This window comes from Coenobita brevimanus, chromosome 110 (genome assembly GCF_032717465.1).
Source record: "Coenobita brevimanus isolate Jiangsu-jjx chromosome 110, ASM3271746v2, whole genome shotgun sequence".
Classification (NCBI taxonomy): domain Eukaryota; kingdom Metazoa; phylum Arthropoda; class Malacostraca; order Decapoda; family Coenobitidae; genus Coenobita; species Coenobita brevimanus.
In genome coordinates, this window is record NC_137063.1 from 13,009,275 (window position 1) to 13,081,363 (window position 72,089).

Genomic DNA, 72,089 nt, shown 5'->3' on the forward strand with positions numbered 1-72,089 from the left:
AAATTATAGTGTGCTTTAATGTAGTGTATAGTAGTGTACAGCAATGATAGTGTGAAATAGTATATATAAGGTGTAGTGCTGTAGAGTGGTATATGTTCTGCTGTGCAGTAGTGTACACCGTCAGGGCAAGATCCTCTAGGAGAATAGCCTAATAGGTCAAGCCCCTAGAACAAAATCCCCTTTCTAATATAGTTTCAAGATAGGTTTGGTTAGATTAATTTAAAATCAAGATTAGGTTATGTTTGGTTAGGTTAATTTTTGTTAGGTTTGTTTATTTGTGGATTGGATTATTGTAAGCTTAGCTTAGTTTAATTTGGGCTCATTTAAGGTTAGGTTAGTTTAAAAATTAGGTTAGGTTAGTTTAAGTGTTGGTTAGATTAGATTTATTTTTGTTAGGTAAGGTTTGTTTATTTTTGGATTGAGTAATGGTAAGGTTAGCTTTGTTAATCTTAGGTTAGGCTAATTTAAGGTTAGGTGAGTGTTTGGTGAGATTAGGTTAGTTTAAGAATTAGGTTAAGCTTTGGTTACTTTTAGCTTAGACTTGATTATTTTAAATGGTATTACTTTAAAAGTAACCAATGTTACCGATTTTCAATATATTACGTCCCTGAACTATTCTAACCAAGACTTACCTTTTAAGCCTAGTTTGAGTTGGGGGAGCGAATTTTGTAAGGGTAGTCATGTAGTGACAGGTTAGGCAAACGCCTATGGTCCGTCTATTTTATGAAGAGCGTTTGGGCGTTGTCCCTCTTGGGAGTTTCCTAGGCCGCCTCTCTGTGAAACCTGTACACCTCCCTGTCTCATGTCAGCTATTTACTACTTCTAAATGAAGTTTATTTACAATATATATATCTATATATATATATATATATATCTATATATATATATATATTATATATATATATATATATATATATATATATATATATATATATTTAATTCTTTAATAAGGCTATATATTGTCATAAATGCCTCTTTTTTTTCTTTTAATAACAATTACTTTTTATAAATACCACAACACTTGGCAACGTTGCTTTCCAACGTTGCCACGCTTGTAAGTGTATAGTGACCGTGTTAATCCAGGTCATTTCCACTCTGGCCGCCACCTGAGATGGATGCTCTTACTCCTGCTACTCGCTCTCGTGTGCTCCACAGTAGAGAAAAAGAACTTATTTACAACGTAAATAAGTATTTTTTAGAAGAGAAGGCAAACAGAGGACCTATAATTGTTCCCTCAAAAGCTGTTATAAACCACAAATAAACACACTTTAAGGAGAAAATAAGTCATAATAAAAATAATGTTAGAGAGACAGACAGACTGACAGACAGACAGAAACAGAGAGTAGGGAGAAAGGGAATGAATAAGAGCGCAACAGGACAGACAGTCAGTCTGGAGGCTTTTCCTCAAGTTCTAAAAATTCATAAAAGTGTATAGATCTTTTATAGAAATCTATAAAAAATGCAATTTCTATATGCAGAGAGAGAGAGAGAGAGAGTGGTGTGCTGGGAGGGAGAGTTGTCATTAGCGCCTTTATTCTAATCCGATTAAGTTGCCCAGTACAAAGTATGGCACCGCTGTGGGATGGGGAATCCCCAAGAGGGACAACGCCCAAACGCGCTTCATAAATAGACGGACCATAGTAGCGGATGAATGTTGTGCCATATTGGCTGGTGCAGGCGTGTGCACTCGGTCTGTGTCAGCTGGACTCGAGTGTACTCGGCTGGTACTTTCGTATGTATGGGAGTTTTAAAAGCAGCCAATCAGGCGTTCCCGAGCAACAGGGACTTTTGAAACCAGCCAGTCACAACAGTCGTAAGTAAAACCAGCCAATCACCTTAAAGTATTTGTGGGTGACGGTGGGACGCCCAACTTCCCAAGATTTGAAAGTCATAGTCATGGCCTCCGGTGGCGAAGAATGTGTTGTTGATTTCCAAGATTGTATCGGTTGTAGCAAGGATAACTGGCAGATTGTCAAGGACTACCACAGTAATAACGAAGCATTTATTGAACTACTGAGAAAACACGGGGTATTGCCAAGTGAAGTACAGTGTAAAGAGTGTAATTTGCCCTGCAAAGATCGGGATGGTAGACATCAGTGGTACTGCGGCCAGGTGGAGGAAGAGTCGGAAGAGTAAGGGGAAGATCCAGTACAAATTCACCATTTCCGATTATAAAGGAACAATTCTATACCCTTAAAGGTAGGTCAGGTCAGGTTAGGTTAGGCTGTGTTGGGTTAGGCTAGGTTGGATTAGATTAGGTTAGGTTTGGGCATATGGAGAGAATGGATAATGAGCGACTGGTGAAAAAGATATCTAGATCTGATGTGAGAGGTGTAAGGCTGAGAGTAAGACCACGAATAGGATGGATGGACAGTGTGAAGAGAGCGCTGGATGCGAAAGGGATGTCTGTTGAGCAAGGAAGAGTGGCTGTGCGTGACAGAAATAAATGGAGAGAAATTGTGAATGAATAACTGATGACGCAGCCCTGAGGGGATATTCTCCTGCATTTGGTCGGATCAGCTAGTCAGGTCAGGTGCGGGTAAGGGGATGGGTCTGTTATGATGTGGCAGGGGTAAACCAGTTCTGCTGTCGGGCCCTGCTGCGGATGTCACTGATTGCATTGCGCAGTTGACCCTTGTGCGGTGTGGTGCAGTGAGGATCTGTCCGTTCTCCCCTTCGGGGCTAAGATGCGAATGAATGTGTTTGAATGGATGAGTAAATGGGGAGTGTGTCGTCCTGTCTCAGCTACCTCCCTTTCCTTGGGGGAAGCAGCCTAGGTATATAGATAGATAGATAGAGGTTAGGTTTGGTTAGGTTAGGTTTGGTTAGGTTAGATTAGGTTTGGTTGGGTTAGGTTAGGTTAGGTTGGGTTAGGTTAGTATAATGCAAAATAGTGTGTTTTTTATTAATCTTGATCTTGATTTGGGCGGATAAACCCACTTTTGGAATTCTTACTCAAACTTTCAAAGGGGGGATTTTACCCCAAACATGAAGGTCAGAATTAATTAAAACACACTATTTTGCATTGGAACACAAATTTTCATTTAAAAAACCGTTGGTTACTTCTAAAAATTTACCTTTTAAATTTAGGTTATTTAAGTTAGGATAGTTTATTACTGGAATAGGGTAGGTTAAAATTAGCTTAATTCATTAGGTTAGGCCAATTTAAGTTTAGGGTTATGTTGAGTTAGCATATAGTTGGGTGAAGGGGGCATGGGGAATTTTGACATTTCAAGGGGGCATTAAAAAAAAAAAAAAAAAAAAAAGGTAATAAAAGCCTGTTATGTTGGTTAGATTTTATGGTTTTTGGCTTTTGATTTGTGCCTTCTAAGAGTAAGGACAAAATTTGGATCTTCACATACTTGTTATGCCCACAATAGTACAAAATCTTAATATAAACAGAAAATACCAAAAACTGTCCTAAAACCACAAGATTCCATGCCATAAAAATTTAAGATTAACTCGAGTATATATTTATTCAAAACTTCCAAGGAGGGATGGAATCCCCTCTTAGAAGTTAGAAAGGAATTATTCAGTATTTTCTGGCAAAAGCGAGGAATGACTGAGAATAGTATGTGAATCTCTGACCAAGGTTAAGGTTAGATGAATTTAGCTTGTTAGGTCAGGTAAAGATTATTATTATTCTTTTCTGGCTTAGGTTAACTTAGGTTAGATAAATTTAGCTTGTTAGGTCAGGTAAAGATTATTTTATTATTATTATTATTTTTTTTTACTGGCTTAGGTTAGCTTGTTCAATGTGGCTCTTACGTTTATTCAGCAAAGTTCTGTTAGGTTAGGTTATTTTGGTAGGTATGGTTAGATTGTTAGGTAAGTTGTTTGGTTAAGGTTTGGTTAGGTTAGACTGGTTGGCTTAGCTTAGACTGTTCAGTTACCTTAGGTCAGGTTACTTTAGGTTAAGTCAGGATAGGTTACTGTTGAGCAAAAAAAAAAAAAAAAAAAAAAAAAATTGCTGGAGCTTTTATCCCAGGGTGCTTTGTTCGACTTAAAATGTCAGGTACAGTACTGTACAGTGTACAGGAATGTCAGTTTAGTTTTGCACAACACACATTAATATCGTAATAGTGTTGTACAGCTGAAGTATTAAATATAAGAGCAATTCAGTCTACAGTATACTGAAGGTAATGTACTCGTATATTATTGTATAATAGTACAGTACTGCATGTTGTTATGCTGGTAATAATGTGAGTAATGCTTTCTGTTCACTGCACTTCCCAAACTGACAAACACTTCATATAATTCATTCATGCCTGTCCTCTGTTTTGTCTTTGAGTTCTTGTCAGCTGAGAGTCATCGTCACCAAACACGATGATTGGCTGAAGTGTTTAGGCAGAGAAGCATCCTGCATTGTGAGTGGCCAAAGCGACCATCAGCTGAGCGGGGAAAAATTCCCCCAAACACAGCAAGTTTTTCCCCGCCCTTAGCCTTACGGTCACCGTACGATGGTGGGAGAAATGTTAGTACATAGCAAAACACCAACCATCGTATGGGGACAGTATCGGCGGCGCACTTATGGGGACACTTTAGTGCATCGGCCCCCAGGATGGTAGTACTACCGACGTAACCCCATGAAACAAAGAATTGTCAGGCGTCGTCAGGTCTGTGAGACTCAACGATACTGTTCTAGGGTAAGGATTTCTATATACATTTATTCTTGTGTGTATCTGACAAGTTAGCAGCATACTGCATGCAAATTCCTTAATGTTGGGTAGATGTCGTGGCTATTTACCACTCATTTGGTGTAACACTGCCTCAAGGTGACTAGCCTACTCTGAATGACGGGGTCAAATTGAAATGATAACAGCGGATGACGACATGAAACCCCCAGGAGGTGACAACAGAGGATTAGATGCAAAGTACGGGGTGTCCATACCATATGGGCACAAGCCCCGGATAGCTGTGCGCCCCTACTCCCTGGAACTGACCCGACCCATACACTTCAGTCCACGCGCACTACCTTCTTGCTGCCTGCATCAGGATCGGGGTGGAGCTGAACCTTATGCTCCTAACAGCCCCACAGAGTTGGCCTCAAGCCGCTCCAATTTAGAGACGGCCTCCAGCCGCTTCACAGCAGAGACGGCCTCCAGCCGCTCCACATCAGAGACGGCCTCCAGCCGCTCCACATCAGAGACGGCCTCCAGCCGCTCCACATCAGAGACAGCCTCAAGCCACTCCTCAAACGAGACGGCCTCAAGCTGCTCCTCGTGTAACTCTCGATTCTTGTAGTAGGAATTAAAGATGAATACAGGGAGTTTATCTTGGTTTATTATCTTCAGAGAAAATCTAAGTTGAGCAGGGTATGTCTTACAGAGACTTAATATACTAAGTAAGTCTAGTTGGACCCCTCTTCTTGTTCACTCTCTCCACTACCTGTCGGTTCTAATGCTAGCCTCCTTCTCAGCTCTGCTTCCTAAATTCTGGTGTAGCAGGGGTCGTGTCACGTGTGTTACCCTGTGGTTGGAAAGTTCTAGAAACCTGTGTGTGAGTATGTGTGTATGTGTGTGTATGGTCAATAGGCTTTGTTCGTATGCTATCTCGCTGACACACTACCTATATCATCCCCTGACTTGCTACTTCCTGTGTATTGTCAACATTTCCTCAGTTAACTTGCAAGATCATTTCCCTTTCCCAGGCTTGCCTGGAGCTCTGTCTATCTATCTATTTATCTATCTATCTATTATGATTTGTAATTATAATATGGAGTCCTAACATTGCTCAGCCACGCCGCTGAAGGTCCTCTGACAGCAATCATCATTGACATATGCTAATCTATTAGTACATAATATTGATTATAATAATGTATACATATAATATTTATAGTAAATTGCAATGATCTAGTAATATTACATTTTAAACAAGTTGTATACATATTTGAATAAATGCACTAAAGGTAAACTATTTAACTGTAATACAGTATGTACATGGGTTATTGTAGTGAAATGTATACATGCAAGAAAAAAAAATAGTTTAAAATTAAGATTATGGAAAGAGTTATTAATATTTCATTTAAAGATAATGCTACTGGTATGCCATACTTTTATATCATGGGTCATTCTTTGTATTTTTTTTTCATATATATAATTAATACTATATTCAAAATATGTACACTTCATTCAGGGGGGTTAACTTGGATGTTAACTCTACCCCCACTAAATACTGACTCCAAATTTGCAATTCTTGCATGCATTCTGTGCATTGCGAACAGCAGTACTGCAAATACAATGCAGAAGATTATAAAGACAGTAGGTGCTGGGCTATACACATAATATGGGTTGAACATACTGAAACTCAAATCTTTCCAAGGCTTCATTGTTTCATTGATCAGTTGCATAGTTTCAAACTTAGGTGAAGTCAATACTTGCGCTCATGTTTAAGTCCATATCAGGCAGTGGGTGGAAATGTTTGTGTGTATGATTGAGGATGGCGTAGTGATTGATGGTGGATAAAGTGGACATGGATGGTGTAAATACCACACAGTAGTCTGATGCTATGTATAATCCTGAGGCTGAAGTATGAGATGGTGGTATATCTGGACAGACTATGTAAACTGATGTGTTATGAGTGAAATAAAAAAACTGTGAGTGTCCGATGCGTTGATGGTGTACAAGCTTATCTGGAGCAAAAGTGAAGTTGCAATGATTATGAATATTGTTATTTCTGATGACAGCCATTTCACAAGGGACTGTATTAGTAGGCTGAAACGTGAAAATGTACGCAGGACAAAGATGAACAGCATGTAAGGATGTGCGGCACTTTCGTTCATTCGTTGATTCACTTGTGAAAGTGACAGTGTTCCGTCTCTTGGAGACCATGATGAGTTCGGTGTCTGTTTGATGTTGATGATGACCAAAGTGTTGTTATTTTTAGAGGGGAAGGGGTGTATTTGGTATACTGTGAACAGGTCTTCAGTTATGAATGGTACATGAACTACTACTGATGTTGGTGTTAGTGTTGCTTCTAAATATGGATAATATTGCATGAATTCCCTACTTCGGAACAAAGGCTTCAATTTATGTTTATGTATGCCTTGACTAATTATCTGACGTAGCTCATGAACTGGGAGTAAGTCAATTGTGATCTTGCCATCACCAGCATTCGAAATTCCTTGCATAAGTGCCCTGTAACTAACTCGTGTTATCTAATTGTAGTAGAACTGTGTCAATATGTTCTGTGATGATCGAGAAGTGTTGGAAAAGTGCTATGTTACCTTCCATTTCATTTATTTTATCTACACTTTCGTGAGCTATGTTTTCTGCCTTTTTCAGATTTTTCACAATTGTCTTCATTGCTGAGTTATGTCCTGTGATGAATTATCTTGGTATGTTAGTACCTGAGCTATTTTATTAAATTTGTTGTTTATTTCTTTAAGGTCATCCTCTGTAGCCAATCCAAAGATGTTCCCAAGAACTGCGCCAACCAGGTCGAACAAACCGCGCTTTTGGCGAGTACGTGTGTTGTTGTTCCTGTCGCTCAATACCTCCGTTCCATAAGATGGGAGATCTTGGATCATGATGAGCATAGTTGACTTTGCCTGTTCTATTTTCCATTTCCCTAACTTCACTATTTCATTCACTTCCTTTGTGTTATGTGCTTGTGAAACATATCTTCCTGTCATGAAGTCCAGGGTTCGCATGGGTTTCGCGAGATTTTCTAGATAAGATGGTAATTCATACAAGTAATCCAGACTTATTTCAGTACTCATGATGTCTTTTACGATTGAAGTCGTGGCCGTTGGAGCTGAGGCATCCTTGTCGTACTATGTGTTGGGGGTCTAAGTGCGCATATCCTCTTGCTATGTAGAGGAGAATCTATAGCATAACTCCATCGCTACCTACCGAAAAAAAATCTATTAATTTCCTAATATGGTCATGCTGTGGTCGATGGTAGTGCTGATGTGCGTTACGGTTGATTGTTATTTCATTTATAGGAGTTTAAATCGACATTTAATTCTCGTAAATGATGTACTGTAGATTTTATTGGAACAGTTGCACCTATGTTTGATTGGCATATGACCTTAATTTCTTTTCGTAATCATTGTTGTTTTCTTGCTTGGTTTCTTGAGGTACGTTCGCCAGTTCGGTTGTATCCGATGCTGAATAATTATTCAATAATTCCCTTGAAACTCGTTTTAAATGGTCAATATGAACTTGTTTCTCTTCGCCAGTTGACAGTGACTTAATTAAAACTTCTTGCTTTTATGTTAATTATTCTGTATGGGCCCTCAGATTTTGGGGATAATTTATTGTCTCGTATGAATGATACCATAAACAATGTCTCCTAAGCTGATAGGTGAATCTCTTGCCTTCTTGTTAAATGCCTCCGTCATTTCTTCCTTGGACATCGTTAATTGTTTTTTTGACTCTTTTGTGTATGTCCTGGAATTCACGTAAACGGAGTTTAGAGTAATCATCGTAATTGTATATGGGCAGACTGTCACCTTCTAGGAGCTCATATGGTAGTTTTTTATCTGTGCCATATATAATGAAATGTGGTGTGTCACCTATGGATTTATTTATAGATCCATTAATAGAGGCCTCTACTCTGGGAGTCCAATCATCCCAGCTTGCATAATTTTCACTGAGAATGTGTCGTAGCACATCTAATACTTTTTTGTCTTTCTACTAACCCATTAGATGCTGGGTGATAGGCTAAAACGTTAACCTTTTTGATGTTGTATTGTTTACATATTTCTTGTAAGATCTCAGAATTAAATTCACCTCCATTATCACTTATTAGTACCTTTGGGGTAGTAAAGCGACATATCACATTATCTGTTATTGCCTTTGCTACTGTCTCTGCTGTCTTATCTTTAATTGGAGCTAAAATGACATAACGGGAAAAATGATCCGTTGCTACGAATAGGTATAGGTTATTATTGTATGATAATGGCATCTTGAGTAAATCAACAGCGACAACGTCCCATGGTTGATGTGGTAGAGGGTAATTACCCATCGGTGCAGGTGTGATTGGGTATCCTTTGTGTTTTGCACATGATTCGCATCTGTCTATATGATTGTTTATATCTTTTTGTAATGAAGGCCAGTAATATAACAGCTGGGCCTGTTTGAATGTCATCCTTTCCAGGTTATCCTGTATGTGGGCTATCGTGTATCGTTCGTAATACTTGGGGTATCATGTCATTAAATACTACCAACTGGTTAGTATTTCTTTGGCGTTTTGGTTGTTTAGGGTTAATCTTGTATAATGTATTATTGACCATTGTGAATTGTTCGAGTGGTACATGCAGTTTGGGTAATTGTATGTCATCTCCACTTTCTGACTTGTATATAACTTTAGACCATATTGGGTCAAGTCTTTGTGCTTTTGCGATATCATCGTGGTTTGGGATATTTCATTTGAGATCTAATGCCGCGACCTGAATGGTGTTCGGGTTCCTATATAATGGTCAGTTACTATGTTCATTTTACCTTGTATATAATGAATTTGTACATTGTAGTTTTCAGCTTTACATTTCCATCTTGCTCTTCTCCCAGAAAGGAGTTTTTCTTTAAACATACCCATTAGTGGTTTATGGTCGGTGAATAAGTGGATTTCGTAACCATATACCAAATCTCGAAACTTTTGTAATGCAAAAACCACTGCAAGTGCCTCTAAGTCTGTAGTGCAATAATTTTTCTCTGCACCTTTTGTTTGTCTGCTGGCAAATGCAATTGGTTGATTCTTTCCTCTTTTATCTTCCTGCATCAGTACAGCCCCTAATCCTTTAACTGATGCGTCTGTACAAATAAGAAATGATTTTGTGTAATCCGGATATGCCAAACAAGGTGCATTTGTTAGTTTAATTTGTAGATTGCTAAATGCCCTTTTTTGTTCTTCCCATTGAAATATAGCATCTTTTTTGAGTAGTTGGAATAGAGGAAAAGCTATATGAGAGAATTGTGGTACGAATGACCTATAGTACCCAGCTAGACCTAAAAATTGTCTAACTTCGTCAGTCATAGTGGGTTCAGGAAAATCTCTCACTGCCTGTATTTTGTCATCAGTGGTTTGAATACCATAAGAACTTAATTTGTGGCCTAAGAAATTTATTTCCTTAAAGCAAAATTTGCATTTAGAAAGCTTAATTTTTAAACCAGCATCACTAAGCTTTTGTAAGAGTAAGTCTAATTTCTCGAGATGATCCGTAATATTTTTCGTTGCGATTATAATATCGTCAAGATAAACAAATATCCTTGTCCTAAAATTCCGGACAATACGTAATTCATAAGACGCTGGAATGTGCCTGGGGCTGTCCTCAGTCCCATCGGCATCTCGTATATTGGTACTGGCCTCTGTCTGTGGAAAAGGCAGTGTATTTACGTGACTCCTGTGCAACCGGTATTTGATAATAGCCATTTAGGAGGCCGATTGTAGTGAATATATTATTCTCCGGTCCAATATTCTGTAGAACGTCGCTTAGCAATGGCATGGGAAATCGGTCTGGGATTGTGTGATTGTTTAGTTTACGGTAATCTACTACCGCATGCATTTCTCCATTTCGTTTGGGTACAAAGAATAATGGAGCATTCCACGGGGAGACTGAAGGTTCAATAATTCCAAGTTTTAACATTTCATCGACATACTGATTTGCAAGTGTACGTTGGGAGTGTGGGATGCGGTAGGCTGGTACAAAAATTGGTGGTGTTTCTGGGTGCACATTAATCTTGTGATTAATCAGGTTAGTACACCCTAATTGTTCCCCGGGTAATGCTACGGTGTCCCTGTGTGTTTCCAGCAGGGTTAACAAATCATTTTCTTCATCAAATTCACCTGAGTGAATTAAATTCTCTTTTATGCTTTCTCTATCCGTAGATTTTATCTCACTTGTCACTCCAGCTATAACTATTTCCTTCACAGGGGCGGGACATTTTTCAATATTAACTATGCAAGTCCCCTTTTTCAACTGAACTTCCCCATTCATGTGATTAATTATGAATATCTGAGTTTGCCCTTCGTCGTTCATCTGACATAATGCGTTTTCTACTGACAATCCCTTTACATAATTCTTCTAAGACAAGAACAGTACTATTCCGTAATTTGCTCTTTATGGTAACTTTCATATAGGAATTAGGTGGTATAACTAAATCATTGGTGAGATGGGCTGGAAAAACTGATAAATCAGTACTGTTATCTGGGTCACTAATTCTGGAGGCTGGGGCTGGTGGTGGGAGTGGATCTATACACTCATCTGTTTGTGTATGTTTGTTTAAGCTTTTAATATTACCAATTCTTTTTGGTTCTCTTTTACTAATCGGTGATTGCTCTGATGGTATTTCCTCTATGAATTCATTGTCAAAGTCTATTCCATTCATTTGTGGGTGTATAGTTATGTTCTCTGCTCTCATGGATCTTAAGCCCAGTAACATATGAGCTTTAATTGCTAAGTTTTCAACGATATAGAAAAATGCAGAGATTGGTCTTGTAGTCTCTGTGAAACTGATATCTAACCTTATCATACCTTTTACTGTAATTTTTTTCCCATCTACCGTATATAAATCTAAACCAGCTTCTTCCAGAAAAGTTACTTTCTTCTTATTTTTAAGAATTCTATTTATTTCTTCTTGTGTTATTAAGTTCACTGGAGAGCCTGTGTCTAAAGATAAGGAAACGTTTTGATACTCACATACAGCTGGTATCAAGATACACTCATTTCCCAACATGCCTCCTATGTGAATTTTAGACTTGCTTTTCTTTACGTTTGTTCGTTTTTTGTCATGACTTGGTCTTCCCCCGATTTGAACACAGACACAATTTTTTCTACTGTTTTGCAGTTACTGGTCCAGTGCCCTTGGCATCTATGATGCCTACAGTAAGGACCAAATCCTTGTGTCTTTTGTCTATCCTCTTTTGCTTTGATAAAGCATTCATACCTTGTGTGTCCTGGTTTTGCACAATAATGACATAGAATGGACCTATCTCTTGACTGTGACCTACGAGGTGACTTCCCATGTTTAGTGTTGTTTGTGGCACGAGAACTGCTCGGGCTGTAGCCTGGTGTTTGTGATCGAACTCTCGTCACGTTTAGTTGTTTGCTCTGCCTGCTTTTGGGTCGCTATCGATTTTGTTCTCTGTTTGGAGTCGGTGTAGATGTTTTCACAGCTGATACTGTCTCAGGTACTCTCATTCTACTAGAATGTGCGGGTGTGTCGACCGTACCTGCTTTATTGCACTGCATCTCTACCTAGTTCATTAAGTCTAGTAAGCACATGCCTGGGGTGTACGCGATCGTCTTGGCGATCTTAAGGGTCCTATCAGGTAATTTACACAAGGCAGCTACATAACCATTGATGTCCACGAGGAGGTCTGGGGACATCTTTCCATCATCTGTTATCCAATTTGAGTTTTCCAAAGTAACTAATGTTCTTTTGATTGTGGAGACATCAGTAGCTATTTCACTGAGCACATGGTTTGTAGTGTGCTCCCTTACAAGATCTACAATCTTATGTAATCCTGGAATTATACCTGGCAAGAAGTTCATACCTCCAGAAAATTTCTTCAAAAATTCAGTTTTAATTTCATCATATGTCCTAGCCTTGAGGAGGTTGTCTGATCTCAACAAATTGCTTGCTGGACATCTTTCCTGGCTTATGCAAGGTGAAAAAATGGCAATTTTCTCTTGTTCATCGAGTATGTGGCGCTTGATGAACATTTGTTCGCACTGACTGACCAAAGAAATGACGTCAATACGATCTTTTTCTGTGCCAGAGAATTTTGGGGCAGTTTTATCTTCATGGTAAACATAAACATGAGATGGGGATGTTTGATCCGCGGTATTTGTTCCATTATTCATTTTCACTGTTTGCTTTGTTAATTTAACTTGGACTTGTTTATTGTTGTGTGAGGGAATGGTGCAATAGGTTTGGCCGGAACGGTGAACCCTGTTAAGTGTATTGGCATACGTGTGCAAGTCAACGACAAAGTCCTCACTTGCTACATCAGAGGGGGTTTGCCACTCATCATCTGGAACTGACATATTTTGTTTCTTGATCTTTAGTTTGTGTTGAGTTTTGTACAATGGGTGTGTTGCCTTGGTGCTCTCCTAATTGTGAATCTGTTGTTGGAGCTAATTGATTTTCATCTGGTATTAACGTGGGTGGTGGCAAAAATATCCCTGTCATCAAGATATGGTGTTATGAAATGCACCTTTTTTTATTTATGTCCTAACTAAATAGATGAGTAAACGAGTTGTAATAAATGATAGATAGTGAGTGTATAAGTGTATATATATAAATTAGTGAAGGAGTTGAATATACCTAATTTTAGCACTGAGAAGAAATGAGTATGTATAATTTCACCCACTTGATACAAATCGGAGAGGCGTGTCGATGCAACTGTCGATCTCGGAAGAAAAATGCAGGGTTGATTGAAGATCTCTTGATAATTCTAGTGTTGTGTTGATGGACGATATTACTCAGGAAATTCCATGGCCTGGTGCTTGTGGTGGTTAACACAGGCAAACCTCAGCATAGAACGTCGAATTTCCAACTCAATACTGTGGAAATAAATGAGTATGAGTAGGAGCTATGTGAATAATGAGTAATGAGTAGTGGGTGAGAAGTGCCTGGTGTCAGTCACACGTTGCTTGGCGTGGCCTTATGTCAGCAAACTCGCGCTGTGATGTCATCTCAGCATATGGTGACGTTGGCTTCCCACACTGGTAGTTGTGGTGAGTAACTGAGTAGCAGTGCGTAACCTGGGTGAAGAAAGGTGAGTAAGACGCGTTATAAATGTGGTTCTGGTGTTTTGCTGTGTGTCTTGACCTCTGCGTCAGCGATGGAGGTAGGCGGGAGTGAGTGTTGGGGTTTTGTGTGCTTGTTGCTTTGGTCTTTCTTTTTCTTTACTTGCTTTGTTTTGTTTATTCTTCTTGCTGCTGCTTGAAGTTACGTGAAGATTATAGAGTTGTTTTGTAGACTTGTAGGCTCATTGGCTTGTAGGCTGTATTTTGTAGGAATTCACTGTAGAACTGAAGCTAATCCTGTAGAGTCTCACCTGCTTTTGTAGAAATTCACTGTTGATTCAGAGATGATGTCCGTACGTTCGCTGGCCACCAAATGTAGATCTCAATTCTTGTAGTAGGAATTAAAGATGAATACAGGGAGTTTATCTTGGTTTATTATCTTCAGAGAAAATCTAAGTTGAGCAGGGTATGTCTTACAGAGACTTAATATACTAAGTAAGTCTAGTTGGACCCCTCTTCTTGTTCACTCTCTCCACTACCTGTCGGTTCTAATGCTAGCCTCCTTCTCAGCTCTGCTTCCTAAATTCTGGTGTAGCAGGGGTCGTGTCACGTGTGTTACCCTGTGGTTGGAAAGTTCTAGAAACCTGTGTGTATGTGTGTGTATGGTCACTAAGCTTTGTTTGTATGCTATCTCACTGACACACTACCTATATCATTCCCTGACTTGCTACTTCCTGTGTATTGTCAACATTTCCTCAGTTAACTTGCAAGATCATTTCCCTTTCCCAGGCTTGCCTGGAGCTCTGTCTATCTATCTATTTATCTATCTATCTATTATGATTTGTAATTATAATATGGAGTCCTAACACTCGAACGAGACACCCTCATGCTGCTCCCCACAAGAGACGGCCTCCTGCTGCGCCCGCAGATGGGAGATGGCCTCTAGCCACTCTACACCCGCACGTCATCCTCCCGCATCCACCTGCCGTAGTACCAGTCCCCAGCCAGGGAGCCCACCACTGACAGCCTGGTGGCAGGGCCCTGTACTGTCCCCAGGGTTATTCTCCCTGCAGCCAGCCACTGAGGAGGACCTGCCTCTGACGGACCCTTCCCCGGAACGATGCCGCAGTCCCCTCCTGATGGCAAAGTCCCCCAGAGTGGACCGCAGCCCCCGGGTCTCCGACAGTGCCCCCAGCTCCCTGGGGTGAGACCCACCCCACTCCTGGTTGAGGCAACATGGCTCCTCCACCCAGCGGCTCAGAAGGCGTCTGGAGGAGTTGTTTGGCCCCTACCCAGCCAGCCAGACCTCTGCCCCCAGCCCCCAGCCCCCGGGGCCTTTCATCACGCCCACGGGGGATGACATCAACCTACCTGGACTATAAGACTCAGATGTGGATCAGTACGAGGACTTAGAGCAGAGTGCCAAAAGTGGAATCATTAAGTGACCGTGATCAGACACTGACTTAAAGTGCAGTGTGATAAAACTAAAGCTCATACCTGAAGTAATGATATCAATATTCAGCAACCCCCCCCCCTCTCCCTTGCACCTGTACCAACCTATGCTCTCCCCCCCCCCCTAGTGTGCTCCCTGCAACAAGATCAAGTCAGTGTCCCCCCCTCCCAGTCATCATCACAAGGTTGGATATAAGAACTCTCATGTGACCTGGAGCCAGTGTTCCTAGAGACTGAAAATAAATAATAACCCCGAGGCACCTAGAACCACACTGTGAACTGTACCACCCTGAATTGTGAACTGTGACTGTCACATATCCTGTGAGATAAGCTCACCCCTGTTCAGGAGCCCCAGAATTGATGAATCAGAAATATTGTGAGACATTACCCTTGTGTACGCTTAGTGAACATACATGTAAGGTGTTGCCTCGAGTTTTTATGCCCTGTTCCTCCTATATTTGTAGTATTGCCACGGTCTTGAAAAGAACCCAATACTTGGCCAGGCGTTCTTAGGATGGGAAGCCGCCTAAAAACACCTAGCATAACACTGGTGGCAATGGTGGGATTCGAACCCATGCCTCCAAAGAGATTGGTGCCTCAAACCAGTCTCTTCAGAGGCGTGCGTTTGAATACCACCGCTGCCACCAGTATTATGCTAGGTGTTTCTAGGGCGGCTTCCCGTCCTAAGAACGCCTGGCCTAGTATTGGGTTTTTTCAAGACCAGGGCGATACTAGAAATATAGGTGGAACAGGGCACAAAAACTCGAGGCAACACCTTACACATATATTCACTAAGTGTACACAAGGGCAATAAGATGTCTCACAATATTTCTGATTCATCAAGCCGCTGCTCGATATCGGGTTTGAGGATGATGGACAGAAAATCACTGTGACATTACCACTGCTGGGCAAGGCAGCAGCCAGCATTGCCCCCAAAGTCATCCCCGACCTCTCCTGGGCAAATATCATGACAACAGTGACTGAAGCAGTCATGCCTTCTCTCGGGAAAGTTGTAGCATTATCACAATTGGATAACCTAACATACAACAGGAACCTGGATGATACACTGATCCAGGCAAGGCAGATTGTCACCGTTGCATACCCGGAAGCAAATGCAGAGACCCGGGAACAACACACTTTCAGTACCTTGATTAGAGTCCTCCCCAACATGGTCAAGGAGTGTTTCACAATTCACGACCCAATGGGGGACCTAGACAGGGACATCTGGCTGATACGACGGCTGTTAACCTCCCACTCCACCTCCCAACAAATAAATGCGGTTAGCAAGTTCCCAACCAACAACCCAGCACCGCACAGCAAACCCCAATCCTCACCAACCCACATCAGCCCCACACCAGTGCCTTCCTCACCCAGGGCCTATCCTCCGAGCAAACCCCTCAGCCAGAGGGAAAGCCAGAACCTCATATCGATCAGCCCCCGGGAATTCTCCACATGTAGCTACTGATGCCCATTCTACGACATACGGGAGCAGCTCAAGGCTGACCAGCAAAAAAGGAACATCCCGGGGTAACACAAGGTATCCTCTCCGGGAGATGAGGACCCTGAGGATGACACCCCGCCCATGGAAAACACCAACGTAGAGGAACCAGAGCCAGAGGAAGAAAACATGCCCCAACAGCTGGATTTTTAGGACTGCCCCTCCACCTCTCCACAGTGTCGGGTGCCACCTCTCACAAGTATTGCTGCCCAGTCTATGACAAGGTGAGACTGAACGGGGTAAAAGCAAGGCTGCCGGTCGACACAGGAGTGGCCAGATCCTGCCTTTACAGCCACTTTTACTCCCGTCACAAGTCTGCCTTTGGCTTGCTTTTTCCCACTTCTGCTCAACTCATAGACGCGGGAGACGGCCTCCTGCCTATCAGTAGGGAAATATGGGCCCTACGCACTGACACTCACCAGCACACATCCACTCAACACAAATTTATTATCTTCGAATCTATCTGCCACAACTATGACGGATACCTGGGGCTGGATCTCCTGCAGAAATTACGAACCATAATAGACTGCCACAAGTGGCAGCTCCAGTTTAGCAATAGTCCAGCCCCTGCCCCCCAACCCCTGAAAGCAGTATGCACCTTCCCTCTGCCCCTGCCCCCCACATTCCTGCCCCCCCTCTTGTCTCCCCCCTGCTCCTGCTCCTACTCCCCTCCCTTTTGTTTCCCCTTGTCCCCGCCCACACCACACACCCCCACCCCTAACCTCCACTCCCCTCCCATCCTGCCCCTATTGCCTCCGCCATAACAATTCCCCCGCATCACGAAGCTTGGCTCCCCCTGAACAGGCCCACTGGAACATCCGTCCTCTTCTCCCCTGGACTGCCACCAGGAACACTCTCGGCCTGTCTCCTACTCCTGCAAATTGTAGCAGTAAGAATCGTGAACATCTCCATGACCCCTCTCACGCTACCAAAGGGGCTCACTATGGAAGAAGCAGAGCCATGCTCCACTGCCCCCCCCCTGCCCCCACCCCCTTACCCCCCATACCTGATCACCTTTCTACCCACCAAGCCGACCCTTCTTCACCTCCTCCTGGACTTTCGGGACCTTTTTACGTCAAGTCCCTCCGACATCGGCCACACCATCTACCTGGCGCACCAATACACACCACAGGACCACCAATCCACCAACCATCCAGATGGAAAAACCCTAAACAGTGGGCAGAGGAAGACTGGCAGGTCCAGGAAATGCTCGATGCTGGCATAATCTCACCCTCCACTAGCCCTCGGTCCTCCCCTGTTGTCCTTATCCAAAAGAAAGATGGTACCATAAGCTTCTGAGTCGACTACCACCGCCTTAATGACGTGACCATCAAAGATGCCACCCCCCTTCCCAGGATAGATGACTCACTCGGCTCCCTGTATGGAGCCTCCTGGTTCTCCACACTGGACCTCCAGTCGGGTTATTGGCAAGTCCCTGTGCAACCCGAGGACAGACAGAAGATGGCATTTTCCACTAGCAATGGGAAGGACTATGAATTCAATGTCCTTGCCTTCGGCCTCTGCAATGCCTCTGCAACTTTGTCCGGATTGATGGAGTTTGTCCTCAGTGGCCTGACCTGGGAAATTTGGCATACCTGGACGACATTATTATCTTCAGCAAGACATTGGCCGATCACCTTCATCAACTCAGAAGAGTATTCCAGCAGATCCAGCAGGCCAGCCTGAAGCTCCGGCCCTCTAAATGCATCCTGGCAGCCCGGACCATCTCTTTCCTGAGGCACGTGATCTCACAAGATGGTATTGCACCCGACCCAGACAAGTTGCTTCCCCCATCCCGGGACGTCCACGAAGTTTGGGCCTTCCTGGGTCTTGCTTCCTATTACCGGCGATTTGTGAAGGGCTTTGCTGATATCGTCAAGCCTCTCCATGACTTGACCGGGAAGGGGAAACCCTTCAACTGGACCATTGAACAACAGGAAGCATTTCAGGCGCTGAAGCGCAAGCTCACCACCGCCCCAATCATTCCCTTCCTTGATTATACCCTACTCTTCCAGCTGTATACAGACGTCTCCCTGATAGCCATTGCTGCTGTCCTTGCCCAAGTACAAGAAGGGCAGGAACACACCATCACCTGCACCAACCGCACCCTAAATCAGGTGGAGTGGAACTACGCTGCCACTAAGAGGGAGTGCCTGGGCGTCATCTGGTCCTTGGAGCACTTCCGGGCTTATCTCTCAGGCACCTGCATCACCAACCACGAGTTGCTCCAATTGCTTCACCAATCAGACACTCATAACACCCAGCTCACTAGATGGAGGGAGACCCTAGAAGAGTTCGACTACGAGATCTCCTATCACCCTGGCAAACTCCACACTAATGCTGACGCCCTCTCCTGCCTCCCCATCCATGCACTCCAGCCCGGATCGGACCTCCTGGCACAATGGCATAGTAAGGACTGGCCACCATGGATCCCACCCCATCTATTCAACAAGCTGCAGCAACAGGGCAACCATCTTTTCACTCAGTCTGGACACATCGCCCTTGCCCCTGACGCCGCCCGGGACGCCATGAGATATCTTCATTCCAGCAATGGGTTCCACCTCGTGACAAAAAGGCTTCTGCAGATATTCAACGACATCTATTGGACCCCCAGCCCCTCCCAGCTAGCCAAGCAGACCGCCCAATCCCGCCAAGCATGCGTCCTGGGCAAGGACATCACCCGCACATCCGACTGTTCAGGAAGCATCACTGCCCATTAGCCCTGGCAGTTGCTATCCGTGGACATGGTGGGGCCCCTACCACCCAAGGCAGGCTATTGGTACATTATCACCTTTGTGGACACCTAGTCCAGGCTCCCCATAGCATGCCTAGCCAAAGAACACCACACCGCCGCCGTAGCCGAGGTCCTGGTCCGCCACGTTTTCCTTTACTTTGGAATTCCACAGGCTCTGCACTCGGACGACGCCCCCGAATTCACCGGTGCCGTCTGGGAGGAGTTAGCCAATCTATTCGGCTACCATATATCTCACTCCTCTCCATACTGGCCGCAGGGCAACAGGATATGTGAAAGGAGCCACTGCACTCTAATGAATCAAATCCAGGCCTGAATAGAGGAGACAAAGAATGAAGACTGGCCAGCCCATGTTAATATCATCCAATGGGGAATTAACTGCTCCAGGGAAGATGGCATTTCCCCACATGAATGCATCTTTGGGGAAGTGCCACTCCTCCTTCCCCTATGCCAACACCTGCAACCACCCTCTACTCCCATGTCTGATCCTCTCCACCATCTTGAGAGATGCCTTCACCGTCTACAGAACAACCTAGACTTACAGCCGGATGCTACACTTTCCAGCCCCTACAAGCCAAGCGACACCGTGATGGTGGCAAAGCTGCCTCTCCCCCACAAACTTGCCTCACATTTCATGGACCCCTACACAGTCACCCATGTCCCAAACCCCTACTAAATGGTTATAGATTATCACAACACTCCCTGCACATACTAAAACCGCCATGTCCATCCTTTCCATTCCCCCACCCTCTCCCCTGCCGACCCCACTCGCCCTAACTGCAGCTCATCTTCCTCTGCCACCCCAACCCCCCTTCCAATTCCTATAAATGTTGCATCACCCCCTCCTCCCTCCCCACCCTTATTGACGCCACCCTCTGCCACGCCATATCACACCTCACCGCTACCTTCATCAACGCTGCATCACACCTTACCGCCACCTTCACCAACGCTGCATCACACCTCACCATTACCTTCACCAGTGCCACATCACACCTCACCACTACCTTCACCAGCGCCGCAACAACCACCCACCCCACCACCGCTCATCCCTCCCCACCACCCCACCCACAACCTGCCCTGCCCACACCTACACCACCCTGGATCCAGATGCCCTCAGCTGCCCACTTCCTGCCCCCGATCATGACCACACATCCACCAGCACACCGCCAACCCACTAACACCACCACCAGGCATACCACCCTAAACACTGTTACGACACGAGGCCGCACACCCACATCACCACCCACCCCCACCTTCAATACCACCATCACTCACTTCGGCCGCCTTTCATGTCCACCTGCAAGATACACCACCACCCCATCCCCCCACCCCTCCACTCTCCCCTCCCAACTTTCTCACTCCTAACACAACACCTATCACTTTTATGATACACGAAGCTCAGCCATCTCTCATCTCTATCCCCAGGGTAAACCGACACTCACTGCCCTTACATAAAAGCACCACCACCTCCTTCCTCACAAGCATTCAGCCGAGGCTCTCACCACAACCACACCACCACACCATGAAGATCAGGCATGTCACCTGGGCCCCAGCCTTTGGGGCGAAACACCACGTCTGCGGGCCCCACCACCTACTCTGCCTCCTCCAGGCGGCTACTCAACCTTCCACCCTCTTCCTCATTTATGACCTACACCATAACCCGGACAAGATGACCGACCACTGGACCGTTCTGCAACACCTGACGCCGGCACACAGCACCAACACGACCCACACATACTACCTCCGGGCACGGGCATGTGACTTTTTCCACGAAGGTGATGAAATGATAACAGCGGACGATGACGTGACACCCCCAGGAGGCGACAGCGGAGGGTTAGATGCAGCGTATGGGGTGTCTGTACCATATGGGCACAAGTCCTGGGTAGCCACGCGCCCCTACTCCTCAGAACTGACCCGACCCGTACACCTCAGCCCGGGCGCACTACCCTCTCACCAGCCTAGCCTGCATCAGGATTGGGGTGGAGCTGAACCTTACGCTCCTTACAGCCCCACAGAGATGGCCTCAAGCCGCTCCAATTTAGAGATGGCCTGCAGCAGTAGCTGTTCCAGGATTTAGGAAAGGGGGGGTCCGTTTGTAAATGTAAGGGGTGCCGAGTACCGAAAGAGCGAGGCAATAAGCTAAGGGGTCTGGGGTGAGAGGTACTATTATTATTATTATTATTATTATTATTATTATAGCTTTTTATTTTTACTGACAATGATATTTGATAATAATCAGCTTTTAGGGGCCCCATTCACAGATGAAGGGGGGCAGCCGCCCCCCCGCCCCCCCTGGATCCGCCACTGGCCTGCAGCCGCTCCACATCAGAGACGGCCTCTAGTCGCTCCACAGCTGAGACGGCCTCCAGCTGCTCCACATCAGAGATGGCCTCAAGCCACTCCTCAGAAGAGATGGCCTCAAGGTGCTCCTTGAACGAGACAGCCTCAAGCTGCTTCTTGAATGAGACAGCCTCAAGCCGCTCCCCACAAGAGACGGCCTCAAGCCACTCACCTACTGAGACGGTCTTAAGACGCTCCTCCAGGACTACCTGCAGGGTCGGTAGCGGTCCTAAGGACAAGACACTGGCGACGGCCTCCTGCTGCACCCGCAGACGAGAGACGGCCTCTAGTCACTCTATGCCTGCACACTGTCCTCCCACGTCCACCTGCCATAGTACCAGTCCCCAGCCAGGAAGCCCACCACTGACAGCCTGGTGGCAGGGCCCTGAACTGTCCCCGGGGTTATTCACCCTGCAACTGGCCCCTGAGGACCTGCCCCTGACAAACCCCTCCCTGGAACGACACCGCAGTCCCCTCCTGACGGCGAAGTCCCCTGGAGTGGACCGCAGCCCCCGGGTCTCCCACGGTGTCCCCAGCTCCCCGGGACGAGACCTACCCAACTCCCGGCCGAGGCGACATGGATCCTCCACCAGCAACTCAGAAGGCATCTGGAGGAGTTGTTTGGCCCCTACCCCACCAGCCAGACCTCTGCCCCCAGCCCCCAGCACCCGGGGCCTTTCATCACGCCCACGGAGGATGACATCAACCTACCTGGACTATAAGACTCAGGTATGGATCAGTACAAGGGCATAGAGTAGAGTGCCAAAAGTGGAATCACTGTGACCATGATCAGACACTGACTTAAAGTGCAGTGTGATAAAAATAAGGCTCCCGTACCCGAAATAGTGATATCATTATTCAGCAACCCCCCCCTCCCTTGTACCTGTACCAACCTAGACTCCCCCCCCCCCCGTGTGCTCCCTGCATCTCCCTGCATCAAGTCAGTGTCCCCCCCCCACTAGTGATCATCCTTAGGGTTGGATATAAGAACACTCATGTGACCCAGAGCCAGTGTTCCTAGAAACTGAATATAAATAATAACCCCAAGGCACCTAGAACTACACTGTGAACTGTACCACCCTGACCTGTGAACTGTGACTGTCACGTATCCTGCGAGATACACTCACCCCTGTTCAGCAGCCCCAGAATTGATGAATCAGAAATATTGTGAGCCATATTATTGCCCTCGTGTACACTTTGTGAATATACGTGTAAGGTGTTGCCTCGAGTTTTTATGCCCTGTTCCTCCTATATTTGTATTATCGTCCCAGTCTTGAAAAGAACCCACTACTAGGCCAGGCGTTCTTAGGACAGGAAGCTGCCCTAAAAACACCTAGCATAACACAAATGATTTCATACAACCCAAGAAACTACTTGCTACACTGTGTGGTAACCTAACCATACAACCTAATAAATGCTTGGCAGTCTAGTGGGTTTAGGTGCTGCAACGAGATATGGCTTACAAAGACTTACATCAGAGGTCTGGCTAGGGTTAACTGCTGACAATGCTACTTTGGGAAAAAGACTGGTCATTTGCCTTAAATGTTAGGACTAAGCAGCCTAGTCCTAGGCCATTACGCTCCTGATGGACAATAAAGGCATGGATCATTGAGAAGTAGATCATTGAGAAGTAGATAGATAGATTCATCATGTGTTACTCAGTGAAATAAAGTTTTAGAGAACATGGAGCCCTCTTCAGACTTTTCCCTAGGGCCCAAAAATTCCGGTCAAATTTTACACGTTGCCCGCATCTGATTTTCGACTTTCCGTTAATATTTTCTATTAGAATTGGTCATTCTAAAATTCTTTTCTTCTATGACATTTCTCTCACAAATTGATAATAAACGAGTTACACGCGATTTACTTCCGCCAATCACAATCACAGATAGGTGGTATTATTTCGTACTTACATCCAACTCACTGACAACAAGAGTGGCTAACTCACCTTATACTTTACGCAATTCTAAGCATTTTTTCTTCTATGACACTTCCGTCTTAAATCAACCGTTGATGAGTTATGCAATTTATTACATTTATTATTTTCTATGGGAGAGAGAGATTTTCCCTGCCGTGGTCGGACAGTTGTGTGTGTCCGTTGGTACGTGTTGTGTGTGTGTGGGTGGATAAAGCGCATGCGTAGCACATGAATAAGCCAATCACAAAGTAGAATTTCAAATGCCCCACACTGGGGCCCGCAAGATCTGAAAGTCAGTTTGTCTCCAACCATGGACTGGGAAGCCTGCAAAATTTATTACTTCACTGCTATTTCACAGTTCTACCAGCAACAAAATAAAGCTGTAGCCATTGTGCGATCGCATGGTATTTTACCATCAACAGGAACAAAGTGCCCAAATCAAGGCAAAAGTCTCATTTTACGTGAGGATCAGAAAGTGTTGCACTGTCGCCTGTCACCAGTTGCCGTTACAGCTACTGACGACTCTTCAGATGCAGACGAGGAACTGTAAAATAAGAGAAAAAAAGGATAGTCCACTGAAACGTCATAAATTAAGCTCCGCCCAAAATTCATGACGTCACGAGCTAGGCTCTCGTCATCTGGTGAGTGGCGCGCATCACTCACCAGATGGGCCTATCAATCATATCCCTTTTATTTGCCATTAACCAATCACTCCAAAAGCTATTCTCATTGCTATAATATATTGTACCTTGCCTCTCTAATTGCATTTATTTTCTCACTGCATTCCCGCTCAACCACTCCTTTGTTCATCCATCACCAGATATTCTCCCTTATCACTCTCATCCATAAAACTTAGTTCAATTTCCTTTCCAGTCATGCATGCTACTTCCACTAAAATGCTGATCGTTTTCAGTCTTATCGAGTAGACATACAGAGAACGTTAGTACATAACCAAGGAGATTAAAGACAAATTAATATTTTATGCTTTATAACATAGCCAGGTAGGTCACAGACAATCAAATTAATATTTAATGATTTAATTTATAATTTTCCATATATCATATTAGTCTCACCGAACAGTATTATTGAACATGAACATTGTATAGGTTAGATTATTGCTTCACGAGAGAGAGAGAGAGAGAGAGAGAGAGAGAAAAAAAAAAAACTGACAATAAGAAGGTGGAGGGTGGAAGCGAGGGAAGAGGAAGGGAAGCAGGAAAGAAGAGAACAGGGACATGCCAAAAGGAATGGGAAAAGACATGAATAAAGTTGAGAAAGGGAGAGAGATACAAAAACACAAAAAATATAGATAGTGAAAATGAAGGGATGGGAAGCAGGGGAAAAGGATTAGGAAAGTAGAGGGAGGGAGGGAAGGATAAAGGTAAGGAAGAAAGTGGAAGGAGGGAGGTGTGGGACGAAGTGGAGTGTGGAATGAAATGGTGAGAGGTATAGGAGACAAAGAGATGAAGGTAAGAGGGAAGTAACACTTGGGAGAAAAAGGGGAGGAAGTGGAGTGGTGATAGGTTAGGGAGGGAAGGAGACAGGTGAGAGAGTGAGGTTGATGAGAAAGAGAGGTAGGTTATGGAGAAAAGGAGAAAACTACTGAACTGTGAACAGCACTTACTGCATTAAAATGATGCAACTCAAGTTATACATTGTGCTCACTTACTAGGACACTCCAAACTTAAAATATTCTATCACATAATAACATTGTACAGTACAGATCATTGACAACATAACTTGCAATCGTCACTTAATACATAATTACATATTAATATACAGTATATTATATACGGTACATACATACATAAAATAATATACCTATGATACATTTTCTTCTCAAAACTGTTCATCCAAATTATTAATACATCTACCAAACTGAATAGACTATTTTGTCATTATTACTCTTAACTGCTCAACATAGTTAATTTACAATTTTCTTCATCTTTTTTCCAGCATTCTTACAATTAACACCCTTACATTCTTTAAGTGCACGATTAAGCTCCCTAATCCTAAAATTTATTCTGCACCTAACAAAAAAAGTTGCTACCTCTTTTGGAATGTATGGAGGCAGTGTAACCATTTGCATAACATGCTCAACACTTCCTTTTCCCTCCTTCAGTGATGTGCCATGGTACTTTCTGAATAGGTGTTCTAAATTAAGGAAGAAACTTCGATGTTCAGGATTTATTTTTTTCAAACCACCTTTGTTTATAAATGCATCCCAAGAGCTGCAACTATCATCAGTTAATGAGGTTCCTAATTCTGGATATTTGAATTTGAATTTGTGTACTACAAAACCAAGGAAAAGGTCAAATGCTTCTTTCTCGGGAAACGTAATATGCAACACCTCCTCACATTGCTCAACATGGGTTTCAAGTTCATCAGGTGTGGGACTAATCTCTGGAGTGAATACATATGATACAAGATTTCCATCACCATCTGCATTTTCTAACTCTTCTTTTGAAACTTCCTGTACACCACTTGCAATTAAGGGAGTAGATTCCACCTCTGCACAGTTTGTACTAGGTGAAATTACTGAAGTTTCTTTTCCCAGTAGGTAAATTTTCAAGCGATGTTGGAATGACAGTGGTGATGGGTGATCATAACATCTACCCATCTGGCGTATTACACTAAAAAAATGCTCCAGAACATCCTGATTTAACCTCCTTGTGAGTATTGAGTACACCGCTTCCAGTCCGATCAGCGAAGTTAAGCAACGTTGGGTCTGGTTAGTACTTGGATGGGTGACCGCCTGCGAACACCAGATGCTGTTGGCATCCCTACGTGTCAAGTGGGGTTGGTGGAGGATTAGTGCCCCTCCCTGTAAAACAATTAACTCTAAGCCCTTGACCACCCCGTTTGGGATACATGGCGTCTGGCAATGGATGGATGGATGGAGTATATACCTTACATTAAACCTTTCAGAAAGGGAATCATACAGTGTCTCCAGTGACCTACATGAGAGTAAGATCCCTTTCTGAAATGGAAGAAACTTCCCTTTCACTCTTAAAGATTTTATGGTGGACAGTGTGTCAGAGTTTTTTCATTTGCTCATCACTCTTTTGGAAGGCATGTCTTTTTCCATTTAAGTCTCTCTTAATGCTGCTATTTAATATATCAAACCAGTCATTTATTACTTGAATAAATTCAGAGGTTGAAGACCAGTTACTGCTCTTGATGGTACCACACTGTCCAAAAAATGATATAGCTTTTGAAACAGTTTCTGATAGCAGCTGAACTGCAAACTTTACTCTTTGTCTCTGAGCTCCTTGTACTGAAATATGATGATTAGTAAGTTTGTGAGCTACTTTCAGATTTCCTGTATCTACCGTCATGAGATCTATGACTGGGTTGGTATTAACTATGACAGACTTATCTGGAGTATGAAATCCACTATCTAAAAAATGATTTCTCACAAGCTTGATGAGGTGTGGAACATCGGCAAAAACATGAATCTTTCGGCTGGGATCAAATGGATTGGTGAATGAATTTTGATTTTCATTAATACCCATCTTATTCAAGAGGTAGCTATTTGAACCACCCATGTCACATACAATAGCATGAACTTCATACCCACTTTCTTCTACTGCTCTAATAATTGTGTTCAATAATTCTGGTATCAAATTCATAAAATATGACCTGCTTCCAGCAGCCTAATAAGCCTCTCACCATGACAACTTGAACATAATTATGGGGTGACAGTACACTTTCCTCAGCTCTATTAAATTCCCAGGCCTTGGTAACTTTCATTTCATCAAAGGAGCGTATACACACTTTTTCTCCTGGAGACATAGTTTCACCTTTCCTCTTCATTAGTTTTAAAACAATATCTAGCAAGCCAGGTTGGAAACTGAGGCATTTAGTCCACCTTTTCAAAGTTGAAACTGAAGGGTATGGTAATTTCAAATGTTCTCTAATATACTGATATCCCTTTGGACTTACAGCTCTTAAGGTAAGGGAAGATGTTATATCATCATATGACCACTTCCTAACAGGTTCATTGGTCAAAAAGTATTCAATTTGAGTATCTGTGAAATAAGGAGACAGTATATCTTTGAGAACAGATGATATTTCTTCATGCAAGGCAAGTGCACTTTTATTTTCCAAATTGGCTTTGCTAGCATTCAACTCATGTGAAGATACAATATCCTTATAATTATTATTACTGTTTCTTAAACCTTGCATTTCTAAAGCCATTTTATTCAACTCCTCTCTTAGTTTCTTGTTCTCTTCCTTTAGAATTTCAAGCTCTGTCTTAACTACTCCTAATTCACTCTCAAGTTCTGATTTCCATGGCATACAAAAACATTATGACCAGCAGATTTTCTGTGTAGACATACCATCACTTTGGGATTCAACTGTATCCTGTTCCATTGGCTGTAGCTGGGAAGGTTGTGCTGAATGATAATCTGCATGATCTCTCCCAAAGTTTTCTGATGTCTGCTCTTGAATAGAAACCTCTGCTTCCAATGGAACAACATCTGTAAAGTAAAGCAATTGTCAAAAAAGAGAAAAAAGAAAGTATATATAATATAAAATACTATCGAACTGTTTATTCCCTCCTTACAGCTACCTAACTAGATATGGGTATGAATACAATACTGCCTGTCTAATTTGCCCTGCAATCTATGATTGCAACTTAGGTCTAGATTGTGTTGTTTCCTGTTAAAATTTTTCGCTTATCACCCTCAAGTACATTCCCCACCCCCTGCTTCATTTCGATACTGATACAGTATTAAAAATAATGTATAGTTACCATCAATGTTGGTGTTCACACACTCTTGCAGAATCTGGCGCCTCTGCGTCCTCTCTGCTCTCCTCCTCCTGTCAGAAGCACTGGTACCGTACCTGAAAATAAGTATATCATCTTTTTAAGATAAAAATTCTGTTTGCTTCTCTTTCCCTATCTCAATCATAACCTACCAGGCTTGCATCACCTATGCAAGAGAGGTAGCCAAGACATGGTAAAACACACTTCTCATATCAGTCACACCATTATAAGGCGAAATAAAGTAAGCAAGTACAGTAAAAATACCAAAAAGATCATACTGAAAATACAGGGCTGGCATAAAAAGAAAGCAATGAAACTTATGGAACATATGAAAATCTTCCCCCCCAAAGTGCCCAACTGAAGCTCCCCCCCCCCCCACCAAAATTTTAATGTAAATAAACTACATAAGGATTAAATAATAAAACATTATTCCTAACCTAACCTAACCTACCCCACCCCAACCTAAGCCAACCTCACCTAGGGTTAGGTTAGGTCGGGTTAGGTTAGGTAACCTAACCTTACCTAACCTACCCTACCCTAACCTAAGCCAACCTCACCTAGGGTTAGGTTAGGTCGGGTTAGGTTAGGTAACCTAACCTTACCTAACCTACCCTACCCTAACCTAAGCCAACCTCACCTAGGGTTAGGTTAGGTAACCTAACCTAACCTACCCTACCCTAACCTAAGCCAACCTCACCTAGGGTTAGGTTAGGTCGGGTTAGGTTAGGTTAGGATGAACTGAAGGTTTTCCCATACAGGCAAGATCATATGAAGATCCTCCACCCCAGACTAGATCATATGAAGATCCTCCATCCCAGACTAGATCATATGAAGATCCTCCATCCCAGACTAGATCATATGAAGATCCTCCACCCCAGACTAGATCATATGAAGATCCTCCATCCCAGACTAGATCATATGAAGATCCTCCACCCCAAACCTACTTAAGGGGGAGGATCTTCATATGATCCAAACTTATTTTTATATGTTTATATTTTCAGTCCTTAAAAGTACCAAAATTTGCATAAAGTGTAGTTGTATATTGACAAATGAAGTCCAGGCATATAAAATAATCCTTTTGAAATCAAACATGCATTTCTTTTTAATCACTTGCTAGACTTCCAACAGGAAGATTTTGGATGTGTGCTCCCACTCTTACTATTTTTGCAGTAATTATTTGGTAACAGTAGTGCATTTGGAGGATGCTTCTTCATCCCACTCATATGCCTATTTTCTCCCACTACCACCAAGTAGGTCTTACTACAAGGGAAATTGGAGAAACAATTCTCAGCATAGCAAAAGTTAGGTCCAACCTGTTCAATTCTCATACTAACATGTACAGTAAAAGACTTTAAATGCTTCGTTCAGCAGTCTCTTATCACTCAACACATTTTACTGTTAATACTGCATTAGGTGAAAAGGCAACCAATCAATATCCTACATTTTACTGTTAATGCTAAGTTAAGTAGCCTATAGGTGTTACCCGAGTGCAAGTTAAATATTACATACCTTCAGCTGAACTTCGTTGTGTTGGAAGTTCAACACTTGGAACAGCCCATGGGTGGAGTGGTCTGCATTTTTTTGGAGAAACATTTGCCTCTTCTTTCCGTAGTAAATACTCAAGTCTGTAATCAGTGTCCTTAAAAATGGCGCGAGCACATGCGTGCAAAGTTTACGTTTATCTTATCTTTCCGTCTACATGCTCTTATCCACTTTTCACATGTTTCTTTATTTCTACGAAACCTGAAGTACTTAATGCGTTGGTCTGTATGTTTTTGAGCATCACTTGAGCAGCCATAAACAGCACAAATCACCATTGTTCTGCACAAAGTTCGAGGCGACGTACTTGCTCACCAGATGAGTAATGTTTACTGGTGTGACGTCATTGCGGGAAAAACAAATGCTTCGCGGACCATCCTTTTCTCTCTCTTATCCTTGCTGTAAACTGCTAGGTAAATGCATTATTTCTTATTTACACCCGGTTAGGTTAGGTTAGATGAGGTTTGGTTAATGTCATGGGGGTCTGTGGGGCGAAGCCCCCCAGTTAGGAAGCACGGCCAGGGTTGGGGGGTCTGGGGGGCGAAGCCCCCCAATTAGGAAACACGAACTCTCTAAGAAGCTTAAAATTATTTTCTTCCGAAGGATTTTGGTGTTTTTTGTTTGATTTTGATAACAATTCCAGTAGGAAATCACTCGCTTTTGTGTTTTTCCCTCCACCCAAAACCCCGGTTTCCCACAGGTCCCCCAGTATTCTTCGGGGGAGGGGGAAGAACTGCAAAAAAATACGTTTCACGTGATAACAGGCATCCAACCTGAGTGTTTCCTGTTGTTTTTGGTGTGATTTTTGTTGATTTGGACTGGTCCTTTCCACCGGAAGTCGCTAGTGGCTTTCAACAAAAACTAGCGACTTGCGATGGAAACGAAGGTCAAAATCGATCGAATCACACCAAAAACAACAGGAAACACTCAGGTTGGATGAAAAAATTGGATTAGGGCAACGTGTAAATATTGACCAAAATTCCTTGAGCCACCAATAGAGAAGGTATTAAAAACAGTAAGTGATATTGCCAATATAATGATGGTGATATCACATGCTTCTGTCATATGGGCAAATGTGTCAGCACTACAGGTATTTTTATATCTTAAGTTAATATCACTGACCTCTTTTTCCCATCTAGGAAAGGGTTTCGACAGGATTAACGTGGGAGAACTATCAGAAGTATGCCCAGTGAAGTGACTCACCTAGTCATTCACAATTCAGACTTCAAGGAACCTGACTCCATCTCACAGACATAACCATTTGCACATTTTTTTTTCCTGTTTCTTTATGAATTGGTTTCGTAATACCTGTTAGAGGTTAAAAATGGGGTTCCACCCTTGTCATACATCCCTTTGTACACATTTCATCCAACCAGCTTCATCTCTTGTCAGTTCCTCATCCTCATCAACCATTGTACCGTGCACAGCTTTCTCATACACTCATGTACCACATATGTACACTTTCTTCTTGACCTACTATGCCTCCCCACCTTCAGACTCATTCACACATACCGTTTTCATCATCTTATTTTGGTGGTAGATGGTGTAACCATCATCCACTCAGTGTAGTGCTACATTCTGTCTTTACTTTTATCATTCATTTTCTATGACTCTTCCCTTTTCCCTTTTCTCCCATCCATCTTGTCACTTTTTATAATTCATCTTTCCAGCTCTGGTGTCCCTACACTGAGTTACAAGCTTAATGGTTTCCTATAACTCAGGAAACCATTCGCAATGCAGGGTGTTAACTCTAAAACCAAAGAACGGGTTGATGTGCTGAAAGGAAGAATGTGGTATTTAAGGTGGCAAAACAGGTGAGAGAAAACATGGATATTACTGGTGCGCAGTGAGTGAGGAATGATGAAAAGTAGTGAACAATGAGGAAAGATGCTTGGGGAGAGCGTTATATGTGATTACTGAACGAGGAGTCTGACTGGAATAGAGAAGGTTTGGAGTCAGCAGATCCAGAGTTTGGCTCCTGACCTTCGATTGATGCTGCTACTGTGAGTTGGGCAGTTCGCAGGATGCAGCTGGGGAAGACGGCAGGTGTGTCTGGGCTGACTGCTGAAACATTGGAGGCCTCAGGAGATGTAGGAGTGGGTTTAGTTACCGATTTGATCAATTCTGTTATATACCTTATAAATGTTCTAGATGATGGTCTGAAGAGCATGATTGTAAATGTGTACAATTACAGTAGTAGGGAAGGATGTTGCCCTGGCAATAGGAAGTGTTAGAGGCAAAAATCTTTTGGACCAGATAATGCAGGTAATAAAGGAAGTCCGTGATGGTACAGTTACGTCCACACCCCACACTGCCACAGGCTCCAACAGCAGTAGTTCAGAACAGGAAGGACGTTGCCCAGTGAGTTGTTCTTCCTTTGGTCAGCCTTTAGGTGTACAGTACACAAGATCAGCTGAGGCAAATGTAAATGCTGGCTCCTTAAAGTTCACTGTCTTTATTTTCCAAGTAATTCCACTTAATGCTTTCCAACTTCACTTCACTGTTCTCACAAGCACTGAGCTATACAAACTTTACTAATTGCTGTTACACTTAATGCTTGACAACACTTCACTTATTACAAGTACAGAAAATAATCTTCACTAACTGTAATTACACTTAATGCTTGCCAGCAACACTTCACAAACTTCACTAACCACTGCACTAGACCTACGCTCAAACTGAACTGAAAACCGACTGAACTCGTTCTGGTGTCTTATCCATCCTTATATGAGCTTGCATTGAACTAAAAACTTCTACATTTTTCCATATTTCTGGTGTATTCTAGAGAGAGAGCACAGTTACCAACTCAGAGACAACCCAAAACATGCCAGTTTTCGTACATTACATAACACTGTAAAGTATTTACCATTCAAACTTAAATTACATAACAAGAAATCACTTAAATAAAAAAAAAAAAAAAAAAGAGCAGAAAAATTAATGCATAACTTACGAAATAACTACGCTCACAAACAGCAGGCAAACTGGCAACTCTGACTCGTACCGATACCGAACTACCGTACACGAAACGCCGAGAAGCTTCTCGAGCATCCCGCTTCTTAACAGTATGGTAATAAAAAAGGTGAACACTGTCGAGATACAGTATAGGTTTATACCAGGCAAAGGGACGACTGACTCAATATTATCTGTTCGACATTTTCAGGAAAAATACAAATGAAGGAAAAGGGAGCTGTACTTTGCTTTTGTTGATCTGAAGAAGGCCTTTGGCAGAGTTCCTAGGGAGATGGTGAAGTGGACAATGAGAAAGCTTGGGATCGGGAAGTGGCTGGTTTGAGTGGCTTGTTATTGCAGGTTAGAGTGAATGGAGGTTTGAATGATGAGTTTTTCATGAATGTTGGCGTGCTTCAGGGTTCAGTCTCTAGCGTCTAGTTTGTTTGTCATGATGCTTGAAGCTCTCACGTGACTCCAGAAGTGGACTCCGATGGGAGAGGTTTGCTGATGTCTTGATGTTGATCGTGGAGAATGGGAGGGAAGCGGATGAAAGATTTAGGAAGTGGAGTGATAGAATGGGATGCAAGTGTTTGAGAATAAATGCAGTTCAGTCTCTAGCCCCTAGTTTATCATGATGCTTGAAGCTCTCTCACGTGACTTCAGAAGTGGACTCCGATGCAGTGTTGCCAACTATGAAATACAAATCCCGCTAGATGGACCTCAAAAACCCGCTAGACTAGAGCATAAAAAAGCTAGATATGTTGACATGACGAAATATTAATCTTTTATTGCACAAAAATGTTATGTAACCACAGATTACATTTCATTATTACTGTAGCTAGGCAATAAAATATTGATACCAAAAGAAGACTGTATATGTCATCATTTGCTGTGTACTAGTGCTGATATTTTAATTACACTCACCCCTTATTTAAGAAAAAGCTAAACTACAAACACTCACCTCAAAAAAAAAAAAAAAAAAAAAAGCAACTTTGTGAAATCATCATCATCATTATCTTGAGTTTCTGCTGTGCTGGTACTTGGTTGCTTGGCTGTAGTTCACCTTCACTGTAGGTTTGGAGAGTTCCGATCTTGCTTAGAGCATCACCTGGTATTTCGTACTCATGACCAGATTTTCCAAGTCTTCGTAAACCAGCTCGAACTGCTTTGTACTTTTTCCACTGGGAAATAATACTCATCCACTCTATGAAATTTTAACACATTTTAACTTACGTTGTGCCGTACATCTGAGACGATTATGTGTACCGGTTAAGTAGGAGGTGGCTACAGAGAGGAAGGTGAAGGAGGCAGGGTTGGTGGATTTTGGCTGATTATGTGTTGGGTGAGGACACTAATAATTCTGCGTCTGTCACTGAAGATGAAGCCAGGTGTGTGGGGGTAAGTTACAAAATATAGCTGAGTATAATAAGTTCGCGGGTTGGAGATGAAGAGAGAATAGGTTGGGAAGGATCTCAGGTTGGGGACGAAGTGGAAGGAGGTTGAGAAGGAACTGGATTGGGAATGGTGGTTGGGAAGGACAAGGGATTGGGGATGGTGATTGAGATGCAGATATAATGGCGTCGTTTACCAGATCACACATGTCCAAGAACCTCCCTGTAACCTACTGTACGTAACCAGTCATTATAGCGACGTCAGAGAAAATGGTCGACTAAGGAATAAGCAATTTTTACTGGCTAGATACAGGAGTATTTAATTTTCAATTTTACTATTGTACTTTGTGGTTCTGTATTTCTATTATCAATAACACAAATTATAGTTTAATCGCTAGGTAAGTCAGATTGCTTATTTAAAAAAGCTAGAAAAAAAGCTAGCCGCCAGATAGAAAATCTACCCGCCAGATTCCAAGGACCAAAGTAGAGGACGAGTTAGAATTACTGAATTGGAATGAAATGGATCTGGACAGACTGTGGCATGCATATAGGGATTGCTTAGTTAGGAATGCTGAAGCGGTGTGTGGTGTGGCAAGAAACAACAGAAAAGAAAGGTACGGCATGGTGGGATGAGGAGGTAAAGAGAGCGGTGGAGGAAAAGAGAAAGTGGCTAAAGTGGTTACAGGATAGGGGTTCAGTTGAAATAACTGAATATGGTGAGAGCAAGAAGCACGTAAAGAGTGGTGAAAAGGAAAAAGGAGGTAAATGAGGATATAGGAAGAAAAATGAATGCGAACTACTCTGAAAATAGAAAGTTATTCTGGAAAGAAGTGCGGAAATGTAGAATTGAAAGCGGAAAGAATTGGGATGGTGTGAAGGATGTAGGTGGTAGATTATTAACCCATGGAGATGAAGTAAGGACCAGATGGAAAGAATATTTTGAAAGCCTGATGAATGGGGATTGAGAGAGCAGAGCGGCAGTAAACATAATTGGTTTTGGTGGTGTGCAGAGAAGAAATGCAGTGCCAGGAGACGTGACACTCGCACAGGTGAAGAATGCTGTGAAGCGACTGAAAAATGGGAAAGCAGTTGGGGTTGATGAGGTGTATGCAGAGATGCTTAAGTGCAGTAGAGAGAATGGAAAGAAGTGCTTGTTGGAGATATGTAAGAAGGCATGGATGAGTGAAACTGTGCCTGCAGAGTGGAAAAAGGCTGTGATTGTACCCCTGTACAAAAATAAAGGTGAACGATGTGAGTGCAAGAGTTATCGTGGCACAAGCTTACTGAGTGTGGTAGGGAAGGTATATGGAAGAATTATTATAGAGAAAGTAAGAGAGATATCAGAAGTCCTAGTGAGTGATGAACAGGGTGGCTTTAGGAGTGGCAGAGGATGTGTGGACCAAATATTTGCAGTGAGACAGATAGTAGAGAAGGCTTGTGAGAAGGACCATATGGTGTTTATGGCATTCATGGATCTGGAAAAAGCATATGACAAAGTGGACAGAGAAGGATTGTGGAAAGTTTTGCGCATGTATGGCGTAGAGGGTAAGCTGCTAGGTGCCATCAAGAGTTTTTTTGATGGTAGTGAAGCATGTGTCAGGGTTAATGGGCATCTAAGTGCATGGTTCACGATCAGTGTGGGCGTGTGACGAGGTTGCGTGATATCCCCATGGTTGTTCAATGTACAGTATATATGGATGGGGTGATGAGAGAAGTGAAAACACGAGTAATGGAGAGAGGGATGGCATTGGTAATGAATGGTGATGGATGGAATATCTCAAATTTGTTGTATGCTGATGATGCAGTACTGCTTGCAAGTACCGGACAAGAACTTGGTAGGCTAGTGCAGAGTTTTGCTGATGTCTGTAAGCGTCGTTTGTTGAGAGTAAATGTAGAAAAGAGTAAAGTGATGGTTATTGAGAGAGAAGGTGACTCTCAGTGCAATGTAACAGTGAATGGAGAGAGACTGGAATTGGTGAGAGAGTTCAAATACGTGGGTACAGTGATAGAAAAGAGAGGAAAATGTGAAAAAGAAGTTGAAAGTAGAGTGACACAAGGAAGAAAAGTAGCTGGTGCAATGAAGGCCTTGAAAAAAAACAGAGGCTTGAGTGTTGCAGCTGGATGAGGCTTACATGAAGGAGTGTTAGTGCCAACTTTAACATATGAATGTGAGACTATGGTGTGGCATGAAAATGAAAAGTCAAGAGTAAAAGCAGTGGAGATGGGACTGCTGAGGAATGTGTGTGGAGTACAGAGGGTGGATGGGATACGAAATAATGTGATTCGTGAAAGATGCGGAGTGAGGAAGTCGGTGGACGCCAGAATTGAAGAGGGTGTACTGAGATGGTATGGTCATGTGGAGAGAATGTACAACAATAGAGTGGTGAAGAAGGTATATCTGAGCGAATTTGAAGGAGGGAGGAGGCGAGTAGGCCAAGGAGAAGATGGAGAGATATGGTGGATGAGTGTGTGAGGAAGAGAGGTTTGGAAGTCGGTGAGGCTAGGGAACTGACAGGAGATTGAGCTGGCTGGATGAATTTTGTGAGGAGAAGTGCATGATCAGGGATTTTTGGCACCCCTTTTTAAAGTGGCCGCGTCTAGATTGACTCTGTCCGATACGATTATGTGAAGCTACAGAACGTGGTGAATGTTTTTGGCGTATACGATAGAGCCAGGATTCCGGGGGCTTGAATGATGAGTGAATGGAAGCGTGGCCAATTGGGTTGGGCAATTTTGGGCTGTCTGGATATTGCTACTCCTCACCCTGCCCTTGGGTGGGAAAGGAGGTCCGGATGATGATGATGATGACAGATTACAAGGAAAAGAGCTAGATCTAGCGGGAAAAAAGCTAAATTGGCAACACTGCTCTGATGGGAGAGGTTTGCTGATGTCTTGATGATGACTGTGGAGAATGGGAGGGAAGCGGAAGAAGGATGTAGGAAATGGAATGGGATGCAATTGTTTGAGAGTAAATACGGAAGAAAAAAAAGTCATGATATCTATGGCTTGAGGTGGTAGCCTAGTTGTCAAAACAAAAAGGAGTGTGGCCATGTGCAACTTGCAACAAGGGTGTGGGAAGTAACACGATCTTGTGCAGTGTTTGTGATAAGCTGATCCATGAGAGATGTAGTAGTATTACAGGTAGGATATGAAACAATGCTGATTTCATGTGTGTGGTGTTCTCACCTAATTGAATCTTTATAGGAATGAGTCAAGCTCATACTGTCTCGTGTTTCGAACCGTTTTTATCATACATATTGTTGAGAAGCGCGATTTGCTAGTTAGGTAGTACTGGAAGGTTCACAGTAATTCTCGTGGTAAATCTAAATCATATTCCTCCACAATTTTTTTTTTTTCATATTTCTAAAGATCTTCTCTAATTCCTTTTGTGTTATTAACCCGTGAATTACAAGCCACAGCTCAGGCTGGGTAATGTCGCGTTGTGAGCCACAGCTCAGGCTGTGCTGGCTGTGGATCTCTGTTAACTACTCGACCCCTACGCAATCTTATGCATGGCGCTAAGCAAAGACGGAGAGAGAGGGAGATTTTTTTCTTTTCACCAGATGATGCACTGGATGTTTATCTTCAAGTTTATAATAAGCAAAAACAATTTGTTTTTTTTCATTTTTTTCACTACTCCCCTACGTAAACTTAAGCATGACCCTACGTAAAGACGGAGAGAGATTATTATTATTATTTTTTTTCACCAGATGATGCCCTGGATGTTTATCTTCAAGTTTGTAATAAACAAAAACTAAAACAAAAAAAATCCTCCATTTTTTGTGCACCACAGGGTGGGATGAAAGAAAAAAGGTAATTACGCAATCCATGGGTTAAACTCACTGGTGAGCCTGAATCCAAAAATAATGAAATCTCTTCATCATCACAGGAAGCGGAAACCAAAATACACTCATTTCCATGCATGCTTCCTATCTGAACTTTAGGTTTGGTTTTCTTTATTTATGATCGTTTTTTGTAGTGTTATGACCTTCCCCCAACTTAAAAAACAGATAATAATCTCTCTACTCTCATGCAGTTTGATGTCCAATGTCCTGTGGCCTTATGCCTTCTGCAATAAGACTCATCGTTTTTCTTTTTCCTTATGCTCTTTGGTTTTACTGTAACACTCTGATTTTGTATGGCCTGGGTTAGGACAGTAATAACAGAGTATAGAAGGGTGGGTGGTGAACTGAATGAAAGGAAGGCAATGATTATGTGTGTGTGGATGAAAGGATGCGAAGATGTGTAATGGATGCAAGAGCTTATAGAAGTTGGAGGAGTGGACTTTCTGACCACTGCTTGGTGGTGGCCAGAATCATGATCCAAATAAGATGAAGAAATAGAAGGACGGGAGGAAGGAGTAGTTGCAAAGAGTGGAAAGGTTACAAGAGGATGAGAAAAATGCAGAATATAAGAGAGAAGTGGAGGAACGATTGGGTAGATATGAATTAGAGCAGATGGGGGACGTGGAAAGTGTGTGCAAGATATTCACAGAAGAAGTATGTGCAGCATGTGATGTGGTGTGTGGGTTGACGAGAAGACGGAAGGGGCTGCAAAGAACAGCATGGTGGAATGAAGAGGTGAGACAGGCTGTGGCACAAAAGAAGAAAACATACAATGACTGGATGATAAATAGGGGTGTGGAAGAAGTTGAGAGGCGGAGGAGAGAGTTATATGTAGAAAGGAAGAGAGAGGTGAAAAGATTAGTAGGAGAGAGTGGGTGAGGATTTTGGAAGGAATTTGAGTGTAAAGTGGAGGGACTGTAAGAAAATGTTCTGGAAAGACGTGAAGAGAGTAAGACAGGGTGGCAGTGAAGTTAGTAGGGGAGTGAAAAATAAAAATGGTTGATTACTAGTGGAGAAGGGAGAGAAAGTGAGCAGATAGAGAGAACACTTTAAGGAACACAGAGAATGGAAGTAATGCGAGTATAAGTGGCTGGGGAATGGCTGGGAGAAGGAGGGAGGTGAGAAGACAGGAAAAAATCAGTAGGATAGAAGTTGAGGAAGCAATGAAGAAAGTCATTTGGGGAAAGCCCCAGGAATTGGTGGAGTGTGTGGTGAAATGTTGAAGCATGGGGGAGAGATAGTAGTAGAATGGATGAGGAAGATGTGCAGATTGGCCTGGGAGGAAAGTAGAGTCCCGGAGGACTGGAAGTCAGGTATAAGTATTCCCTTGTACAAACGAAAAGGGGAAAAAGAAGTGTGTGGTAATCAAAGGGCATTTATCTTCTTAGTGTAATAGGAAAAGTGTATGTTAGGATACTTACTGACAGAGTCAGGGAAATAACAGAGGAATTAGTTGGAGAGGAACAGGGAGGCTTTAGGAAGGGAAGAGGTTGTGTAGATCAGATATTCATTCTTAGATCTTTAGTGGAAAAGTTTCTAGAGAAGGGAAAGAAGTTGTATGCAGACTTCATGGATTTGGAGAAAGCATATGACAGGGTGGATAGACAAGGATTGTGGAAAGTATTAAGAATAGATGGAGTAGACTGTAGCACCAGTCGAACAGGGTAGCACTCCCATGGTGGATGGAAAGCTGATGACAAGGAGAGCTGGAGCTCCCGTTTCATCAGCCCTCGGGACTAGGTCCCGACCATCCCCCTTTGCTGAACTTTTTCAATGTCTCAGTAACACAGAGAGTAGGCCAGCATGTTCCCCAATACAAGTTTCTCTAACTATCAACACCAAACTACATGCACAGTACACACTTCACTTCCTTTCTCAAAATAAAAAACATGGCAGCATTACATGTGGACTCGGAGTCCCCAGAGGGGGGGGCCATAAATGCCCCCACCTTCCGCCCCTCTCCCGGTGACGACTCGAGCTGCCTGGAACCACTGTCTGACTCTCTTCTTCTTCATTTCTGCAACATTCGCAGCCTTTCCTCTAACTTTCACTCTGTTGAGCACCACCTCTCATTCTCTAAACCTCACCTTCTTTTTCTAACTGAGACTCAGTTGTCTGAGGCAACTGACAGCAAACCCTTTTCTGTATCCTCCTACTTTCTCTATACTCATTTCAAAGCCAAAGGTGGATGTTGCATATATATATATATGCAACGACCTATCTTGTTCTCGTGTTCCTGAATTCGATTCTTCTGAATTCTCTACACTCTGGCTTCGGCTTTCTTGTAATTCTCTGACTAAATATATCTGCGCTGTTTACTTATCTCCTAATTCTACTGACTATCAGAAATTCTTTGACTATCTTACTTCTACAATGGAACACGTTCTATCCATTTCTCCTTTCTCTGAAATCTCCATTTTAGGAGATTTCAATGTTCACCACCACCTTTGGCTCTCCTTTCCTTTCACTGATCCACCTGGTGAACTAGCCTACACCTTTTCTATCCTTAATGACCTAGGGCAGCTTGTACAGCACCCTACCCGTATCCCTGACCACCTTGGAGAGAGCTCCAACATACTTGACCCCTTCCTTACTACTAATCCTTCTTCTTACACTGTTAATCTTTTCTCTCCGTTGGGCTCCTCCGATCACAACCTTATCACCTTAACCTGTCCTATGGCTCCAGTACAGCCTGTGAACCCTCCAAAGAAACATCGTCTGTGGCACTTTGGAGCTGCGGATTGGGAGGCCCTCAGGCAATACTTCTTTGATTTTCCCTGGAATGATTATTGCTTCCATGGCCGGGAGCCATCTGAGTGTGCCTTGCACATTACGGAGGCTATTCTCTCGAGCATGGAAGCATACATTCCTTTTTCTTATCCTCTGACTAATGCAAGAAAGCCTTGGTTTAATCACGCTTGTTCTAGTGCTGTCCGCAACAAGGAGAGGGCCTATAAAAGGTACCAGAGCCAACCCACCCCGGAATCACATCTTTTATACGTTTTTGTCCGGAATCGTGCTAAATCTGTTCTTCGCTTGGACATTGTTGGAAGGACACAAGTCAAGAGTGAGAGCAGTGGAAATGATTTATTTAAGAGGAGCCTGTGGAGTCACATGGAGAGATAGGCTGACGAATGAGGATATAAAGGAACGTTGTGGTGTTGATGTGGATGTGATGGGAAGCGTTAGGAGGAACATACTGAGGTGGTTTGGCCATGTGGAGAGATGGAGGGTGAGAGACTTACGAAGAGAGTGTATTTGAGTGAGATGGAGGAGGGTAGAGGGAAGGGGAGGCCGAGTTTGAGATGGAGGGATGGAGTGGAGAGGTATATGAGAGAGAGGGGGTGTGAGTTGGGAGCAGGGCAGTGAAATGGCGGGGGACAGGGCGACGTGGAGGCTACTTGTTTGTGGCCACCCCGTGCGCGATTGAGGCGTCTGGCAATAGATAGATAGATAGAGTTCGATAGGTCTATCTCTCGAATGTGACCTACGAGTTGTTTTACCATATTTTGGTTTTTCTGTGGCATGGTTTCTGCCTGGACTAGGTGCAAATTTTTGAGGCTGCTTGTAGCCTGGTGTTTGCGAATGGTACCTAGATGTCTGATGTTGTTTTGTTTGTCCTTTGGCCGAGATCCTTGTTCTGTACTTGTGCTAGATATTTTAAAGCTGCCACTGTGTCTGTAATAATTCTTATCCCTGTTTTATTGGACTGTTGTGTTTCACCTAATCCAGCTTTGTTGCAATTCAATTCCACGTCATCAAAAAAGTCAAGTAAGCATATTCCTGGATTATATGGGATTGTGATGGCGACCATCATCCACTCACTTGATGTAGTGTTACCTACTTCTTCCTTAGCCTTTATCATTCTTTTTCTATGCCTGCCCTCCTCTCTTCCTATTTCTCCCATCTTTCCTGTCACTTCTTATTGCTTTTCTTTCCTTTACAGGTGGCATTACATTGAGTGACAAGCCAAATGGTTTCCTTTAAGCCAAGAAACCATTTACAAAGCTGGGTGGTAACCATATAACCAAACCATACGTGCTCCCTACGTGTCAACAAATGGGTTGGTGGAGCGTCAAATGGCCACCCCTTACAGGATTATGGCGTCTGGCAATAGATAGACAGATAGATAGTCTTTGCAATCTTTAAAGTCCTCTCATGCAGTATGCATAACCCAGCAATATAACCAATAATATCAACTACATGCATTGGTGATATTCCTCCATTAACTGTGATCCAATCTGAGTTTTCTATGCTGCCTAATAAAGTTCTCTTAACCATGGACACATCATCTATGATTTCACTTAAATCATGAGAAGTGTGTGTGTGTGTGTGTGTGTGTGTGTGTGTGTTTGATGAGATCTACGATTTTATGTAATTCTGGAGCTATATCTGTGAAATAATTCCTACCTCCAGAGAATTTCTTAAGGAATTCTGTTTTCCATTCACTATATTTCCATTCTCATAAGAGTTAATGAGATTTGAGCAAGTTTCCAGCTGGACATATCTTTCTTGATTAATTCTAGATGCTATTATCTCTTTCTCATCCGTTATACTTCTTTTAATATAGCTAATGACACTCATTAATGACTGTGTGGACATCAGATCTCTCTCTCTCTCAGTGGGCCTGGCAGAAAATTTAAGAAAATTTTTGTTTTTGTGATACACACATATTGGAAGCTGATTTCTGTGTGGATTGTGTGGATTCTGTGAGGAATGCAAACTGCTGTCACCTGTTGCACTAACCATTGTGTTTGTTCGGTTATCCAGGTTCACTTGAATTGATGTGCTATTGTAATAAGGGACTGTATCATATGTGTTTCCAGATCTATGTACTCTGTTGTTTAAACTAGATGTCTGGGTTTACTAAATTTTCATAAGTATGTAAGATTTGTCTATAATCCTTGCTATGTAGATCTGAAAAACCTGGTCTTAATACATCATCATCCTCGATTACTCCTACAGGTGATGTGTTTGTTTCTTGATCACGTGTTTGTGGAGAGTTGTGTGTGTTATTTCTATCTTCTCATTCTGCTAAATGTGAGTCTATATTTGTTTGTTGGGGATTTTCTAGACATACTTATTCCCTCTAACTGTGTATCGTCACTGGGTATCGCTAATGCTGGTGCTTTCTTGAACATACCATAATAATACTAATCACTAGATCTCATTAACCCACCCCATCCCAGCAGAGTTTTAAGCAATGACCTCCCCCAAGCCCGGCAGGTTTTCTTTTTTTTTTTTTTTGGCTAAAACCTCCGCTTTTTATGAGAAACATCGAAAATTATAGAGAAATCGCTCACCTGAGCTTAAAAATGCCAGTAAAGGTGACAATACCCTCACCTGGCTGTTTTGTATGGGGTCTGGCTCCAGAGAAAATGTTTTCTATGGAAGGGGTAACTATTCCAAACCACTCATAATAGGTATTTATTTATTTATTTATTTGGTACGAATTTATATGTAGTACGAGAGTATATTGGTTTTTACACAGTAAATATACCGGTAGGTGATTTAAGCATTGTTTCACTCACCAAACACATCAACATACCACACCTTTTTTGCTGACATTACCTAATCATCATTTCTGATCATTTCTTCCTCAAACACTACGTAAACTTTGTCCTCCACATTGTCATCAACTGGGGCATAACTCTGGCCTTGAATTTAGTACCGTGGTGCGACATGTCTTTACTTCCCAGGTCACTGGTAACAGGTGAGTTGCCAAGACAATGGCGTGCAGGGGGGGAGGTCACCGGGGGGGGAAAGGCATTGTCCCTGCCTGGCCTTGGGTAGAGGAAGGTGTCCTGTGTGTATGTACCAAAAATCATGCGCGAAATGTGAAAAATGTGCAAATGACAGACCTTGCAATTGCAGTGCATTTATAAACGTTAACGGGAGTCACAGTGACAAAACGTTTGGGGGCAGGTTAATAAGCACATATTGTAGGATGGCAGGCTGGTGTTGTCAGGCACTTGGAATGATTGACGTGTTATGCTGCAGTCATCATGGCTCATCAACACACATGGTAGTGAAAGAGTGGTGATGGTGATAGAGGTGTTGATGATGACAGAGGGTGGTGCTGGTGACAGTGGTGGTGGGAAGTGAAGGTTAGCTGAGCCATCATTCCCATAGGCACAACACTTGGTCAGCGCCTCCTTCCTCACTGCTTGCTTGTTGTTGTTTGTAGTTTCTCACTTGGTGTGTAGTTTTGTTCCACTGTATTTGCTTGTAGTCTGTGGAATTGTAGAGTTTTGATTGTGGAGTTTCAAACCGCAGAGTTGTGTCAAAGATAAGTAGTTTGATTGTTGATTTTTGCTTGTAGAGCAGTTGTAGACTGTTTTGGTTGTGAAGTTGATTCATAATTTGTTCGCTGACTGTTGATAGAGACATTAATCAGCTTCATTTATCGCTTGCATGTAAAGTCTTGAGGCTTGATTGATTGTTGTCAGTTCGTTTTTGCCACTTGCCACCAATGTCAAAGGCCACCAGATGTCAGGATTATGTGACCTTTATTTTGTTATTGAGAGAGAAGATATATTATCTTGTCTGGTTGATTGAAGAGACCCAGGTAGAGAAAGAATAAATGTTTCTGTTGTCTAGGTAGGCCGTTTCTGTCCCGTTATCCTCTTCATATTATAAGTGAGGTAAGGTGATGAATAGGTAGATTGGGGTCAACGGAGGTTAATTGTGAGACGCTTGACTGAAAAGTTAAATGGTTTGATTTGACCCGTGTTTGGTTAGTAGCAGTTTGTACTTGCTAATGTCTTCCCACTCTTTCTCTAGCTCCTGCTCTCCTTGACTCTCTCCTCTTCCCTGGCAGTTTCTGGTGTCGATCTCTCTGGTTCTTTAACTGTCCTACCTGTGATTTTGGACTTATATCCCCTTCTGACTTCCGGCGAAGGTGCGTGGGCATGTGTGCACATATGTATATAGTTGTCTGTGTCAGTCATGTTTCCGGCACCTGATCAGAGGTGTTTGGCATTCTTGATTAGTCTAGGCTAGGGGATGTGTAGTTGTCTCTTCCTGGAGAACTCAGACATAACTACCTGTTTTAATATAGCTATACGGTTACATAGTTACACATAACATACAGTATTGTCTCATAACATATTAATGCCAACACCTGCACCTGCCATTGGGTCCCAATGATATCCAGACCCAAGGCCATCAATGGGTTTCAACCCCTCACCCAGCCCAGGGTCTTTGACCAATTTTGATGGAAACCAATAGGCTTCTATGGTTTATGGATATCTAACTTCCAATTTTTTTTTTTCAAAACGACTGGTGCAAAATTATGGCCTTTATGAAGCAGACAATCAAATAAACAGACTGACAGATGAAAGTGCTATAGGTAGAGCACGTGCTGGATGGATCCAACTGTGTCTTCTTATTTTTCACTAGCATTAATGTGTTCATGTGTCTGCTTACATTTCACCAGAGTGTAGGCAGTCATTTGGCGAAATATTTAGCACTACATTGCGAAGCACAGGATGAGTTTTGGATGCTAAAAATTGCATTGCCAGGTGCACCAGATGTTTTTCTTCAATTTGGTATTAAAAAAAAAAAAAAAAAGATTTTCAACATTTGAAAAGAACAGTGCCTAGGCTGGCCACTGGGTCCCAACGATTTCTAGACTCATGGCCAGTGAGGGGTTTCAACCCCCCACCCAGCCCAGGTCCTTTGACTGATTTTGATGAAAAACATTAGGCTTCCAGGGTTTATGAATATCTGCCTTCTGGCTTTTTTTTTTTTTTTTTTTTTTTTTTTTTCAGAATGATTGGCAAAAAACTGTGACATGTGGAATGCAGCAAACAAAGAGACAAACAGACAAACTGATGAACATGTTTGCCGATCGAAAGATTCTGGCAAGCAACAAATATACAAAACTGAACAACATGCTTTGCTGAACCGAAAGATTATGGCAAGCAACGAACATATGAAACTGACCAACATGCCTGCCAAATGAAAAGGTTCCGGCAAGCAACGAAACTGCCATAGGCAGAATGCTTACCAGATGGGTCCGACTGTGTCTACTTAGTTTTCACCAGCATGTAGGGTGTCATGTCTGCCTAGTTTTCACCTGTTTGCAGGTAGTCATTTGGCAAAAATGTTTGCACTTCATAGCGAAACACAGGATATGTTTAGTAAGCTAAAAATTGCATTACCAGGTTCACGAGATTTTCCTCTTCAATTTGGTAAGAAAATAAAATCGATTTTTGAAAACTGAAAAAATGGTGCCTGGGACGGCCACTGGGTCCCGATGATTTTCGGATCCATGGGCATTGAAGGGCTGCAACTCCCCATCCAGCCCGAGGCCTTTGAATGCTTTTGATGAAAAACACTAGGCTTCCAGGGTTGATGGATATCTACCTTTTGGATTTTTTCAGAATGATTGGTGCAAAATTGTGACCTGCACAGTGCAGACAAAGATCCACCCATCCATCCATTGCCAGACGCCACAATCCCGTAAGGGGTGGCCACTTGACTTTGAGTTAGCTGTTTAACAGGGAGGGGACCTAACTCTCCACCAACCCACTTGTTGACATGTAGGGATCACGTATGGTTTGATTATATGGTTACCACCCAGCATTGTAAATGGTTTCCTGGCTTCCAGGAAACCATTTGGCTTGTCACTCAATGGAAAGCCACCTGTAAAGAAAAGCAATAAGAAGTGACAGGAAAGATGGGAGAAAGGAAGAAAGGAGGGTAGGCACAGAAAAAGAATGATAAAGGCTAAGGAAGAAGTAGGCAGCACTACATCAAGTGAGTGGATAATGGTCGCCACTACCTACCACAATACCAACAGAAAAACAAACATGTGGAACTCACCGACATGCTTTGCCAAATCGAAAGAGTCTGGCAAGCAACTAACAAGTAGAACTGACCAATATGCTTGCTGAATCAAAAGATTCTGGCAAGTAGTAAAACTGCCACAGACAAGGCGCTTGCTGGATAGGTCTGATTGTGTCTGCTTATTTTCACTGGGATGTAGACTGTAGGCACTTATGTGTCTGCTTAGTTTTCACTGGAATGTAGGCAGTCATTTGGCGAAATTTTTCACATTTCATTATGATGCACAGGATGAGTTCAGGAAGCCAAAAAAAAAAAAAAAAAAAAAAAAAAAAAAATGCACTGCCAGGTGCTCAAGACGTTTCTGTTGAATTTGGTAGGAAATGAAATATTGTCAAAACTTGAAAAACATGGTGCCTGGGCAGGCCACTAGGTCCCGACGATTTCTGGACCCACGGTAATTGAGGGGTTTCAACTCCCCACCCAGCAAAGGGCCTTTGGCCAATTTTGATGAAAAAGAATAGGCTTCCAGGATTTATGGATATCTACCTTCTGATTTTTTCCTTTATAACGATTGGTGCAAAACTGTAACCTGTAGAGTGCAGATTAAAAAAAAACAAGAAAAAAAAACATGAAACTGCCATCAACAAACCGCTTGCCGGATGGATCCAATTGTGTTTGCTTAGTTTTCAGCTTCATGTAGGCAGTCGTGTCTGCTTAATTTTCACTGGCATGTAGGCAGTCGTGTCTGCTTATTTTTCATTGGCATGTAGGCAGTCGTGTCTGCTTAATTTTCACTGGCATGTTGGCAGTCATTTGGCAAAATTTTTCACACTTATCTGCGAAGCACAGGATGGGTTTAGGAGGATAAAAATTGCACTGCCATGTGCGCCAGACATTTCAGTTTGGATAGAAAAAAAAAATCGATTATTGAAATTTGAAAAAATGGTACCTGGGCCGGCCACTGGGTCCCGACGATTTCTGGACCCATGGCCATTGAGGGGTTTCAACCCCCAACCCATCCCAAGGCCTTTGATTTTGATGAAAAAGAATAGGTTCCAGGATTTAAGGATACCAGTATCTATTCTGAATGTTTTTCAGAACAATATGCACAAAATTTCGACCTGTAGAGTGCAGACAAATGGACAGACAGACAGACAGAATGACAAACATACGGAAATGACCAACATATTTGCTGAATCAAAAGATTCTAACAAGCAACGAAACTGCCATAGGCAGAGCACTTCCCGGATGGATTTAATTGTGTCTACTTAGTTCTCACCAGCCTGTAGGCAGTAATGTGTCTGCTTAATTTTCACCGGCGTGTAGGCAGTCATTTGGTGAATATTTTCGTGCCTCATTGCAAAGCACAGGATGGGTTAAGGATGCTAGTTGCATTGCCAGGTATGCCTGACATTTCTAATTTGTAAAAAAAGAAATTAATTTTCGAAATCTGAAAAAAATGGCGCCTGGGCCGGAAACTGGATCCAGACGATTTCTGGACCCACAGCCACTGAGAGGTTTCAACCCCCCATCCCACCCAGGCCCTTTGCCTGATTTTCATGAAAAACAACAGGCTTCCAGGGTTTATGGATACCTACCTTCCGATTTTTTTTTTTTTTTTTCAGAACGACTGGCGCAAAATTGTGACCTGAAGAGTGCAGACAAACAAACAAGTAGACAGACAGACAGACATACGGAACTGACCAACATGCTTGCCAAACTGAATGATTTAGGCAAGCAACAAACTTACAGAACTGACCAACATGATTGCCGAATCAAAAGATTCCAGCAAGCAACAAGGAGGGGTGAATACCTTCTCCAACTCTGTTGACGAAGGTGGTAAATATGTTATGAAGGGAGATTTGCCAGTTAGGTAGTCTCGTACCTTCGAGAGTCAGACGTTTCTGGTACCGTAAGTTCCTGTACGAGTCATCAGAGTTGCCAGTTTGCCTGTTGTTTGTGAGCGTAGTTATTTCGTAAGTTAAACATTCATTAATTTTTATGCTCTTTGTAATGTTTTATTTAAGGGATTGCTTGTTAATATTATGTAATTTAAGTTCGTATGGTAAATGATTTAGAGTGTTATGTAAAGTGAGACAACTCTAGCATGTTTTGATGTCTCCTAGTTGGTAACTGTTGTTACTAGGGGTTGATGCAAGACCAGCACGTCCGAGAATGTTTGAGAAGTCTTACTAGAAAAATACAAGCTTGTATAAGATGTGGTAGAGATTATTACAAGTTTAGTCGGGTTTCAGGTCAGTTTGAGTGAAGATCAGTCGGTTTTGGTGTAGTGTCAGTGCAGTGCTGTTAGTGAAGTTTGGGAAGAGTTGCTTTGCAAGCATTAAGTGTAATTATTGTCAGTGAAGACTGTATATTTTTGGTACTTGTGAAAACAGTGGCAAACAGTGACGGGTAATTGAAGTTTGTATATCAATGGAACTTGAGAAGACGGTGAAGTGTATTAAGTGTAATTACTGTCAGTGAAGATTATTATCAGTACCTGTGTAATAAGTGAAGTGTTAGCAAGCATTAAGTGTACTAACTGTGAAGTGATGTTAAACATTAAGTGTAACTGCAATCGGTAAAGTATGTATAGCTCCAGTGCTTGTGTGAACAGTGAAGTTGGAAAAAATAAGAGGAATTATCTGGAAAATAAAGACAGTGACCTTTAAGAAGCCAGTGTTTATTTTCGCCTCAGCCGATCTTTTGTACTGCACACCTAAAGGATGACCATAAGAACAACTCACTGGGCAACGTCCTTCCTGTACTGTACTACTGCTGTTGGAGCCTGTGGCAGTGTGGTGTGGGGACGGAACAAGTATAACTTTCTCGAATGTAAGAGGTATAGTGTGGTATGCAAAATGCATCACTTAAGACATCTGAATAATGGAACATAAACCCTGAATTCTAGGTGGCACAGATGATTTTGTAGTTCCTCTTCCCAATAGACATTTATTGATATATTTTGCACTACCAAGGGTGCCTGGCATTGCCTGGGAATAACCCAGTGATCGTGCATACGAATGAGACCCTGGCTGACCACTCCCCCTGTGGGAGAAGACTCCCCTTATACCCCATTTTACACACTGAACCTGTATTCTTCCTTGGGCCCACTTCCCCATGCCATGGACATATTTTATCACAACCCACCCACCCCTCCCGCCCTGTCCACCTTACCAATCTGTCCACCCACCATGTAGTGAATAATGATATGGTTGTAGAAGTAAAAAACTTACGGTAATTGGCTACCACGTTGACGAATAGTTTTTATTAGCTTTAACCTTGGCCATCAGGGACGCCACTTCAGCAACAGTAGTCTAATGTACACATATGAATTCGTCAAAAAAGTTGCACCAGTTAGAGTTGTTTAAAGAGTTCATTATATGCATCACCCTCATGACAGAGAGACAACGACAAACCGATTAACAAACATTCTCTTTTACATATGTTTGGGTACGAGACTAATATTTCATTACATGTTATTTTTGACCAGTTATCATGCATAAATGATACATAACACCAGTGTGCCATATACAGAAAACTGGTAAAGAAAATGCGTTGGGAAGTCATATACAGAAATAAACTGGTTAAGAAAATGTGTTGGGAAGTCTCCCACGTGAGCCAGAACACAACGAAGACTTCAGTAAAGCCATCGCATACCCTAATGAAAGTGCTTAAGTCCTTAATAAGACTTAAACATAGTCTGAGTTAGATGTGAAGGAGACCTGAGTAAGATCTGAAGAAAATCAATAATACCTAAATAAGACCCTGGACGTGACTATGGCCGTATGATCTTAAAAGAATCTGAAAAAGCCCTTTGGACATCTTAATACAACCTGAATAAGACCCTTGGACACCCTAATATGAAAAGATTAAGACCTAAATAAAGCCTCTCAGCAATGCTTATATAACATTAAAAGAAATAAATGCCTCTTGATCATCCCCATAAAATCTGAGACCTGAATAACATTAGTACGACCTCAATAAAAGCCTCCAATACTCTCATATAATCCGAATAACCCCTGGATAAAATGTGATTAATCCTGGTAATATCGTAAATGGCTGTGTCAGGAGCTCGTATTGAAGAACTTGGTATTCAGCGTCTTGGTTCCATAGCAAATCCTGGGAAAGACACATCAAAGGCCACAAGCTGGAAGTCCAATACATTCCAACGTACATGTCTCTTGAATACGGAAGGCAAGGAAAGAGAAAGTTGAAGGAGGGGAGAGAGAGAGAGAGAGAGAGAGAGAGAGAGAGAGAGAGAGAGAGAGAGAGAGAGAGAGAGAGGAGGGAAGAAAGGAGGGTGAAGAGGAAGAGAAGGGAGGATGGTAGAGGGAAGAGTGAGAGAGGAAAGGAGGGAGCAATGGACGGATAAACAAATAGAGGGAGGGAGGGCAGGAGGAGGATGTAGGAAACTACGGAAGCAGGAAAGGAGAGAAAACGAAGGGAGAGAGCGGCCTGAAAGTTTGGCCTTTGACGTCGCTGATGATTAGCGAATGTGAAGGCTGCAGAGAAACTTGGTTGGGGATATAAGGTGATCTTCTACGTCTTCTCCTACCGTTTCTGCTCCAGTCGTGAGAGGGTGAGCGGCATTCACAGGGAGGGAGGAGGAAGAAATAGGCGAGAAGAATATAGAAGTGGGAGGAGAGAAGTGGGAGAAGGAAAATAAGAGAGATTCTGGACGACTCGAAGTTGCAGGGAAAGTAGGTTGTATGTGTATGAGGTTATTTACCATTCCTCCTCTTCCCCTCTCTCCTCCTCTCCTCCGAGGTGAGTAGGAAACACAGAAGGAAAGAAGGTAGAAATCTGCGCGCAGAAAATAGGAGGGAGATGGGAGGAGAGGAGAGAAGAGAAAAACAGGTTATATACTGTACAGATGGAGTCTTGAGAACTGCAGGGAAGTTGGTTGCATGTTTTCCTTCTCCCGTCTCCCCTCCCGTCCTGAAAGATAACAAGGAGACAAGGGAAAAATATTAATAGGAAACAGGCAGTCCCATATTACCCCGTTCTAGGTGCAGGGGCCCAGGGCTTGGCTAGGAGACTGAAGTCCAATACAATTGGGGTCAGATGACCAGTCTACTTCCCCTAATGGTGTAATATTTAAAAACCTCAGTCGCCTCCTGTTACATTTTGGGAATAGAACCTATCCAAGGCAGTCTCTCCGACTTGGGTGTTCTAGCCCCTAAATCTCCAGAGGTTAAAAAAAAAAAAAAATAAAAAAAGGCCATGACGGAAACAGGAGATGGACAGAGTCGGAGAGGGTAGGAAATACCCTGTAAGTGAGAAGCTGTGAGACGGGAAGGTAAGGAGGATAAAGTGTGAACGTAATTCGAGAGACTACTGAGTAGAGACGAGAGAGAACGGGAAGTCACAGTGGTTTTGAAGAGGCCAGGGCCAGGAATAAAGAAAAAAAGTTGGAAGAACTTAGTATGAGGTGATGGGAGAAGGAAGGTGGAAGCGTAACAAGAGGAGAGAAATGGGAAAGAACGAGAAGAGATTACTGGCAGGGTTGAGTGGAGTGAGTCAGAGGCTTAAGAGAGTTTTTGGTGAGACACGTTTGAGGAATACGGAGAAAGAGATGGGCCTAAATCAATGAATATTTTTGATAGCCGCAACCACCCTGCGATATTTTAAGAGGAAATAATTGATTATTTACGGGGAAGGGGGGAAGGGCGAACCCCGGAGTTTCCACACACTACAAACTTTGGTCCGGGTACATGTCTAATACTTACAATATCTCGAGTGCCAACGCAAAAACTATGGCACTGTCCTCTCTTGGGGGAGTCCCCCATGGGGAGTGGCCATCGGAGTCCCAATCATCCTAAAGCGTGGCCACAGTGAACGTCTACCAGGATGTAAAATTTCATGTTTCTAGGTTAAATACCACGACAGTGTATAAAGGCTTTGGCCAGGACCCAGGGGGCCGCCCCACAAGGTAAGTGGAGGCCACTGGGGTCTCATGCCGCCTAAAACGTGGCCACACTAAACAATTACCATTGTGCAATATCTCATGTTTTTAGGTAAAAAAAAAAAAAAGGAAAGAAAGAAAAAAAGAAAAGCAACTAAACATGACATTGTTTGCAACTAGGGAGGCTTTCCCTTTCCGTTCATTGTGGGTGGTCACTGGGGGTCCCACTCCTAATAAATGTGGCCGGGATAAACATCTACCAATATGCAAACTTTCGTGTCTCTAGGTTAAAAAGTTTAGACGTGCATAATGGATTTGCTGGAACCATCTAGGGCTGACTCCCCTGTGAGGATCAACTCTCAGTGTCCCATCCATTCTGAAACGTGGCCAGGATGAACATCCATCAGTATGCAAAATTCATGCCCTTCAGTTAAAAACTTGGCCGTGCATAACAATTTTGGCTGACATCACCGGGGTCTGTCCCCCCACCCCCCTTATTAGGAGCAGCTCTCGGGGGTTGCCCCCTTTTTACAAACTGTTGCGGGTAAAGCTATACCATGGAGCAAAAATTCGTGTTTCTAGATTAAAAAAAAAAAAAAAAACTAGCAGGACCTAATGCTTTAGGGCAGGACACTCAGGAACCCCCTGGGGTCCCACACTGCCAGAAACCTGACTTGGGAAGGGTGGGGTCTACTAGGCGCAATATTTTTTCATAACGCTCCTTCCATAACGCCTGGATCCGATTCTTCGAAAAAGTACAGCAACCCAGTGAGTGAGTTACAGCGTGACACAGACAGGGAGAAGTGCAATATTTATCTGCCCCTGTGACTGTGTCAAAAATACACAGACACGAGACTAAGGGAGGACAGAGGAGGAAAGTGAAAGAATAAAATGAAAAACTAATAAGAAGGGAAGAACAGTTAGATAGCTAGAGGCACCAATGGAGAACGATTTTGAAAATAATGTTCAGGAATTGGAGGACTTAATTTTGAAATGGCCTTTGTTGACTTTGAAGGCCAAAGTAACAGCCACTGATAAAACTGGTTGCACATAAGGGGGGGTCTATGTAGTGACTTTTTTACCTAGAATGCCTACAATTACATTACTTCTTCTGGAACATTATACTCACATAAATCGCGAGGTACCTGTACTTTACCCTCTAACCCTTAAATAGCCGCCAGCATCAAACAACGTTGTACTGGAGCATGACCAGTGGTGTCGATACAGTGAGATCTGTAAAAAGCTGCAATGAATTTTGGGAAGTGAACGAACACCTGGGACATGTTGACACTGACCTATCCCACCCTCCCAAGCACCCCATCTGTTAATTCAGCACGTGACACAGTGAAGAGTGGATGTTCAATTCTCGCTCCTAGCAAGGCCAAACCCTCTCCAAAGTTCTTAGTGCCACGGGGGCGTACAAGTGCAATTCGGGACAAAACAGACAGTCTTGCTGCAAAGGAATGGGTTGCTGTGCATTTCCTGGGAAAGATGCTACAACCCGGTGAAGGACAACTGCCTACAAGACTTGGCAGGAGTGCACAGATGCGTTGTTACATATGCACATGCAGCCACAAGAGAGAAAACTCACCACCTGGCAGTGCCACAGATGCAAGGTGCCTCTCTGTCCTCGCTGCGCCCCTGAGTACCATTCCATAGTAAAGGAGTGAGTACTGAAGGAAGATCTTGTAAACAGTGTTATGCAGCGTAATATGAGTCCTGACTTCTCGGGTTCAGGTACGGTGCAACCTTGGGTTCTTTGTTCTTGACCGGGTCAGCCACAGGCAAGGAAGGAAAGTCCAAACACAAGTGGTCAAAAGGCACACTTATATATTAACAATAGACAATTACACATGCAATCCGTGATCAAAACTATGGGACATACAATAACAAGATAATCTCAGAAGGCTAGCTCTTACAATTAATATTTCCACCTAGTTCAGTGATTTCGACCTTTACATGGTGTTCTACCTTACCGTACATAGAATAATTCCCACACAATGTCATATACATGGTTCACACAATACACCAGGCGTGCTGGGTCTCAGGTATATGACAAAGACAGTCAATTATATCTCAGTATACCCAAATGCGTGACATAGTCGGCAGTGTATACTCAAGTCCTTATATATATATTTGCGTAACATAAATGGCCTCCTATGCTAGTTATATGCACCCGCATGACACAGATGATACCCTAGCTATCCTTATGCTACATGCGCATTACATAGGATGAGAGAATGTAGCACTTACAATCTATCCGTGCGTAAGGGGCTGAGGGGAGGGAGGGGGAGGGGAAGTGGTGATATAGACTTTCTTACGAGACAGGTAGCTGGGAGTATACCTTATGTATTACTTTTGATTCACTTCAACAAGGCCAAAACAAAGGGGGGGGGGAGAGAATGGTGCGGCACTGATGCTGTCTGTCCATATGTAATGCTGGGGGGGGGTAGTCACACTTGGGGGCAACCCGTGGCCAAGCACCACACACTCCACGCATAAGGTTATTGGTGGGAGAGTTCACAGTTCCACACAGGGAGGTAACACTGGGGGAAAGACAGGGAGTAGGGTGCACTGAGGGCGAGAGGGGGGGTGAAGGGGCTGGTCCACTGGGGTCGGGGCTCACAGACACCAGGAGACAAACAACCTCGGAGTCATCTGATAAATTACCAATATGCTGGGAATCGAACCAGGGACTCTCAGGTGAGAGCTAGGCAGCATACCACTACACCACAACCAGGATTTTTCCTGTGTACAGTACAGGTTTCCCTCTTCAACCTCAGAGTCGCTTATTCACGGCACTGGCAGAGAGGAGGGCTCGGGTCACGGGCGGCAGAAGGCCCTACGCCGGGAACCACAGGTGGCTGCTGGGCATTGAGAGTGGGCCGTTCGGAGTGTAGTCCAGGGGTAGATCACCTGTGGGGTCGCTACGAGTCCTGCAGCTGGTGGGTGGCGCCATGGGAGGCCCTCTTTTTGCAGAGGCCCTGGGTGATGCAGGGCTCTCTGGGCTAGGGCTGAAGAGGGCCAGGAGGTGTGCCACACGGCGCTGGCCCTTAGTCGTCATCAGGGTCCTGGGGGCGGACCTGGGGAGGCCCGGGCTGAGGGTCAGCTGTGGCAAAGGCGGCGCCCTGGCTAGGCCGCGGTCTCGTCCAGCAGGGGCGGCCGTCAGGGGAGGACTGTGGCTGCCTGCACTGGGGGAGGTCTGGCAGCAACAGCAGGCATCATGGGTGGCCCGCTGACTCCCGGGGCTGCAGCCTCATCTGTGGGAGGAGGCCATCAGGGATGGACTGCGGCCTCTCGCTCTGGTGGAGTCCAACAGTGCCTGGGGAGAACGGGGCTGCAGGGACAGGACATCTGGCCTCAGGGACATCTCGCCTGGTCTGGTCTCTGGCAGGGTACCTGCAGGGGAGCAGATCCCACCCTCTTGGGGAGAAAGGCGGGGAGAGCGGTGCCTCGCTCTGCCACAGGAGGGGTGGCCGGAGCAAGAGGCACTACCCTCTGTAGGAGCTCCGGGACTCAAGGGGGGAGAACGACCGAGGGCCCGCACTCCTACTTGGCCGGCCTAACAAGCCCTGCCAAAACTCCGGTCCGGGGTGTGTGTGAGAGGTCTGGGGGACCCTCCCTCCGCCAGGCAGCCCTGTTGGGCACTGTCTGTGCTCCTACTTGGGACAGAGGTGGAGGAGGAGTCTTAGGGGACTCCTTCTGGGGCCATAGGCCCTGGCGATGGGAAGAAGGCACCCAGTGGGCATTCCCGGCAATAGCCACAGTTCTGCTGGTGTCTCTTCTTCCGCCGTAGGGACTGAGACGCCTGTCCCGGGGACGTTGGGAGGGAGAGGCCCGGTGGACACTCCTGGACTAAGCTGCAACTCCGGTAGAGTCTGTCCTCCATCCATCAAGGTTAGGCAGCCTTGGGGGATGACAGGTGGTCTGTCCCAAGTGGTATCTCCGATGGAGTCTACCCCGGGTCCTGCCTCCCTCGTGGGGAGTACTGGCGAAGGTCATCTGATAGACGTGCCGATGTGCCGGCTCCTGAACATAGGTGGCAGAGGGTGGAGAACCGGTGGTCACTCCACCCACAGTACACCCTGTGGGTTCTAATGTGCCGCTGCTCCCTTGGGGTGTAACAAACCTCGAGGCTCCTCCTGAGTCCTCTTGCCTGGTAGAGGTCGATCTGGTGGACACGGCATCTGAGGGTTTGTTTGGGACCTTGCCACTGCAAGTCCCACCCCGATTCTGGCGTGCTTCCTCCATCAGAGTGTAGTGCACTCAGAATGCCTACTGCCTGGTGGTCTGGCTGTGAGGAAGAGGGGCTCGGGTCACGGAGTAGATGTGTTGTTTGTGCTCGGAAGGTTCGGCAGGTGAAAAAAACCTCCCCGTCATCTTACGGGTTGGGGACCACCTCCCTGTACCCTGCTCCTAGGGTGGTGGTGTCCGGCTTGCTCTGCTGAGCAGGTATTTCACCACCGTCACTGGGGTGGAAGTCACATCCCTGTGACTGGAGTTGGTAAAAGCTGACGGTGGGGGTGCGGTGCAAGGGTGTGAGGTGGTGAAGGAGGGTTGTCTGGTGGAGTGTTTGCTGGTTGGGCTGCTGATGCGGGGAGTAGACCAAGATGAGGGTGGATGATAGGTGTGTGCGTGGCAGCAGGTGGAGGAAGTGGGCGGTGCCCTTCAGGCAGAGCTTGCGTCATAGGTTTGGGGTCCACAAAATGTTTTTGATCCTCATCTCGGATGGTGGAGGTGGAGGGACACGATGGTTGGTGTCTCACTGTGGACTGGAGAGAGGTGAGGCTGCCTGGTTTTTAAGAGGCCACCTCTGGTTAAGCGGCTTAGTGGGGCATGCAATTGGGATGTCCCATGGGGCATGGTGGAGGGGTGAGGAGAGTGGTGGTAGGAGGTGGGGTGGAGGGTGGAGAGGGTGTGTGGGTATATCTGGGTGGGGGATGGGATAGGCGGCTTGGTCTAGCCCAGGTGGCGGTTAGTACTGGCGTGGGAGGTGAGGGGTGTGTAGTGGGCGTGCTGGCTGGGGGTGCTGTGATTCTGGGGGGTGGCGATGGTGATGGGTGTGAGGGTGTGGGTCAGGCAGGTGGTAGGGGAGCGGTGGCATCAGATGCGGGAGGTGACGTGGCTGGGGACAGTGAGTGGATGGAGTGGGCGGCCACTGGGTGGGCTGGTAGAGTAGTGGCTGTGGGTGGTGTTGAGGGGGTGGAGGTGGGGGACGGGAAGTCGGGGTCAGTGATGAAAGCAGGGGATGAGGTGGAATGAGGAGTGGGTGGCGGTGATGGGCATGAGGGCATCAGACAGTCACTTGGTGTCGGGTTTGGTGGTGGTGGTGTGGTTGGGGAGGAACGTGCGTGAGGTGGGGTTGCTGGAGGCCGCATGCTGGTAGAGTGGGCGGTTTGTGGGTGGGTGGTTAGGATTGTTATTCGGGGTGGTGGTGGAGGAGTGGCGAGGGAGGATGGGGAAATGGGGTGGCTGCTGGAGCTGGGTGATGGGGTGGAGTGAGGAGTGGGTGAAGGTGATGTGTGTGGGGGCGTAGGTTGGGAATGTGATGGTGTGGTGGTGATCGAGGATGGGGAGCTGGTCTGGGGTGTGGTGTAGGGTGTGGGTGTGGAATGAGGAATGTGTGAAGGTGTGGGTGCAAGGTGGCCTATCATTGGGGTGGCAGGGGTGAGGGCGGGTGTAGGTGGTGTGGAGCACTGGTACGGGGATGAGTGGGGGGTCTGTAGTGAGGGTGTGGGGTTGGTGAAAGGTGTGTTGGGGGTGTGTGATTGTGGAGGTGGAAGTGAGTGAGGACAATGAATGTATTGGTGAGGGATAGCAGGTGTATGGGTCGGTTGTGTGGCTGGTGGAGGCGGGTGGTGGTGCAACGGGCTTGATGGGGAAACGAGTGTGGCGCAGTTGAGAGGTGGCGGGTGGGGGGCGATGGTGATTGCAGAACATGTTGGAGGCAGTGTGGTAATGAATGGAGGAGATTGTGTGATGACTTTGGGTAGTTGTTTTTCTACGGGCAGCTATCAGTTGCTCCCACGTCGTGAATTGGGCACCGGTGACTGCATACCGTGAACTCTCATGGGTCCACGGAGATCAGGCTGGTATTTTCCTTGGAAGGGGGGCACCTTTTGGTGGGGGGCAGCCTGGTGCACTTGGTGGTGTTGGGGAGACATTACGTGTGGGGGGCGTCTGTGGCTTTGAGGGCTGTGCTCCACTCGTCAGGATTGTTTTTGCTGTGCTGATGCGTTGTGGGGTGGTGTGAACGGCTAGGATGCACCTGACAACTTGAATATCCTTGTCAAGGTCTCCCACTGGATCAAAGATCGTGAAATGATCTCTGATGGTTACGGGGAGGATCCTAAGCAGCGTATTGAAGGTGAGTTGGTCCCGGGTATTTGGATGCACCCCCAGGTAGGCAGCAGCGACAAGATGTTGGGTTTGGATGAGGGTGTCGTCTAAATTCCCATCATATGTCAGTGTATCCAGTTGGAAAAAAGCGACAACTTTCCCTAGTGAGGGTGTGACAGACTGTGTCACAATTTGTTGAAATTGGTCCCATTTCAACTCCAGGACTATTTGCGTGGCTATACTCAAAACAAATTTTCCAAGGTGGGGGAGTGTAATGGCTATCTTCTTGCGGTCATTTTCAAAGCTTATATCTAGTATAGCTTTGATCATGGACATATATGTGTGTATGTCATAGAGTGAACTTGGGGAATTGCACGTGTAGTTTGGCAGCCATGTTTGCGATTTTCTCCTTTCTTGCTGTTCCACTGTTGGATCAAGAACCGCCACTAGCCACCAGTGTTATGTAGCGTATTCTGAGTCCCAGCTTCTTGGGTTCAGGTACGGTGCAACCTTTCTTTGTTCTCGACTGGGTCAGCCACAGGCAAGGAAGGAAAGTCTAAGCACAACTGGTCAAAAGGAACACTTATATATTAACAATAGACAATTAAACATGCAATCCGTGATGAAAACAATGGGACATACAATAACCAGATAATCTCAGAAGACTAGCTCTTACAATTAATATTTCCACCTAGTTCAGCGAGTTCGACCTTTACACGGTGTTTTACCTTCCCGTACATAGAATAATTCCCACACAGTGTCATATATATGGTTCACACAATACACCAGGTGTGCTGGGTCTCAGGTATATTACAAAGACAGTCAAGTATATCCCAAGATACCCAAACGCGTGACATAGTCGGCAGTGTATACTCAAGTCCTTATATATATATTCGTGTAACATAAATGGCCTCCTATATTAGTTATGTGCACCCGCGTGACACAGATGATACCCTAGCTATCCTTTTGATATGTGTGCGTTACATACAGTAGGATGAGAGATTATAGCACTTACGATCTATCCACGCGTGAGGGGCTGAGGAGGGGAGGGGGAGGGGAAGTGGTGATACAGACTTTCTTATGAGACAAGTAGCTGGGCGTATACCTTATGTATTACTTTTGATGCACTTCAACAAGGCCAAAACAAGGGGGGAGGAGAAGGTAGCAGAACTGATGCTGGGGGGGGTAGTCACACTTGGGGGCAACCCGTGGCCTAGCGCCACACATTCCACGCGTAAGGTTATTGGTGAGGGAGTTCACAGTTCTACATCGGGAGGTAACGCTGAGGGGAACACAGGGAGGGGGGTGCACTGAGGGTGAGGGGGGAGGAAAGGGGCTGGTCCACTGGGGTAGGGCTCGCAGACACCAGGGGACAAACAATCTCAGAGTCTCTTACAGCACTGGCGGAGATGAGGGCTCGGGTCGCGGGCAGCAGGAGAGCCTAAGCTGGGAACCGCAGGTGGTAGCCGGGCATGGGGGGTGGGCCGTCCAGGGGTAGATCACCTGTGGGGTCGCCACGAGTCCCGCAGGAGTTGGTGGGTGGTGTGGTGAGCGGCCCTCTTTCTGTAGAGGCCCTGGTTGATGTGGGGCTCTCTGGGCAAGGGCCGAAGATGGCCAGGAGGCGCGCTGCACAGCGCTAGCCCTTAGTCATTGTCGGGGTCCTGGGGGCGGACTTGGGGAGGCCTGGGCAGAGGGTCGGCTGCGGCGAGGGTGGCGCCCTGGCTGGGCCGTGGTCTCATCCAGCAGCAACGGCTGTCAGGGGAGGACTGTGGCTGCCTGCACTGTGGGAGGTCTCGTGGCTACAGCAGGCATCGGGGGTGGCCCGCTGAGTCTGGGGGCTGCAGCCTCATCTGCAGGAGAAGGCCATTAGGGATGGACTACGGTCTCTCGCTCCGGCAGAATCCAAAAGCATCTGGGGAGGACGGGGCTGCAGGGACAGAACACCTGGGCTCGGGGACATCTCACCCGGTCTGGTCTCTGGCAGGGTACCTAGAGGGGAGCAGATCCCACCCTCTCGGGGAGAAAGGTGAGGAGAGGGTCCCCTTGCTCTGCCACAGGAGGGGTGGGCGGAGCAAGAGGCACTACCCTCTGTAGGAGCTCTAGGACTCACAAAGAGAGAATGGCCGAGGGCCTGCTCTCCTACTTGGCAGGCCTGACAAGCCCTGCTGAAACTCCAGTCCGGGGTGTGTGTGAGAGGTCTGGGGGACACTCCCTTTGCCAGGCAGCCCTGTTGAGCACTGCCTGCACTCCTACTTAGGACAGAGGTGAAGGAGGAGTCTGAGGGGACTCCTCCTGGGGCCACACACCCTGGCGATGGGAAGAAGGCGCCCGGTGGGAACTTCAGCAACAGCTACAGCTCCGGTGGAGTCTGTTCTGCTGTAGGGACTGGGACGCCTGTCCCAGGGATGTCGGGAGGGGGAGGCTAGGTGGGCATTCCTGGACTAAGCTGCAGCTCTGGTGGAGTCTGTCCTCCATCTGTTGAGGTTGGGTCAGCCTTGGGGGATGACCAGTGGTCTGTCCCAAGTGGTATCTCCAATGGAGTCTACCCCAAGGCTCGCTTCCCTCCTGGGGAGTACCAGCGAAGGTCGTCTGATAGACTTGCCAACGTGCTGGCTCCTGAACGTAAGTGGCAGAGGGTTGAGAACCGGTGGTCACTCCACCCACAGTATACCCGGTGGGTTCTACTGTGCCGCTGCTCCCTTGGGGTGTAACAAACCTCGAGGCTCCTCCTGAATCCTCTTTCTTGGTGGAGTCCAATCCGGTGGACATGGCATCCGAGAGTTTGTCTGGGACCTTGCCACTGCAAATTCCACTCTGATTCTCGCAAGTGCTTCCTCCGTCGGAGTGTAGTGCATTCAGATTGCGTACTGCCTGGTGGTCTGGCTGTGAGGAAGAGGGGCATCGGGTCATGGGGATGTGTCGTTTCTGCTCGGAAGGCTTGGCAGGTGAAAAAAGCCTCCCCCTCATCTCCTTGTGGGTTGGGGGTCACCTCCCTGTACCCTCCTCCTAGGGTGGTAGTGCCTGGCTCACTCCGCTGAGCAGGTATTTCATATAGTAAGAAAATACTGTCTACGGAACTTTGTATGTAAATAGGTTCATGGTTGTGATAATGTAAATATAACTGAGGAAGTGCGGTAGTATACGACTGAAGTAAGTGTTGATGTAAGTAATGAGAAGTAAGTTAAGAAAAGATAGTGAGCTGTTTCCCAGACAGTGGCTACTTATCAAGGTTTACTTTTGACCTGGGAAGGGAGGGCAGAAAAATAAACTTCCCTCTCGCTCAGCCTAAACTCCACAAGTCACAACTTAAAACCCTAACTTAAATTTAAGCCAACATAGAAACTAAATCAGTCAAGAGACCCACTAGGCTTAATTTACAGTCAGAGACAACTATAATATTAAAAACCAAACTTCCACTACGTAGTACAAATGTAATGTTACAGGACCAATAAAATGGTGGGGTTGTCATCAGCAAATATTTCATTTCCATATAAGATAAAACAATTCATGCTACGTTATAATTACATTTTAGTGATGTATCGGATATCCGTCTCTGCCTCCGCGGAGCCTCCGCAATGAAAATAATGTCCGCAATACTATCCGTGTCCGTGTCTTCAGACAACAAAAGCTCCGCATCATTATCTGCCACCGCGTTTTCAGATAATAAAAGCTCCGCATAATAATTCGCCTCTACGTCAAAGAACTGCAGAGGTTGCTGATCTCCACCCATCCAATATTTCTCCTTTCTCTTTTTGTCATAATTCTTTTTCTCTCTCCTTTTCATCCACAGCTCTCCTCTCCGTTCCTCTCACCTACCAGTCCCTCTTCCTCTTTCTGTTTTCTTCTCTGTTAGCTCTCTTCCTCCTTCCGTCTCTCATTGTTCCTTTTCACTCTCTCTCTCTCCCCAGTTCAGCATATATCAAACTATAATTTACCGGTGACTCTCAGTGTACAGTTGGCAACAGTACCATGGTGTACAGACAGGCATCAAATTTTGGACGAGGTGGCAGTGATCTATTTATCTATGATGCATGACGAGTTGGGTCCCTGTCCCGCATCCTGGTAACACACTTAAGTGTACACTTAAGTGTGACTGAAACTCGTCACTCTATACTGCATAAATGTACTGTAATATGTGTAAAAAAAATCCGCGTCCACATCCGCAACTGCAGACATGGAGGTAAAAATAATCTGCAGTTGTGTCTGCATCCGCAAAAATTAATATCTTAACCTCTGCAGTTTTATCTGCAACCACATTTTATGAGAAATAGATATCCAGCTTCTAAAATTTGGTATCCGATACATCACTGTTACATTTTCTATTTGTATTATTTATATTATGGAATGTGACATTACTGTCATTCACAGTTTCACACAACAATGTTGATACTTAACAAAGAGAAACAGGCTTTTTAAACAGTGCAGGACTGTGTTAACCCTTTAACCGCGAGTGTCATCCCAGAATGACATTGCAAAAACTGGACCAAACCGCGGGTGTCATTCTCGAATGTTTGTGAATATTTTGAATACCGCGCATTTTTTCCATGCGCCAATTGTTTCAAGGGAGAGTAGCTATTAAGTTCTTTCACTCCAGCCAACCCCCACCTCCCTCCTCCCACCCCCCGGGCCCCCCACCCCACCCCTGACCAAACACGCATCAGTATCTGTCCAGCTGTGTGAGTGACAACACTGCTGATGTGGCAGTGAAGTGTGGGCAATTACAGTGCCTTTTACCTGCCTCAGTGAACACAGAGTGCGTGTTTATCGTATGTGCAGTGTTCATATATGTTTATAGTATTATTATCAAAATGAGGTTGGCATTTGGTAATGGTGTGTGAGTGAAAAATAGTGATTACAACACCGCTGATGTGGCAGTGAAGTGCGGGCAATTACAGTGCCTTTTACCTGCCTCATTGAACAAAGAGTGGGTGTTTATCGTATGTGCAGTGTTCATATATGTTAATAGTATTATTATCAGAATAAGGTTGGCATTTGGTAATGGTGTGTGAGCGAAAAATAGTGATTACAACACCGCTGATGTGGCAGTGAAGTGCGGGCATTTACAGTGCCTTTTACCTGCCTCATTGAACAAAGAGTGGGTGTTTATCGTATGTGCAGTGTTCATATATGTTTATAGTATTATTATCAGAATGAGGTTGGCATTTGGTAATGGTGTGTGAGCGAAAAATAGTGATTCTAGATCTCTCACTTCTAATGGTACTGCCCATCCAGTGATAGTCAATGAAATCATGAAACCTACATCATTGCAAAGCCGAAGGTTAGTACTTTCTAATGGTACCTTATTTTTCGCTCTAGATTTATTCTGTGCAGAGTTATAAAGGTTTAAAGTTTGTTTACATTTTGCCTGGAACCCCCGCGGGGGAGTCCAGTCAGGGCAAAACAATGCCCGCGGTTAAAGGGTTAAACTGGAGTCTGCAGTGTCCTTTATCGGGTTGGAGCTTTTCAGAAGCACCCCATTATAATGATCATCACCACTTCCATTGTCAGTATTATCATCACAACCACCACCACCATTACCACCACCATCATCTTAACCCGCCACGTGCCAGTGCTGCTTTAAAACAGTCTGACATAATTCCGCGGCCAGTGCCAGTGCCGTTTTAAAATGGTTTACAATAAAAAAATTCACTGTGACCTCATTTTTCAAGATTCGCAGGTACAAATTGGCAGGCATGTATGGTAACTGTTCCTCTACCATTCCCCAGGCTGTCAAGGCCATACACTCACTCGCTCCTCCCTTCATAGTCGCTCTGCCTCACTCTTCCTTTGTGCCTCATCCAGTGCTGTACGTAGTGAAGGCATTTTGTAAATATTTTCATGTAAGTGTAAGTTGTAAATATATTCTTGTAACTGTAAGGACTATATAGTGAAGTCAAGTTGTAAATACCAAAATGCCAGGACTGTACTTAATGAAGTCAGGTTGTACCTGTCTTCAAGTAAGTGTAATAAAATGCATTCATAGTGAGAAAGACATGCAAATTGTGATAGATGCTGAAGTAATAAGCAATCAGAAAAGTGTACTGAACATTGCTATACCTTCCCAGCATAAATACCTGAGTATACCTTACATAAAAAACGGCTTTCTCTCACGTACTTGGTGAACGTGAGAGAGCAGCTATACCTGTACACGAGCAGGGAGGACTCAATAAAGCCCATTTCCGAGCCTTGGTGAGCATTTTAATGGCAAAATTCGTTGTTTCCACATCAAAATCTATCATTTAAGTCCCCCCCAAAAAAGACTGAAAAATGGCCGGCACTTTTGTGAGCCATAGGGCTAAAAATAGCCGGCACGTGGTGGGTTAATCGGCTAGTTGGTTGGAGTGTTCATCTTTTCATGAAGATGGCGTATTTGTATTTTATTCTTTCTACCACCAGACGATTTTATTCAGCTTTTTCTTAATGCAAGGAAGAAGGAACCAAAGGCTGGGAGCCAGCAAACCGTTCCTTCCAAGAAAAACAAAATCAATACAAAAGAGAGCCAAATTCAAGATCCATTAATTTTGAGATGCCCCGACACTGCGTTTGAAAGACTGGAGATAATAGGAAGTAGGAAATACAAAGCGAGACAGTTCCAGAGTTGACCTGTTGCATAAATGAAGGACTGGGAGTAATGGTTAATTCTTGTTTTAGAGTTGGACAGAAAAGGGATGAGAGTTTGTTGCTAGACTGGTGCTACACACCTGTCACAGAGGTAGAGAAATGCAAGCAGACAGTTCAGAGGACTAGTGACTACTGAAGTAGACAGAAAAGAGATAAAGATACAACATTTTGGTGAAGAGACAGAGGTTAAGGAGCCAGCAAGAGGAGGAGAATTAATAAGATGAAAAGCCTTTGGCTCCACCCTATTGAGAAGAGCTGTATGTGGGGAGCCTCCCCACACATGAGAATTGCACTCTACACAGGGAAGAATAAAACCCGTGTATAAAATCAACGACTGTGCAAGGGTAAAAAAAAAGTACGAAGTCGGCTTAGCACACCTATTCTCTTGGAGGCAGATTTGACAAGAGATGTAATATGATCTTTCCAAGTTAAGTCCCAAGAGAATGAAACCCCAAGTATGTTTAAGGATGAAACAGGTTTGAGCTGGATAATATCAGGATATTAGTTTAGGATAGAGCTTTCCAGCTCGAAGACTTTGACATCACTTTCATTTAACATTCACTACTAGAGCACTGTCCTATACAGAATATTACTGTCTGGTATCAGCAAGAAGTAAGATATAAAAAATATGTCACCAGGCTGAAAGGGAGAAAAACTGCAGTGTCAGGGTCCATTTTTTCTCTCTAGCTTAGTCTTGCTTTTGAGGGCTGTCTGGTAGCAAAGGGGTTATTAATGGTTGTATTTAACCCCTACAGTTTTAAGAAGTCTTCCATCACGAAGAAAAATCAACTCGAAATAGCAAAAGAAATGCTTCAGACTGAAGAGGTTAATAAATGAGATCAGACTGCCTTGGTTTAACTTGTTCACCCAGAGGACACCATATGCAGTACCGTGTATTATATTTTTGCTATCTCCTGACGAGTTTATTTGGTCTTATCCTGACAAGTTTATTTAATCTTACAGGAAACTAGATGGGGTACCCGGCGTTGGCCGGGTAAAACCTAATGATAGTGCATACTGGCATTGCCTGCATTCCTGGATGGCCATTACTCCTGTGGGAGAAGACCCCCAGGGTCCTGTTTTACCCAGTGAACCTATGTTTCTCCTTCGGCCCATATCCCCAGGAATATATTACAAACCTGATACCTTAACCCATCACGTCCCGAGGTTTTCCGCACCTCCGACATCCCCCAGTCCCGAACCTTTTTGGATTTTTTTTTTTTTTGGTTCAAACTTCCGCTTAAGTTGAGAAACGAAGGAAAATCACCAAGAAAGGGCTTACCGTGGTCTATAGGTCGGAACAGGTGAGGTCCCCCACGCCAGGTATCGTATTCTTTTATTGACGTGTCAGGCGCTCACGTTTTCTATGGTAAGGAATACTGGGAGAAACAACACACAACACCTCTATATTTATTGAATTTGAACTAATAAACAATAACAGTAACAATATAATGGATTTCAGACACATATATATGAAAAATAAGCATTGTACCATCGTGCAAGCATAGCGAGTTAGGTCCGAGTCGAAACATGCTGCTGTATATGCTAAGTTTCTTGTATCAGTCAACATATCATTTTTTCTACTTGTATACTTCTGTTTCAATGACATTTTACCAATTACAACTGTTTGTAAGTGTTTTCAGATGTTTTCATTCATTATGATGACATGCAGCATAAGTTTAGCTCACATCAGCTTAGTAAGCGCACTCGCTATGACTCGTATTTCAACATACCCAATTGTTTTATCACTTTCCTATTATTTTTCCCTTTACATAGAACTTTTCCTCCACCACTGTAAATGTTTTCAATTATTTACATTCATTACAAGGGCATTTAGCGATATGCTAGCGCATATTCACGTAGCAACCACAATCTCAAACACTTGTGCTTCATCTTCTACTTTATTTATTCACTCCAATTATACTTTCCCACTTACATTACACACGTTTACACCCCTATACTGCACTGTACATACTTACTGGCATTATTTATTCAAGTGAGCGTCAGAATATCACATGAAAATACCCTCGCAATGAATGTTTCGACCAACATAATACTCAAACACTTATATACTAATTCTTCACATATATTACACACTTTCCCACTTGTTGATTTCTATTTTCATTATTACGGGCCTTATTCATTCCACTGAGCGTCAGGATATCGCATCTCTATACACACGCTATGAATATTTGACTTAGAATATATTTCAGCACTTACAATAATTTGAACTTATACCCGTAAGCATTTCCAATAATAATAATTACATAATTACGGGCCGTATTTATTGCAATGAGCGACAGAATATCACATCATAAAACCCTCGCTATGTATGTTTCCACTTACAGCATATTTATACACTTACATACAGTTTTTGCACTTATGTTATACCCGTATGCACTTTATACTAATATTTGGAGATCAACATGACTGATAATTTCACTGAGCGTCTGTTTGTCGCATTTACTTCATAGTTTCAGCGTCCTGTCGCATTCACACCATATCAGAATTGCATCAACATGTGATATTCGCTGAAACATGGGTGAATACAGAGACCCACGTCACACTCAACGCACTCATAGCGGGTGTCCTTCCTCTGTGTCGTGAGTCTCACCCGGGAATTGCTACACACGTGACACCTGCGTTGGGGCCTAGGTCTGTTTGGCCGGGGAGGGATAGGAGTGGGGAAATGGTGGCCGGATATTCTCATGGGAGTTTGGGCAATAGGGGCAGTGCGGGTGCGATGTTGGGGCCTTTCTACAGCATAACGTGCAAACATCTCTCTTGTGAGCTCCCTCACAAACCCTTCAAAGGTTTCCTGAACTCCTGTTGTCATGGCGTGAAGGTGGTGGCAATTCAGAGCAGTTGTGTCTAGCAAGTGAAAGAACAGTTTCTTATACCACTTCATCGTGGTCCTGGCACACTCTACCGTCGATATCATGGAGTCTGGTCCACAAGGCGCATGTTTATGTTATAGTCCATGACACACTCAGGTTTCCAAATGTGACGCCTGTTCTCACTACAGTAATCTACGGAATCAGTACGGTGCATCAAGGGGCGGTGAACCGTTGACAAGAGGCTTACTTCTCTATTGTGGTTCCACACAGTTGCAAGGATGTTGTTGGCTTTGAAGAAGACAACCTCATTCCTTGCAAGTTTCCGCCCTACCTTGGCCATGTGACGCCGGTTCACCTTCATGGTTCCACAGACTCCCGTTTCATGCGTGTGAATATAACGAGCGAGAAGAGGGCTAGTGTACCAGTTGTCCAGGTAGAGGATGTGACGACGATGAAGGTAGTCTTCTATCATCGTCTTTACCACTGCTCCCGACAGTCCAATACTTTGATCTTCTATTATGTCTGTCTGTGCACTGGTGTACAAGACTATGTCTTGCATGTATCCAGTCCTACAGTCACACATAACAAAGATCTTGAACCCAAAACGGTGCCTTTTGCTGGATATATACTGCCTAAATGAAATATTGCCTCTCCACAACACAAGACTCTCGTCTATGACGAGGTCTCTATAGGGATAGAATGATGAAAGAAAGGTTTGCCTCAGGTGATCAAAGACCAACCTAATTCGCCTCACTTTATCAGTGTCGTTCACATTTGCAGGATCATGAGCATCATAGAAATGGAGACGACTTAGCATTTGTTGAAACCGATTACGGCTCATCACTTGCCCAAATACTGGGGTAAACATAACAGGGTCCCTTGTCCAGTAAGCAGGAATTCTGTTCTTTCGTATAATACCCATCAAAAGGACCAGGGCAAAAAATAGGAACATTTCTGAAAGGGAGACAGGGTAATCATATATGATAGAATGCCTACTCCTTGTTCCCAATCTTTCACTCTCAAGGCGCTGGGTGCTTGCAAAAAGGTTGGTTTGGTATACAATCTGCACCACAAATGCCTCACTAAAAAACAGTGGAAAAAATCCAACCTGGTGGAATTACGGTGAATTCCGGGAGCAATGCAGCCAGAGTGCCCCTGCTCAGTGAAGGGGTGAATGAGGGGAGAAAAATCACTCCCATCCTCCCAATTCCATCCCACAAATCCCTCGTCCCCATCATCCCCATCACCACCTTTGTCTGGGTGGGAGGAGATCCTGGTGGGGGAGGTGGGGGAGAAGGAGTGCGGAGGGCTTCCCCACTGTCACTCCTCTTCCCTCTGCCTTTACCCTTTCCCTTTCCCTTACCCTTACGGCCTTGAGGAACATTAGGGGGCTGTGGGGATGAAGTAGTAGAATATTGGGGATCAGAAGACATGCTGGAGAGTGGTTCCTCCCCACCTTCCCCCTCCATGACAACACCACATGCTTTCTCACACACCCTAGCTCGACCACGTGTTAGGGGATATTGGGGAGCATAAGACGTGCTTGGGAGTGGTTCCTCCCCACCTTCCCCCTCCATCACAACCCCACGTGATACTGAATGCACCCGCACTCGCCCACGTGATACACTATGCCGCCTCATGCTACCTAGGGAGAGCAATGACTCACTCACATCACTCTCACTTTCCCTAATCCTCCCTGTACTTTCCTTTTCATTTCCCACTCCCTCCACGGCACTTCCTAACTCCCCAAACAAAATACTAGGCCCATACCTGCTCGTCCGACATGGTGTGCACTCTGGGCCACGATGAGTGATTACCTCACGTCCATACCACGTGGCAGCACGTCCCACGACTCCGTCCTCATCCTCATCCTCGTCATCGAAATCTGGTTCCAAATCACGTTGGGGATAGGCATAGGATGTTCCACGTGGTTTCTTGGCCGGCTGCCCCTCTCTAGCAGCACGGTAAGTCACGTACTGCCGCTTCCTGGGAGACGGGACTTCTTCATCACTGCTGGTGGTTTCTTCCTCCTCTGGCTGCACATAATCTTTATCCACAACCTCGTCGTCCAGTGGGGAATCACTGTCGCCTGTAAAGGCGTCCAGGGCGGCTTGAATTTCGCCCTCTGAGAGACCTCTCTTAGCCATGTCTGAGCAGGACCGTTGCTACCAGGTGAGTGGACGAGTGGCAGGTTAGCGCGGGTCGTGCGGGGTCGCCGAATGTCCCCGCCTGGTGGCAGGTAGGGGAAGGTCATGCGAGGATACGTACCGCAAATCAAGCGCAAAATTTGAAAATTGTCGAAATTATGCACTTTGTAATTGCACGATGTACCGGTACGTTGCCGGGACTGGCAAATGCAAATCGTTGCAACGTACCCATACTTGATGGCACAGGGCGGGTTAAGGACTGAATTAGAAAACATTAGTTGGAATATTGTAGGTTTGAGTGGGATCTACATACAAGAAGAAAAGTTAATTCAGCTTCAAGGCAGCAACCACCTGTTTTACTACAGAGGATGATAAAATGAAAGTCATTGGTGTACAGTTTCTAATTAACAGAAATCTTGCTGAGAACATTGTTAAATTCAGCGGTCTACCTGACAGTGTAGAATGGATTGTAATTAGACTATGCAAAAGATACACCCTGAAAGTAATAGGAGTATATGCACTGACTTCTCAAAACTCAGATGAAGAAACAAACATTCTGTGACGACATCTCATAGATTCTGTGAAATACCAGCGTGGTGGGATGAGCCCGACACCACCACCTCGGAGGAGAGAGTGAGGGGGTGACACCCACCCCACAAGGAGACAACGGAGGGGCAAGAATGGCGCATCTCCCTCGTGACCCGGCGCCTCTCTTCTGCGCAGCCAGACCACCCGGCAGTGTATAAAAAAAGTACACTACCCTCCAGCAGAGGGAATGTTCGACAGTATTGGGGTGGGACTTGCAGTGGCAAGTTCCCAGGCACACCCTTGGACGCCGAGTCTTTTGGATCGGCTCCACACCTAACTGAGGACTCAGGACGAGCCTCTAGGGTTGCTATTCCCCTGCCTAGACTGATGGAGGGCACACTCCGTTGTAGCTGTGGTGAAAGCCGAGAGAGTACGTCCGATCTCTTCCTCCCAACATTACAGGCACAAGACCTTCCCACACAGAAGGAAGGCACACTCAGTCGGAGCTGTGGCAAAAGCCGAGAGAGTACGTCCGACCTCTTCCTCCTGATGTCCCTGGGACAGGTAATTCCAACCTGATGAAGGGAGGGCATGCTCCGTCAGAGCTGTGGTGAAAGCCAAGCGTGTACGTCCGACCTCTTCCTCCTGATGTTTCCAGGGCAGGAGGCTCTAGCCCTACGACAGGAGTGCCCCCCCACCCCTGATCCACGTAGGAGCACAGGCAGTGCCCAACGGGGCTGCCTGATGAAAGGAGTCACCCCGGGC